Here is a 72,089-nt window from a genome sequence, read left to right as displayed (position 1 = left end):
TTCAAAGGCGTTAATTTACTTTTTTTACTGGAATCTCCTTGAGGAATTTGGCGTCAATTCGAGTATTTTTATGTGGTTTTACTCTCTGCCATTGGCCATTTTGGAACCATCATTCGGTGACGCTGCCGATTACAACGCCAGATTTTCGCGTAATGGGGCATATAATGCTTTCCTATTAAAAACGTCAGCGATTCCCCATTTTCACAAGGTGTCCCATAATCTCAAAAGGATAGGTGAAGGTTCCAAAGCTAACGTGATCTTCTCTTGGCTGTGCAAACTAAGCGAGTTGTGTCAGTAAATACGCTGTCTTGATGGAAAAAGCACGTGTAATAAAACGTGCGTTTGTAGATGCAACTACGTGTAGTTGTAGATGCAGCTTGTCAGCTGCATCTACAACTTAGTTTACAAAATACCACTTTCGTGTGTTAAGCTGTATATAGTACCAACGGGTCATTCTGTGAACAGGCAAACGGTGTGAAAAAATCCAAGTGATGATTGGCTGGCACTTCGTTGTGCAAGCTGGGGATGCAAGTCTTCGTTTGGTGCCTGTGCTGTTCACCGTAAGGATCGTGACCATCTGGCTCGCGAAATTATGGAATCCAACCTGACACTTAGAACTCCCACCAGATTGTGTAAGTATTACTTCAGTACTTTTGACGGATGGAAAGATCGACTTCCGGATAAGGTCAACCTTTTCAGTCACATGCTGTCGCTTCAGTGTATATAAGCTGCTGTTTACACGAATAAAGTTGAGTGGAAGTTAGCGCCGTCTTTCGTTGTTCCCTTCGTATCACGTCCTTGCTCTATAAAGGATCTTTTACCCTGAATTAACGAGAAAAGATGGTGAGGGATTCGAGACCCCGACAGCATATCCAAGCTTTGAGTATACGTATGTCTTATATGCTATCTTTCCTATTTCCGGTGCCGCGTGCCTCCGGTTTCGTCGCAAGTAGTCAAAGGCACGTGAGGCGTCACAGCATATTGTGTCAATATGGGTTACCTATGATCTGAATGATGCCAATCCACTCACAGAAATTTATAGCATGATGTGCGGGTGATAGGAACTCGGTAAATGTGAGATCTAGAATTATTAGTTGTGCGCTTGCGTCTCACCGTCATGTATTGACATTTAGTGAGGTTCAGCTTCATGTGCCACCTGTCGCACCATGCTATGACTGAATGAATAGCGTTTTGGTTCAGGACAATGCGTTGGTGGGCTAGTTGGTGCGAATCCATGAATCCATAAGCACCATTTCCTGTCGTCTCTCTTGTGTCCGTTCTTTTGTGCAAAAGAAAATAATGTCAATTTGTCAATTTGTCAAATTTTTGACATCTTAAAAGCAGGTAACGGCACTGCAGACAACACAGTCATCACCTAACAGTCCTGATGATGTTTTATGCAGTTTTGCAGGTGTTTAGCTAAATGAGAAACAATGGAGGTGATAGGCCAACTCATTGAGAAACGCCAGAGCTAACATTGGCGAGTGCGGAATCGATGTTAAATGCTTGCAATTCCTCGCGTCGTTCACCTGGATAATATTTAGCTTTCCTACTTCCCACAAAAGGAATGTTGGACGTTAAAGCGCTGTGTCGTGAATATGAGCATTCACATCTTTCAGCTGTCACGAGCCGTGATGAAATGCATGCCTAATAAGAAATACAGCTAGTCTATGAATGCTGAGAATTATATTTGGCGCTTTGCATAGAAATTGGAAAGTCTCACAGACGTTTACACTAGGTTCGTCACAAGAAGGCTACATATTTAGTAATCGTTACATAAGGCACGCGAGCGTAAAATCCAGCCTCGTGACCCCGAGGCGAGCTTACGGACTTATACTGTCAAAAAAAAAATTAAAAGCGAAAAAATCCCTGCTGGCATTGCTGGGCGAACGTGGCTTCTGCGCGTGTGAAGAGTGACATTCCCTCATAGTTTTGGAGCCCAAGATGGCGAACGTTGGCGTAAGGGTGGCTGCCCAAAAGGGATCCTACACAATCACTCTATATAAAACGAGACTGTGGCACCGCCGCGGGAGGCAGTGCGAAAGTATTTCTCATGAATATACTCATAGAGTCAACGAGAATCGAAAGAGTGCGTGCGCTTAAGTCGCACTTTTGAAATTGCTGGCATGCTGCTGGATGCTCCAACAATTATTGACGCGAAAGCATAAAATGGCTCATTGAGCGAAAAACCCGTCGTCTTTAGCGGCGAAACGACACTTAAGTCCCATTGGCTGCGACGCCATGTACGTGCGCGCCTTGACAGAACAAAGCTTGCGAAAGGGAACTCCTGCGGCCGCGTGGCCGCGCCAGGTGTTGCGTGCGGGCAGAGGGAATCGTCGCGAAGCCACGTCACCCTCGCTCTCGAAAGCGCGTGTTATCCTCGCGTTCCTTGTCTGAGCAAGGTCGCGCCTGCGTTCTGTTCTAACTTCGCTTCGATAATCGCAATAAGGAAATTCATGTATGAACATAGTCGCAGTTTCGCCCGAAAGGCGAAGCATCGATTGCGATAGCTAATTAGTAGACAGATACATGCAGTAAGGATAGCAGCTTGTTTGTGCACGCAAATTTGTAAACATTCGCTTGCTAAAATGTGAAACAAAATTAAATAAATTGTGGTGTTTTACGTGCCACGACCACTTTTTGATTATGAGGCAGGTCGTAGTGGAGGACTCCGGAAATTTCGACCACCTGTGGTTATTTAACGTGCACTTAAATTTAAGTACACTGGGGTTTTCGCATTTTGCATTCGCTCGCTAAGTTAAAAGGCATGGTGTCATGCGCGCGTAAGCAAACATGAACACATCTCACTCGATGGCCGCGGAAGCTCGCTGTCACAGCGCTGGAGTAAGAAAGCGTGGCAGCAACAGCGAGCGAATTTACCTTCGCGCTGCCCCTTACATCAATGCAAACTAAGCGGCGAAAACACAGCGGACACGAAGCTATCAGCACTTAGCGCACTATGTTCCTATTGCAGATCGCTTTCAGGATAGGGCCCGCGCGGCTGCGCCATACCAAGCAGTCGCCGGAGTAGAACGCCGCCACCCCCCCTCCCCGCTCATGAGGCCAGATTGACCTCTCGGATCGAAGTGCACCGACCTTGTGCTGTCTAGGAGGTGTTGACCAAGCTCTCAGCGCACTCGTTTGCCCGTGCGGAGTTGATAACTTGAACCACCGCTCAGCGGCATTGAATTCGGCAATAATTATTTCGCATTCACAACTCTCTAAAAATGCTTAGGCGTCATCAGATTTTTCAAAGACTTCCAACCGGGAACAATTCATTTTTTTTTTCATTTCTCGACGCGACCGCGAACAGCGACAATCTTGGATAAGCCATGTGCGCCACGCACGCCCATTAAAATGTGTTTATTCATCATTATTATCATCATCAGCAGCAGCATGGTTACGCCCACTGCAGAGCAAAGGCCTCTCCAATACTTCTCCAACTACCCTGGTCATGTACTAATTGTGGCTATGTTGTCCCTGCAAACTTCTTCATCTCATCTGCCCACCTAACTTTCTGTCGCCCCCTGCTACGCTGCCCTTCTCTTGGAACCCAGTCCGTAACCCTCAATGACCATCGGTTATATTCCCTCCTCATTACATGTCCTGCCCATGCCCATTTCTTTTTCTTGATTTCAATTAGGATGTTATTCACACGCGTTTGCACCCTCCGTCACTCTGCTCTTTTCGTATCCCTGAACGTTACACCCATCATTCTTCGTTCCATAGCTCGTTGCGTCGTTCTCATTTTGAGTAGAACCCTTTTCGTAAGCCTCCAGGTTTCTGCTCCATACGTGAGTACTGGTAACACACAGCTGTTATACACTTTTCTCTTGAGGGAGAATGGCAATCTGCTGTTCATGATCTGAGAATGCCTGCCAAACGCACCCCAGCCCCATTGTTATTCTCAATATTTTAGTCTCATGATCCGGATCCGCGGTCACTACCTGTCCCAAGTAGATGAATTCCCTTGCCACTTCGAGTGCCTCGCTACCTATCGTAAACTGCTGTTCTCTTCCGAGACTGTTAAACATTACTTTAGTTTTCTGCAGATTAATTTTTAGATCCACCCTTCGGCTTTCCCTCTCCAGCAGGGGCGTAGCCAGGGGGGGGAGGCTTATGGGGCTTCAGCCCCCCCCCCCCCCGAAATTGTTTCCCGCTGTCCATGTACCGCCGACCAAAGCAACCCCCGGCGCAGAAAATCATTCTGGATTTTGTCTAGAACGTATTTTTCATGCTCGAAAAGCCATCTCACCGCAAAAATTGCGAACTCGCGCTGGATTTCGCGGCAACGCCCATGCACCGAGAGTCACATAACGCAAGCAGCCCCATCCGAGCACAAAGTTTCAAGGACGTTTTGATGGCGAACGGGCTCGCCGCGGCATGTGGCGTAGACTGCGGAATCTACACTCTATCATGGAATCTACGGAGCGCGTGGGTGTCAATTCCGAAACTTTATGGGTATAAAGTTCTCATTCCCGCGACGGCACTTGGCCTAACCATGGTGAACGAAGCGACTACGATCGTTGATCCCCTCCATACAACTTCCGGAGGACACGAAAAAGAACGCATGGACCAGACTACCGAACCGGTGAGCCAAGAAACTCTGTACCATAGCACCGTGAGAGAAGATCTCAATTGGCAATCCGTACGAACACAAAAGCAACGCAAGCAAGAAGCCTTGGAGAGGCGACGCGGTAGTGTGAAGCCCCAAGACCCCGAAACTACCACTAAGACATCAACAACGCGGAGAGTCGCTAGACCTCCGCCGCTTCCGAAAAATGACTACAAAATAATCATTCGTCCAAACCAAGGTCTGCCTTTAAGAAACGTGCTCACTCATACACTTGCACGAGCGATCATCGACGCGTGCCACAACGAGTTCACGGATGACAAATTCATACTGAGAATCAACCCGGGATCCAACATAGCCATCCTATCGACCGAGTACGAAGAGGTCGCCGAAAAAGCAAGACACATCCACACCTTAACGCTTAGTGGCAGAAATCACGCAGTGCGCGCATACACCGCTCAAGGAGAAGGCGCCCTCAGAGGAGTGGTACATGGAATACCGTTACACACAACCACTGACACCCTCATGGCCCACCTCAGAGTGAGAACACAAGGCGTGGAAATCCTTACAGCCAGGATGATCGGTGCCACTCAAAGTGCAGCGCTTACCTTTATTGGTCCCCATCTACCACGATTTGTGTACTACTATGGAGGTGAACTCCGTTGCTACCCATTTAGACCGACGCTCCAAGTCTGCAAGATCTGCAGGGAAAAGGGCCACCGTACCGACGTGTGCCCAAACCCAGACAGACCCATCTGTAGGTTGTGCGGACTGCTTAACCCAACCGACGGACACAAATGCGAGATAAACTGCGCCTCGTGCGTGGAGGCCCACCCAACCGGTGACCATTCGTGCAAGCAGCGACTCAAACCGGTTCGACCCCAACCCACACCATCATCAGCCCCGATGAAGTCGAAAGCCCCACGATGGTTCGCCTCGGAAGACGAAGAAGAGACCTGCAGGGCGGACACTCGCGGCCGGCCGGTCAATACTGAGGAACGCTCCAGCTCCCAATCCCGCTCCCGTTCCCGGTCAGCGAGCCGCGAGCATCGGGCACCACCGACACCCAAAAGGAACCCGTCGCCTCTGACAAGGAAGCAGAAGCCTTCACACGAGGTAAGCTGGGCGGAAGTCATCTCTCCCAAGCCACGAAACACATCCACACCCATCGCACAAAATCCAGAATACCAGAGAGTCATTGAGGAAAATAGACAGCAAAAACAGCGTCTAATCGACTACGAGCACAAAATCGAAACTTTAATGAAAAGAGTAGCCATGCTTGAATCGGCACACGCTGCGACCTGTGAGCGATCGCCACAATCTCAATTACCACAGCTAAGCACTCTCACCGGACATCCGCCACTACAAACACAACTGCTCCCCTCCCCCCAAACAACACAGCCAAAGCAGCCTCAGGCGCACTCACCGTCTGAGAGCAACCTGGTAACCCAGGACCAAATGCAACAAGCACTGCAACAATCACAACAACAAATACAGCAACAATTTCAACAGTTCTTTAAGGAATTCCAAGAATTGAAGAAATACGTTAACGAATCCCTAACCAAGGAACCCAAGCGTAAACGAAAAAGTAGGAAAATACCCTCTCAGACAGATGACGGTAGCATGTTAACTTCCGACACAGACAGCACATTAGCCTCTAAGTCCCATCATGGCCCGTAAACCTCAAATGGAAACCGAAAGCATCACGATCTGGTCTTGGAACTGTAGGTACATTAAAAGCAAGCACGCATCCCTCTCGCTATACGTACAGGCTGCGCTAGTACCCCGGATATTATCTGCTTGCAAGAGGCGGGAGAGCAACCGAAGCCAGTTATGGGGTATAAAATACAGTACGACCCCAGCTACCGTAGGGTGGCCACGCTCGTCCGCAAAGATTTGGCAACAACCCTCACAGTGCTCCCCGGTGAGGAAATCCCACATCTCATCACCACGATATGGCCTGTCAAGAAGGGAAGACCTAAACAAGTCGTATGCAACGTATACAGTCCCCCCCCCGCGACAGAAAGGCTGACTTCGCGTCATTGTTCCGGTACCTACAGGGAATGCTGGAGCACCGCGATCGCCTAATTATAACCGGAGATTTCAATGCAAAGCACAACACGTGGGGCTACTCGAAAGTAGACACCAAGGGCGCATAGCTCTTAGAAGCCATAGAGCGCCACAAATACACACTAATTACAGTACCAGGAACGCCTACTCGAATAGGAAACAGTGCCAGCAAGGACACGACTCCTGATCTCACCATCACCAACGATACCGTGGGAACAAGCTGGAGGGTCCTAGACGACTCACTGGGTAGTGATCACTACATTATCGAAATCACCAGCGCCTCGGCCAAACTACGCCGACCCCTAGGGAAGGCCAAAATTACAAATTGGCCTAAGTTTAGGGAGAGGCAACAGCTCGATTTAGATACAAATCTGCCCTTCCCGGAACATCAAGGCCGCTTAACCACGATCAAGGAGTGGGCCAAACGCATCAAAGAACTATATGACGCCAACACTAAAGTGTACCAAACCGATACCGACACGCCGGCAATCGACAACCATCTAATACACTTATGGGAAGCATGCAGAGGCCTCACAAGAAGATGGCGCAAACAGAAGCTAAATCGCAAACTTAGACTTAGGATTTCAAACATCACTAAACAGGCCAACGATTATGCCCTGAAGGTTCACAGGGACAATTGGCGCACGTTCTGCGATTCGCTTAAAGGCACGCTAAGCACCAAAAAGACATGGAACATACTCCGCAGCATCATCGACCCTTTAAATACCAAAACAGAAACAAACACAACCCTACAAAAACTCGTTGGCGAATATCCGGGAACCGAGGATGAACTCATACAGGAACTCCAGCAAACGTACACGGGAATCCGGACCGAGCATCCGAAACCATACCCTCAATATCCGGGAGCTCCAAACGAGATACTTGATGCACCCATCACGTATGCGGAGGTATACGCGGCAGCACAGAGCTTCAAGAAAAACACGGCACCGGGTCCCGACGGGATCACCAACGCCATCTTGAGAAACCTAAGCGATGAAACCCTGCGAGACTTTACAAAGCAGCTGAACGAAGAAATATGGGCACCGGGCGGAACATTACCCGAGGAATGGACTACAGCTCACATAGTCCTTATACCCAAACCAGGAAAACCGCGCAGGCTCGATCAATTACGACCGATCTCGCTTACGTCTCAAGCTTCTTGAACGCATTGTACTCACTCGAATGGAACAACACATGGAAGAACGTGGACTATACCCCAATTGCATGTACGGATTTCGGAAAGGCATGTCATCACATGATGTCTTCCTCCTCCTCAAGGAAGAGGTCCTCAACCCACAACCGGGCAGCAACAACAACATACTCCTAGCCCTCGACGTAGAAAAAGCATTTGATAATATAGCACACGAAACCATCCTAGATGGCCTCGCCGCCATAGGATGCGGAGAGCGAGTATACCATTATGTCGTGGCTTTTCTCAGCTACCGTAAAGCTCGCATCGGCATAGCAGGCATACAATCGGACATATATGATCTACCGCAGAAGGGTACTCCACAAGGGTCAATATTATCTCCTTTCCTCTTCAACATCGGACTTAGAAAACTTGCTTTACAACTGGAAAACATACCAAAACTCGGATGTGCCTTCTATGCCGACGATATCACTCTATGGGCAACCAAGGGTTCATACGGCGATAGAGAAAACACGTTACTCACAGCTATCGGATACATCGAGTCATACCTAACCACAGCAGGAATGAGGTGTGGCCCACACAAGTCGCAGTACCTTCAAGTCCGGCCTAAGCAAACTAAGGAACATCGAGCCCCGCCAATACATCTCCAGATTGCCGGGCAACCTATAAAGCGCGTCCCGACCGCACGCATACTAGGTATGCACATCCAGGAGAACAACGGCATAAAGCTAGCCTCAGAGAAATTAAATCACGTAATAAGAAGCACCGCATCACTCATCGCCAGAGTAGCGCGCAGCAAAGATGGTTTCACAGAGGACGAAACCTTGAGACTGGTACAAGCCCTCGTCATCAGCCGTGTCACGTACGCGCTACCGTATCAAGTCAAGCGCAAAAGCGAGACAGAACGCATAGACACTCTTATAAGAACGGCGTACAAAACGGCCTTACAGCTACCGTCAAGCACAAGCACAAAGAAATTACTAGCGCTAGGCGTATACAACACCTTTGAGGAGCTAGCAAGTGCCACGCTCATAGCGCAGAGGGAGCGCCTCAACAAGACTCAACAGGGAAGACACCTTCTTCAACGGCTAGGGTACCCGCTGACACCTCAGTACTGCAAAGAAGAAACACAACTCTTGCCTAACCACATTACAGAGAACATTGTAGTAGACCCTATCCCCAAGAACATGCACCCCACCCACAATCAGGAGAGAAGAGCAGCGCGTGCCCGCATGTTGCACAAACGTTGTTTCAGAGACCCGGATACGTACTACACGGACGCTAGCCCGTATCCCTCGTCGCCACGTTGCGGGCTCAAATACACAATCGCCGTTGTCAATCAGGGGAACCTGGTAGCCTCAGCCTCCATTCGCGCCACATGCAGCGCAGCAGCAGAAGCAGCAGCAATCGCTCTCGCACTTCGCGACGCTGAGAGCAAGGGAAGGTCCGCCCGTGTCCTTACTGACTCACAAGCGGCTTGTCGTTTATACCTGAATGGAACACTCCCTATACAAGCCATTCGAATCCTGGGTCGCACACTACAATGGACCCATGGTATCGTCTGGTGCACTGGGCACGAAGGCCTGCGGGGCAACGAAGAGGCGGACTGCGCAGCTCGAGGTCTCACTAGCCGAGCGGCAGACCACACCGTTCTTCAGCCCCCGACAGACCGACGAGCGACCCACGAGTTATTAAAGACAGGTCAACAAATACTGCAGGACCAACGGCTCGGAAGAACGCAATACGCTCCCCCACACAAAGCTCTCAATAAACTCCAGGCAAGGGACTGGCGCCGCCTGCAAACTAGCACATACCCACACTTGTCTCGTCTACACGCAATCTACCCAGACAGTTATACGTCCCGAACATGTCCCTGGTGTAGCAACCACACAGCGACACTCGCGCACATAACACACGAATGCACCGACCGTCCGGGCGACGCAATTTCGCCACGAGTCACAACACACACACTCACTACGTGGTCTTGGGAGGCGAGACTCTCCGAACTGGACCTAGGAAGCCAACTGGCGACCCTCGACCAGGCCCGGCGAGCCGCGATCGCCAGTGGAGCCCTGTCAGAGGGAACCACCCAGGAATAAACCGCGCAACGGTTTCTGCAATAATAAAGTTTCTCCTCCTCCTCCTCCTCCTCCAAACGTGTGCTTTAGATTTTCAATTGCGTAACTTTGTAAGTTTAATGCTCCCATAAATGTTTGACGCCAAAGGTGCATTAACTTTTCCAAAGTCGCACATCGGGCTATGCAACGAGACTAGCCAAATCAACGCACTATCAGACAAGTTGACAAAGCCCGCAGCGAGGCCCGATGAGACGAAGCGTTGTGGTGGCTCATTCGTGCCGCCACGTCACATAAAAAATATCATTTTTTAACGCGATAGTGTTAAGGAGCTCGTGTCGCAGAAAAGCCGGTGTCGTCGGCGTCGGCGTTTGCGGCGTTGACCGTGAGCGATAAATCACGGCAGGCACTCCATAAATAAAAAGCAACTTCCAAGATGGGCTGGGTGGGAATCGAACCAGGGTCTCCGGAGTGTGAGACGGAGACGCTACCACTCAGCCACGATTTTTTTTTTCTTTATTGCCCACTCAGCCACGATTTCGATGCTTCCAAAAGGTACAAACGCGCGTCTAGTGAATGCGGTGTTGCCTTCGAAACGAGCCGTGGAAAGTTATACTGTGGTGTACATCGGTAATTATGAACATGTAACTTACAGAAGTCGCAATTACACGAGTAGCGAAGTGCGTTTCGCTGCATTTCTTCTGCGCTTTCCGCACACGGAGAGCCATCTTGCGGCAAACACAGAAGACCCCCTCCTCTCCATGTACGGCGCTGCCCCGACAGATGGCGCGCCACGCGCGCATTGGAGCTGTCGCGGCTCGGACTCTCTCCCCTGACAACGCTTCGCCTTGCTCCCTCTGTAGAATCAAGCGTCCTTCCTTTCTTTAGATCACTATCTCTCTATCTCTCTGCCAGTGCCGATCACGACGTTTGGCTGGCGTGCATCATTTCCCCCTCCGGGATACCGAGTTCTTTGGTTCGCTCCGCTTGCTCAGGCGCACGTTTCGTTGCTGCGCCGAACGCCGCGTTGCTCGACCATATGGCTCGACGCTCACCGCGTCCGATGCGGGGCGCCTCGTAAGTGATGGCTGCCCTGTATCCCATTGTCTTACACCCCTTGGCGGGTCGACGGGAGCGCTGTCGCGTTCCACTCTTGAAGGCGAAGCTTAAGCGTCCTCCAATTTTTTTTTTTCACCTGCGCCAAAGCATCCAGTGAAGACACTAAGGCCAGCCAAGGTAACTACGTTCTTATTTATTTTTTTCTACAATGACTTTTAATCACGAAGACCACGTTGAGCCTCTTCAATTTTGTTGTTCTCGCTCCCCTACCCGGGGGCTGCCAGAGCCAGCCAGAGCGCACGCGTTTTACTCGTGTTGCCCCGACCACCACGCGGCGCACTTCTGTGCGCCTTCGGTTTTCTCTGGCCGAGTGCATTTTCGCCTGGCAGAGTTTTTGGACGCTTTCTAGCTAGCAGACGAGAAAAAGAAACAATGGTCGCTCACCGCCATCAATGTGGGGACTCGACGGATTGCACCGCGTTCACTTGAGCGCAACCTCTCCAGAAAGTCTTGTCTCGCCAGTGTAGGATACCGAGCAGTATTCACATTATTCTTGGTGAACCAAGCGTCTCGTGTTTTCTCCGATATTCTTTTAATAGCCACATTAGCTGCCCAAAGTAGGCATTCGATTGTCACCAACATACTTTCCTTTGCGTATTTTTTTTTCGTTACGGTTCCCCCGCCCCACAAAAGGAAAAAAAAAATGTTGCGGCGCAGCGAATTGTCGCATGGTGAAAGTTCTATTTTGTTACTTCTTTTGCGGAAAGTAATGGACCATGGGACGCTTCAGCTGCCGCATGCTCATTATATTATTGCGATAGCAATTATTTGGAGACTCTAGGCGCATTCCTGCCGTCGCCGTCGCCCTCATATTCCGCATAAAGTCTAAGGGCGATAACATCGTGACCGCGCGCCGCATGCTGTATGTGCGAGTGAAAGCGTGCGTGTGTGTGTGGGGGGGGGGGGAATGGGTGAGTCGATGATGGTGGCTCAGTCTTGTGTGCGCAAAAAAGAAAAGCGGGGAGCAAGCGCGCCGCGCCTTCCGTCGCGCGTGATACATCGGGGGGAGTGGATGGAATTGGGGCGGGATCTAGGATTCTGCGAATCTGTGATTGCGCAAGATGTTTATTTGCCTTGTTTGACCCATTATATACCATGACGTTTTCTTAGATACGTAGATTTATTGGAAACTTATACGTATGTTTAGAAATCTTGTTGCGAGGTTTTGTGAATACGTGCAGTGAACTTTGTTTCCAGTGGCAATTTTTTGCCCTTTATCAAGCTGTATCTTAGCATTTGTATATTCCATTGCATCTACGCATTTCTAATGTACGAGGGCGAGTCAAATGAAAGTGAGTCTACCCACCCCGCGCAATAATGGTTCTGTTCATTATCTGCAAGGCCTGCGCGTAGCACGCAGGCATCTCTCATTTACAAAAGTGACACGCAGGTGTGAGCGTAAATGTTCTTTAATGCGCTCATAAACTTGATTGAACATGGTTACGTGACGTAATGGACGCTCCAGAAGTTTAGCAGCGTGGTGCCGTGAGCTTTTTGACAGCTGAAGGTGTTTCCCGAAAAGAAATTACTCATCGTATGGCTGCCGTGTAGATTGAACATTGCATTTCATTGGCCACTGTGAAGCGTTAGAACAAACGGTTCAAAGAAGGACGTGAAAGTTGCAAAGACGATCCCAGACTGGGACAAAGCCATCGTGCAATCACCCCTAACAAAATTTCAAAGGTTGATGAGCTGATGACACAAGAACGGAGAATAAGCATCGATGAACTGGCAGAGCGTGTGAACATCAGTCACGGTTTGGTTCACCGTCACCGTTGACGCCATAATTCATGAACATCTCGGTTATCGGCTCTTGTGTGCGCAATGGATGCCCAAGATTTTGAATCTCCGCCAGAATACGGAGAAGTTCGGCGCTGCCTTTACTCATCTGATCCGGTATTACAATAAGGGTGACGATTTCTTGTCTGCAAGTGTGATCGAGGACGAACCATGGTGCCACTACTACGAGCCTGAAACACGACGGCAAAGCTTACAATGGAAACAATTGAATTCACCACCCCCTAAAGAAAGCAAAGGCCACCATTTCCGCCGGAAAGGTGTTGTTGAATTTTATTGTTCGATCGTCAGGGGCCATTACTGATAGAATTTACTGAATCTTGAGAGACTATCACTTGTTTACGATATTGTGAAACGCCGGATCGCCTGCGTGTCGCAGTCAAGAACAAACTACGTGAAAAATTGACGAATGGGTTCTTCTTGTTCCACGACAATGCCCATCTCCAAGTCGCTGATTTGGTTAATATAAAACTGGCGACGTTCAAGTGGGAAATGCTGCAATATCCGCCATACAACTCAGATCTGTCGCCTTGCGACTTCCACATTTTGGGGCAACCGAAAAAACAGCTCGTGGGAACCAGATTCGTCTCGGACGATGACGTGAAAGTCAGTTGCAGATGTTTTGAAGCAGTAACCCAAGGAGCTTTATGAGACGGGATTTACGCGACTCGTTAGTCAATGAGAGAAATATCTAAATGTCTAAATGCTCATGGAGGCTACTTTAAATAAAGTACCGCGTTTGTCATATATTCGCATTGGCTCACTTTCATCTGACTGGCCGTCGTAAGTTCTGCAAAACTCCTGCTTTCTATACGTGCTTTCTATTGCGACTATAATTCCGGTGCAATTACTCACGATACACGACCGGTGACAGCTGCTCCTGTGTAATACGTTGGAACAAATGACAGCGTCATTGAAATTTTTCACTGGCCGTTACATATAAACAAGAATGTAAACAAGGATCTTGAATGACAAAGTTTCATTAACATATTTGTCCTCAACTTGTTCATTTCATGGCCTTTACATATTTCATATGTAAAGCATGCACCGCATGCACTGCTTTGCTGGTTTCGAACTGATGTAGTTCTAAAGCTCGTATGATATTTTCTTTACTTAGTAAATAGACAAAAATATGGAAGCATTGACATCAGTTATGTAGGGCACAGTTTTTGGCACATGCGAGTATAATATTCTATGAAAAAATACATATTTTGCATGTATTGGCAATGCGTAGCGTTCAAGCATTCGTTTGCAGCATCTTTGGCAATGACAATACAGTTATTATTCATGTATTTGATCCCTAGGCAAATTGTTTAAGAGGAAGCTTTAGCTCAGGCCCAACTCCAACGCGGCCTATTCAGATACATGTAAAAAGCAGAAACGCTTTTCTGAGATAACCCTTGAATCGTTTTAATGAAATTTGTTGCATTTGGAGAGGGTAAGTTTAATTCTAGTGTCTGTTGGAAGCGGAATTTCGACTTAGGGCTAGAACTTTGTTTAAAATTTTTTGAAAAATTCGATACTTCAAAAAAAAAATAGGACGAAGCTTACAAATTAAGAGCTCTTCATCAAGAATAGATATCGCGGTTCTGTACACGGCACCCACTACACCATTCATTCATAGCGGACAAATAGGATATGTCTAATTGTATCTTACAGGAATTGGTTATGTTATGTACAATGGTTCTGCAAGAGCCGTATTTCCGTAATAGTTAATTTTTTTAGACTCATGTGTAACATATCAATTTTGTCCGCTGTAGACGCACTGTTATGTGCAATTCACGGAATTGTGATGTAAATTTTCATTGCTGATTTACACATTTATAAACTTAATTGTCTCGTTTTCTGAAACTTTTCGATTTGTGCCACTTTTCAATAAAATAATGACGACATAAATCGAAAACTCGAAACAAACAGGCACCAGAATTTAAGATTTTTTTAAATGCAACAAATATAATCAAATTTGGTGCAGTGGTTGCCGAGAAAAACGAATTGTCGTTCTACTTGTGTTTAGATAGGAGCATCCGACCTAATTTTTCCGCTTAGGAGGAGGCCGAGCTGCAATGTGAGCCCCCCCCCCCCCCCCCCCGAACGAAATTTCTGGCTACGCCACTGCTCTCCAGGTCAGTGAGCAGGCATTGCAATTCGTGCCCTGAGTTACTAAGCAAGCCAATATCATCAGCGAATCGCCAGTTCCTAAGGTATTCTCCCTTAACTCCCACTTCAGGTCTCTGAATACCTCCTGGAAACATGCTGTGAATAGCATTGGAGAGATCGTATCTCCGTGCCTGACGCCTTTCTTTATTGGAATTTTGTTGCTTTCTTTATGGAGGACTACGGTGGCTGTGGAGCCGCTATAGATATCTTTCAGTATTTTTACATACGGCTCGTCTACACCCTGATTCCGTAATGCCTCCATGACTGATTAGGTTTCGACTGAATTAAACGCTTTCTCGTAATCAATGAAAGCTATATATAAGGGTTGGTTATATTCCGCACATTTCTCTATCACCTGATTGATAGTGTGAATATGATCTATTGTTGAGTAGTCTTTACGGAATCCTGCCTGGTCCTTTGCTTGACAAAAATCTGAGGTGTTCCTGATTCTATTTGCGATTACCTTAGTAAATAGTTTGTAGGCAACTGACAGTAAGCTGATCGGTCTATAATTTTTCAAGTCTTTGGCGTCCTCTTTCTTATGGATTAGGATTATGTTAGCGTTCTTCCAAGTTTCCGGTACGCTCGAAGTCATGAGGCATTGCGTATACAGGGTGGCCAGTTTTTCTAGAACAACCTGCCCACCATCCTTCAACAAATCAGCTCTTACCTGATCCTCCCCAGCTGCCTTCCCCCTTTGCATATCTCCCAAGGCTTTCTTTACTTCTTCCGGCGTTACTAGTGAGATTTCAAATTCGTCTAGAGTATTCTCTCTTGCATTATCGTCATGGGTGCCACTAGTACTGAATAAATCTCTATTGAACTCCTCTGCCACTTCAACTATCTAATCCATATTAGTAATAATATTGCTATCTTTGTCTCTTAACGCATACATCTGATACTTGTTTATTCCTAGTTTCTTGTTCACTGCTTTTAGGCTTGCTCCGTTCCTGAGAGCATGTTCAATTTTATCCATATTATCCTTCTCCTTATGTCAGCTGTCTTACGCTTGTTGAGTGACTTGGAGAGTTCTGCGGGTTCTATTCTAGCGTAGGGTTAGAGGCTTTCATACATAGGCGTTTTTTGATCAGATCTTTCGTCTCCTGCGATAGCTTACTGGCATCCTGTCTAACGAGGTTACCGCCGACTTCTATTGCACACTCCTTAATAATGCCCATAAGATTATCGTTCATATCTTCAACACTAAGGTCCTCCTTCTTGAGTTAAAGCCGAATACCTGTTCTGTAGCTGGATCCGGATTTCCTCTATTTTCCCTCTTAGCGCTAACTCATTGATCAGCCATGTGTTTAGCACTTGTTTAAGTGCATGAAGCCCTAATGGAACGGAAGCCACCAGCATGCCCGAAAATTTGTAGCGTGTACTTCGTTCGTGAAGAGACACCGACGAATACACAGTTTTCGTATGTGCATACAATGTTCCCACAGGCTTACCGCAAAGTGAATGCTACAGCGGAGGAAAGTCGTACAATCAATGCGCGCGCCTTGTAAGTCTATGGTGCACCGGAAAAGAAATTTTTATGCAGCTTTTAACACCTTTGGGTATAACCTTGACATGGCTCGGTTCACTTTTCGCGCAAACAAAGAAAACACTCTCAAACGGGTAAACGTTCGGACCATGTGCATCGCAAACGATTTATTGGGTGTGTATAATTTTTTTCATCCACGTAGTGTCATGCACATGTCATTGATGTTCATACCTTGACACATAATACCATGGAGGCATGTCAGTGTCAGGACATACCATACGCACGTATCATTCATGGTATGATAAAAAGACATGTAATGTATGCTATGTCGTTCATGTATGTAATAAACGTAATCTCTGCGTTTCATGTTATATGTAGGCACGCTATTCCTGATCTCATGACATCCATCTCATTAATGTCATTACATCTCATTCATGACACGTATCTCATTGCTGACATCGCACGTAATGTCACGCGTAATGCAAAAGCGGTGGGAGGCGATGTTGAGGATTTGAAGGTATCGAAAAGACGCCGTCGCGTCCATTAAAGGCACGTTCACACCGAAGGCGGAGCGGACAAGCGGCGAAGCGGCTCCGGCCAAGCGGTCGCGGATTTTCCGCTTTGCGGGAAATACGTGGCCGCTTTGCCTGATCGCGCTCGGACCAATTTTTTCCGCGCGGTCATGTTGGCCGCTTTGGCCGCAGCCAAGCAGAACCCGACCCGGCGGAAGCGCTGGTGAACGAATGCAAACATCCCGCCGATCAGAATGCAAATGGCGTCCACCATGTCGGAGCCAACTGTGTTCTCCGTGGAACTGCTGCTGGACATCATCAAACAGTACCTGGTCCTGTACGACAAAAGTCATCCAACGTACAAGGAAGCGGAATATAAGAAAGAGATATGGAAGAAGATTTCGCAGGATTTGGGTGTGACTGGTAAGTACACATCACCTTGCCAATAGCGTAATGGGTAAATTCCTCGTTGGCGTCGCCTATTCTCCTCGCACGGGTGCTTCGGACAGTCTTTCTCACGCCTGCAGCGCTCGTGTTGTATCAATCATACCGGATTGTACCTTTCTCGCGCCTTACGGCGCTCTACCTTCAAAAATAACATCACTGATTATACCGGGGCTGCAGTAGGGGCCATACTCGAGACCGAGTCTGCTCTCATGGAGCAGTATCTTCGCTCGTGCCGGGTTTTTGCGTTTGGTGCTCTTCGTGACTTTTCAGAACATTGTAACTCAAAGGGGACCATTAAAGAACGCTTTTGTGAGAGGAGAATAGGTGACGCCAACTAGGAATCTACCGCGTTGTGTTGTCACGACGGTTTAAAACGACGGTGTCACGACGATGTTTAAAAAGCGTATGTAGGCATAATATGCGACTTGTACGCTGAACACGTAACATATATATACTTAGAGCGTTGCTCCACGCAATCCGACGATTACGTCGAGTTGCGCGTTTCTGTCGGCAACGCCCGCGCTTCAGCTTGTGATATGCATTTACAAACCGTGCGTTTTTACAGCCGCGGATGTGTGTTTGTTTAATATGTGGACAAACTGCGCGTTATCTCTTGAATACATACATTATCGGTGTCTAGACGTATGCTAAAGTGCACTGGAGCTTGAACATACGCCTGAAAATTAATCGAGCACCATGCGTGTGAAGACGGATAGGTGGAAGCTCCGTCGTTTTCTTTCATTTCATACAACTTAAGGGGCTATACGGCGTGCCTGCACTTACTTTCGCTATTTTTGTTGAGTTTGCTTACCCAATTACAAATGAAATGTATAAAAATCACTGTGCTGGACTAGTCGGCATGCTGCTGCAAAAAATGTAAGATGTATCGCTTTTACCATGTAGATGCACATGTGTACAGCGTTTGAATGCTTTCGTTCTTGCTTTGCAGATGGAATTTTCCAAGCCAAATTCAAAAATTTGAAGGATAACTTCACAAAAACAAACTAAAATAAGGGACAAGATGAAGAGTGGGGCCAGAGCCAAAGATGTGCCCACAGTTAAATGGAGGCACTTTGAGCCACTGATCCCAATCATGGAAAAAGTGTACGAGGAGACAATGTAAGTGATGTTACCAGTTAGGCCGATACCAATTTCCACAGCATTATGGTGCTACTTTATTGTCGGTTTCACTTGCAATGTACAACATAATTACACCACAAGTGCTTGTGACTCTTGCTTCTTGTAGCACGTCATTATTTCAAATCATATTGACCGCAAAAAAGACGGGGACAGAGGAAGAAAACACATAAACAGTACGGGCGGTAACTTTCAGTTGAAAGTTACCGCCCGTACTGTTTATGTGTTTTCTTCCTCTGTCCCCGTCTTTTTTGCGGTCAATATGATTACTGCGTACTGCAATATGATTTGCAGTAAGTACGAACTAGGCCAAACTGAAGTTCTTCTGAAGCATATACGTCATTATTTGTTTTGATCAGTATGCTCATTTCTTGTCAATACGAACTACTTTTACAGCATTTGCAGCAACATTGCCTTTGAGCAGACAGGAGGGAAGTTGAGGAGACTATCTCTCAATTTGAAGTTGACTTTGTCCTGCAACTTCACTGTTGCATGTGATTATATAAATTTTATGCGTGGTAATATTATTCCATAGAACTCATGCAAACATAAAACAATAGTAATATGTGATGTCGTTTTCTACTACACTGCAGTGACTTTGATGGATCGAATGTGCCTCGAATGTTCATTAAAAATCAACAAACATCTGGCCAGCATCAACAGAGCATTAGATGCGTAACTGGAGCAAATGTTTTTATTTATGCTTGATGCAGATCAGACAAGTCTGCCGAAAGTGGCAGCGGAAGCCAGGATGACTCCCAACTTAAACTTTCATTGAATGAGATCCATGAGGTCGGGTGGATGGATTTCGAGGCAGGCAGCAGCTCTCATCGAACTTCCAGCAGTGGCACCTCTGATACGTAATGATATCATGTTTTATTGCATGCTGACTTATGGAAACCAAGCTTTGTAATGTGCTACCCAGTGCATAACTTTGTGCTATCTTTCCTGCAGGCCACAACAGACAGATTTGCAGGAACTGGAAGTGGAGGCTCCAAATAGAAGGGGAGGAACTTGCTGTGGAATGTGGTGTGTTGAAATTGTTGGAGGTATATACAATAGGTTTAATCTTTCCGCAGTGCATCAAGGTCACGAAAATATCGAAGGACTTCAAGAAGCCAGAACACGTAAGTTGTGAAATATATGACGTAAGCTGTGTGGAGCATTATGAAAATGTATATATTGTCCACTTGCAGTCCTTGCGACGATGACTCTGGGACCCTGGCTGTGGCAGCTGAGTGTCTTAGCCACATTAGGCATCAAGAGAACAAAGGGAGCAGCAGAAAGACGTACTGCACCATTTTGCGCATACCATGGTTGGTATGCTACGCACTTTACCTGCAGACGACCAATTCGACATCATGCATTCTGTGCACAACCTAGTGTACGATAAAATCAAAGAGGTCAGACGACGGGAAAATACAAATGAATAAATTGTAGTTTATTAGTACCGTACTGTTTCTTGTATTTTATTTATTGCTTTAATACTTCCAGTGCTCCAAGCCAACTTTGTTTAGACTAAAACTTTAGACATCAATGAACACAAGATTGAATTGGCTAGATGGTGAGATCATGCAAAAAAAATTGCATAGAGTCATCAAGGTACGTCTTTAGCGGAGCATGATGATGTGCTAAGTAATTTCATTGTCGAAAATTCATGTTTGCTAAAATGCATTTGGATGGTTAGTTTTCTGTGTAGCCAGCGTGTTCTTCTGGGGATTTTTTTAGGAATTGATAGGATAAACTAATTAGCTGGATATAATACAGACCTGCATTCCCATGTGTGTGCACTTATGAAACAACAAGGGCAATAAAAATGCAAATGATTAGTAAGTGGGTAATTCATGACATACTGGTTACATTTATTTTTGTTGTATTGTTTAACTGATGTTATTATGCTTCAAAACTGTGTAAAGTCGAACTTACTTGGCTGGTTACGATCTGCAGTCTTTTACGGGGCTCTCCTGTCACGGCACCCTTCCCTCTGTGATGAAATATCACACAGTTTGTCGCGCATGGCATAAGCAACCCTGAATATGAAGGATTTCCATTAGAGCACCTTATTTACGAAGCATAATTTCCCTAAATATTGTTTGTTTCCTTAAGTTAACTGAAATACTGTGTGATACAGCAAGAACATCTGCAGACCCAACGCACACATTGTAATAATGAAGCGAAGCATTTGTGGCGCACATCATTCTACGTAAACTGGCTAATTTTTGTCCAATGCAATGTACAACCTCCTGCAATGTTCATTCACAACACAGGTTCCTTGGGCATTGTTATCACATCACGTTTATCACTGGCATCGTTATGTGCAGGGTTTGTGCACTGCGCAATCTAGATATAAATGCAAAGAGGAGTTGAGGCAGATGGACAATGTAAGGCGCTTCATAATGGACGATGAGGCAAGGATGGAGAGGAGAGCCACAATAACAGACAGGTGTAAACACCTGAAAAATTCTCAAAATTTTATAACGCTTGTGTGACAGTGCCGCAAGAACTGGTGTTGCAAATGTAAGAAATGTTAGCAAACTGCTGATTTCATTGAAATTAAGTACTACACCATCAAAGGTTCAGTGCATTGCGATACCTGACATCTTGCACTTGATTATCTGTAGGAATTACCTTGTTTGAAAATGCAGAACATAGATGCGCTCTATTCATTTGCTCAACATAGCAGTGACAGTTTTAAATTGAAGTCTGTTGGGGATATCTATACATGCACTATTCCAATGAAGGCCCTGTGTTCATTGCAGATGCGTACGAGGCAATACTGCATGCACTGGTTTTACGTTGTGATATCTTGTTTGAGTGGAACATAGGTGTTCCCTCGTAGTATACTGGTGGAAAACATGCAATCGTAAGAAATACCAGGGGCAGTACATACATATGTGTGTGTGTTAGTGCACACAGATGCACCAATGTAGTGGCACACCAACTGACATGAAATCGTCGCACGCTAGGCAAAAAATGTTAGCTATAACTATGTGACTGCAACTTGTGTGCGCATGGAAGCAGTACTTCCGTAGTTCTTCCAACATTACGTGGCAGAGTGGCAACCTGCACCATTCAAGGTGACTAGTGCTCCATTGTGTGTGTTTTCGGCTCTCCAATTTCCATCAGCCACGTCTCCTTGCCAGTCCTCGGTGTCGGCAGTGCCCGGAGGACAGTACGTGGCCTTTGATTCAGGCGATTCTTTCAAAAGAAAGTCGTGTAGCACTACACATGCGGATACTATCCTTCTAATGTTCCCTTCCTTGGCTTTGAAAGGCCACCGAAGGATCCGCCATCTCTGCGCCATAATTCCAAAAGAATGTTGGACAACTCTGCGAGCCCTGCTCAATCGGTAATCCAATATTCTCCTTTGCTGTAGCTCTTCAAATTGTGTGGTGGTGCTGCTCTCTGCACTGCAAGCTTGTTTTGTTGCTATCGATGAGCTCTCTGAGAGAACAGGGTGAAGACCTGTAAAAACGGCGGGTGTTTTACAGTATAGCAGACTCACTGAGGTGACAAGGTTGGACTGATATACTGGCTTGCACTTCTATTGCAATGCTTTAATTAGATTGTATTTAATGCTATGTGTTGTCTAAGACCTTCCAGGATGTCATTTTTATGATCCGTGCACCTACACAGCGAAAGCCTCACTATAAGTCTATATATTCCACCAAACTTGTATACGTTTGCTAAATGCAGACATGCCAGCAAAAAACCGCAAGGACAACATTTTATAAGCTGTACTGCGATTGATGAACATAGCAAGGCCCAAAAACCATTACTTACGTGCGAAAATGCTAGTAATTACTACAGAATGTGTAACAATTGTGGTGATGTCACTGCTCACCTTTTCTGGAATATGGCCTCATCATATGTAAGTCTTTAGAGGGAAAGCCTCATCACCGACAAAAAAATATGGAATGCTGCCTATCCTCCAAGGCTGTCCTCAATAATTTTTTGCTTGCAGGTTGCTTCTGCTAAAGATCCCACCATCTGACTCGCTTCCATGGTGACCAATTTGAACATACAGGAAGCTGGAATACAAACAAGTAAACAAACAAACAAGTACAACCAAATTGAGATAGCACTGTGACTCATCAGTATACAACACACTGAACTGTACCGTAGATCAATGTCGGCCCTGGAGATGATGAAGTAACCAGTTTGCTATGAATTCGACCAAGGAGTGACTTAGGCGCAGAATCTTGGTGTGAGCTGCTTGGTGGCTATTGAATTTGAGCAAAATTTAGGCCACAAAATAAACAAAGACGAAAAACACAAATACGATGAGCACGAGTTGAGAGGCCTGCGCCGTACCATGATGACAACTGTCATTTTAGTGCCAGTCAGCTAGTACGGACTCTTTACTAATCCTGTAAATCACGTTTGTTTAAACGCACTCTCTTTTCCACTCGTATTATAATTTTCTTTATTATTTTTCTCTTATTATTTGTTATAAACAACAGGTGCATACCTTCACAAGTTATTATTGTGTCACTGTAGCCTTTCTCACAGTATTTCTTTCCGAACATCTACATTAATCTCAAGATTTTAAATCTGCAATAGAAAAAGAAATACACCCTGTTGAGTCACTTCCGACAAAATAATTGGCCCTCAAAAAGTAAGGAAGCATTACATAAGCTGTACATATGTTTTTGTGCAATGCATCTATTGATATATTTCTTCCAGTCTCAACAAACACTCCTCCTATACTGCCGTGCGAAAAATAGCTGGAAGGAACTTTGCATACCTGCTTACTGGTACATACGAGATGTCAGGTAGACTACTTGTAACCAAAATACCACCAGGTAGTACTGCAAGGCGGTTATGCAGTTCATTTAAAACTTCGAAGAAAGACAAGCATGACAAGAAGAATAAGGAATCAAAATATGTCTGAAAATTAGACTTTGCTGAACTGCCTCTATGCGAGATGGTATGATTGAATGTGTGTACCTGTAGTTTGCGTCGTTCACAGCGAGCAGTGATTTGCTGAACGTATTTTTGTAATTTCGGTCTCGGCTTCCTGAGTTTGCCGGGCACTCAACATTCACGTGCTTGCCATCTATTGCACCAAGGCAATGTGGCATGTCCCACTTTTTCTCGAACTCTCTCACAACCTGTGGTCAGCGACACAAAATGCAATAAATTCAGACAAAGCAACATCTGTGGACGTGCAGTGCAGAAATAAGTTTCTTTTACAAATAAATTTCCTATGTAGCCTGTTGATAAGGCATTGTAACAATTACTTGTGCAATGTAGTAAGCGTAATACAATAATATATAATATTTGGGGTTTTACGTGCCAAAACCACTTTCTGATTACGAGGCACGCCGTAGTGGAGGACTCCGGAAATTTTGACCACCTGAGGTTCTTTAACGTGCGCGTAAATCTAAGCACACGGGTGTTTTCGCATTTCGCCCCCATCGAAATGCGGCCGCCGTGGCCGGGATTCGATCCCGCGACCTAGTGCTCAGCATCCCAACACCATAGCCACTGAGTAACCACGGCGGGTCTAGTAAGCGTACAGCCTATAGACATTAACCATGCATAGATCCCAATGAAGTGGTTACCTTTAGCCATTCAGCTGGAGTTGACGGCCATGATACGTAAACCAGCCCAAGCACTTCCCAAATCGCCCTGCACACTTCGGGGACAATCATGCAAGCTGCAAGAGGAGGGGGTCTTCTGCGTTTGCCACAAGATGGCTCTGCGTGTGCGGAAAGCGCAGAAGAAATTTAGCGGAAACGCACTTCGCTACTCGTGTAACTGCGACTTCTGTTAGTTACATGTTCATAATTACCGATATACACCGCAGTATAACTTTCTACGGCTCGTTTCTAAGGCAACACCGCATTCACTAGAGGTGCTTTTGAACCGCTTTGAAGCATCGAACTCGTGGCTGAGTGGTAGCGTCTCCGTCTCACACTCCGGAGACCCTGGTTCGATTCCCACCCAGCGCATCTTGCAAGTTGAAGTGCCTGCCGGGATTTATCGCTCACGACCAATGCCGCCGACACCGACAACACCGGCTTTTCTGCGACATGAGCTCCTTAACGCTGTCCCGTTAAAAAAGAAAATATGAAATAGTGCTCGCATGGTGCCATTCAGTTGCCGTATAATGAGACATTTGCTAAGAAAACAGAAGTAACAAAAAGCCCTGAATTATTACTGCTGAAGCCTTACCTCACAACCAGCGCTAGCCGATGCTCTGGTGGAATCGCCTTTCGGTAGTTCGTGTCACTTTTCTGAATCCTTGGCTTCAGGAGTTCTAATAAAGTGTCGAAACACTGTGGAGGCATCCTAAAATAGCAGCAGAAGAAAGAACATGTGTTGCACAACGTATATTTCACTTCCAAAGCCCGTGCCAGAAACATAACGGATACTCACTCTCTGTAGTACTCCAAGTCGCGCGAAAGAAGGTGGGGCAGCAACACATTGGCATGGCCCATTCTATCTCGCTCTGCAAGACTGGCCGAACCCACCAGCGACGTTGGCGGGCTGTCTTTCTCTGAGCTTTTCGCTTCTGTGCTTGAAAAGCGACTAGACAAGTGGCGAGTAAAATGTCAGCGATCTCTTCATCTGAGCTCATCATTTTGCAGAAGCAGATAGCGGACGGGAGCGCGCCTACCAACGACGAAAAAAATATCGAAAGCGCACGTACAAACCCAAAGTGCCGCGAGATGCCGGCACGTTCGTCAAATTGCTAAAGAAATTTCGAGATGCCCCGGCTGCGCGGCCAGCCAAGCAATGCGGCCGGTCCGAACAGGCGCGGGCGCTCGCCGCCTTGCCACTTTGAAAATGCGCTTGTCCGCTTAGACGCTCCGCTTTCGGTGTGAATGTGCCTTAAGTTGGCTTCTCTACAGCGCAGCGGAGCATTTGACATCATTTTAGACCACGTGATGGCGCTCGACAAGTATTGGCGTGACCGGCGAAGGATAAAGGTCGGTGCAACTTTGCTCCCTTTGGAAGCATAAAGAAAGACAGTATTGATTATTTTTTTTTTCATCAGCTCTGAAACGGAGCGTCGCCAAATAGTTACCCAGACTATTTGAGTGTATCTGGCATTTTCTATATTTTGATTCTATCATTTTTGTAAACATCTCCTTCATCTGTTTGTCTTCATTAAACCTTCTCTTTTTGCCTTCTACCGCTACTTATGACTGTATCAATCTCTTCCGCGTTTTTTTCCACGAATACTCTAAAGGTATATATCTTCCTTACCTAGACTGCTGAACTGTTCATGCTTCCTGCCACTTTAAGTCGAAGTGCTTCTTGAAGGTTTCCATTACCTACGGTTCTCACTGGGGTAAGACTTTCTCATTCCATTAGGATGCGATGAGTGGTTTCCGGATTTTCGCTGCAGAAGACACACGCGTCGTCTTGCTGCCAATATTTGCTCCTTTGTGTTTTTCTTTTTACGCAACCAGCTCAAGCCTCAAGTAGCAAGGCACTGCCCTTTGTGTTATCGTAACAATTATCTTCAAATTTTTTTCTTCCCATCGTAAATCTCCATGTCTGTTTTGTTCCCAAACCTCGCGTCGAATTTGCTGTCTCTATTTCCCTCTATAATATTTTTCCGATGACTGCTGATTGTCTATGTTTTCAATTACGCTATACTTGTTTGCCAACTTTCTGGACCTCTTCCTCAATTCTGCGTCGAAGCTTTTCAGGCACAGACACCTGTACAATTTAGCCGCCCATTTATTGACATCCATGTTCATAAGTCTAACTTGAAACCTAATGCTCTGCGCTTCAACTTCAAAAGAGGTCCAACCAACGTCACCGTGCACGGCCTCATTTGCGATCTTACCGCGCGCTCCCGAAGCCAATCGGCCTAGCGATCTTTCGTTAACTTCCAAATCCCCTACAAGATATTCGATTTTAAGCACATAATAGAATTTGGGAACGTCAGCGCTGGAAACATTATTTCTTTTCCAGATGACACGCACCACCTCCTATTTATTGTACCACCAATATGCTCGATGTTTTATTGTTGCTTCATTCCGCTTCCCCTTTATTTTCAGATTATTTTAGTGGTGTCTGGGTATTTCCTTCATTTATGCATAGGTCTAGCTAATTACATAGCTTGACTATTGGCATGACGCTGTTGAAGTGGCACCACGTCATGATTTATCTCGTCCTTAAAGATCATAATTGCCAATTTCTCTGTGCCCAACTTAAGGCCTAGATATGTTGCTGCGTTGCCACACTTATTTGCAAGTGTCTCTATCTCCACTATTGTCTGCTAATATCACCATGTCATCCGCATACATCCGTCCAATGACCTTCTGTTGCATCCATTGTCAAAGGCGAATGTAAAATAAACGAAACCCTAATTCGTTGTTTTCCAGTCGTCTTTCTGTTAGGTTATTATAAATAGGGAAAAATAACAGACAGAGGAGACCCTGCTTTACGCCCTTGGACAATTTCCACCACTTCATTGCATTTCTGGCCTTTCCATAAAAATTGCAATCTGTTGTCCCTACATAACTCTCAGCGGCTCCACAATATCACCATGCATACATCAGTGCTTGAGAATATCCATAAAAATTTCGTAGGCTACCTTAATATCTAGAAATTCTCTCAATAATGGTCTATTCTGATCTATTGTAAACTCTATGCACTGAGTTCGTACAAAAAATATGCACTAAGCGTCTACCTGGTATGAACCCATTATGTAGTTCCCGGAGACTATCATTCTTCTCCATCAGTTTGACAGTTCTATGGTTTACGTTACCATTCGATATATCGCCGACCTTACAGTAAATTGGGAACTCCACGCTATCCGGTGAAAGGGGCAGCAGTTAATTAAATGGCACTTGGCGGCGGCATGGCATAGGGCGACCGCGACACAGAGACGCCTGTCCCACCCCTTCTACGTGTACTTACGCTATCAATTGTTCTAGCAATTAAGCGGACACTCCAGGCGCATTACTGCCGTTGGCATCGCCGTGAAGTTCCGTATAAAGTCCTAGGTCGATAAAGTCGTCGCCGCGCGCCGTGAGCTGTACGTGCCAGAGAAAGCGTGCGAGGGTCAGCCGGCAAGCCCTCTCTCTTCTGTTGCGCGCGAGGCACGAGGGTGAAGCAGGGGAGAGGGGGCGTTCTTCTCCGACGGCTGCGGCTTACGGTGCGGCCATGCTGGCGCCCTTTCTTGCAAGCGATCGGCGACGTGCCAAAGTGCGCGCCCGCGCGGGCCTCATCGTCAAAGCGGTCTTCTTTCTTTGCAGAGTTCGCGTAGTGCGAGTAGCATCGTGTGCGCTGTGGTTTCGTCGTTTCCTTCGCGTTAAAGCGAGAGGTGCGCAAAGGCCAGTTCGATCGCTGCTGCTGCTGCGATTCCTCACTTCGGCGTTTCGACAGCGAGTTTCCGCGGCCATGGAGAGAGATGTGTTCATGTTTACCTGTGCACGCGTGACACCGTGCTTGTTGATATAGTTAGTAAGCGAATGTTTACAAGTTTATATGACCGATAAGACTACTATCCTTAACTTCTATAGCTATGTACTAACTTGCTATCGCAATCGATGTTTCGTTTTCAGGCGGAACTGCGACTTTTTTTATTATCGACACTCCAAGCGAAATTCTGTCCTCACTGCCACCGTGTCGTTTGCATAAAGTCAAAGTGCGACGAGATCGTGGCTGCTTGCCGCATGCTGTAGGTGCGAGGGAAAGCATGGGAGGGTGGCTTGGTGCGGTGGAATCTTCACGCAAGGAAGGAAGGCTGGAATGCTGCATGCACAGAGTTACTCTATGCATTTGCCAATCAGGGGCTATATGTTGCTACGGATGCTGCTGCGCAGCACCGCTCACGGGAGCAAATCAACCAGTCGTCAGGTAGCGCGGTTGCGAAGACGTGTTGTGCTCAGTGGTACAGGCTGGGAAACTGCCTCTCCCGCACATCTGTCCACACTAGCCCGCGTTGAGTGCGAGAAGAGCCTTGAAAACAAGAAGGCCCGACACCCGTCCGTGAAATTTTACTTATTTGGGGGTAGGTAGTGCGCTTTAGTAGCAAGGGTGGACGGCGAATACCTCAGCAACCTCTTCGGTTTGCCGATGACATTATTCGATTTAGCAACACTGTAGACGAGTTACAACAAATGATTGAGAACTCTAACAGATAGAGTGTAAGATGGGGGCTGAAGATTCAAATGCAGACGACAAAGATAATGATGAATAACCGGGCAAGGGAACAAGAATGCAGCATCGCCGGTGAGCCTCTTGAGCCTGTGAAGGAGTACGTTTGCCTAGGTCAACTAATTACAGGGAACCATGACCATGAGAAAGAAATTCACCGAAGAATAAAAATGGGTTGGGTCGCAAACGGCAGACTTCGTCAGCTCCTTACGGGAAGCTTACCATTATCATTGAACAGGAAGGTATAGAATTAGTGCATATTATCGGTGCTGACGTAAGGGGCAGAGACTTGGAGACTGACAAAGAAACTTGAGAGAAAGTTAAGGACTGTGCAAAGAGCTGTGGAAAGAAGAATACCAGGCATAACTTTAATGGGCAGAAAGAGAGCGGTTTGGATCAGAGCAAACGGGTATAGACTACATTCCAATTGACATAAAGAGAACATATGGCGCTGGGCAGATCATGTAATGCGTAGAGTAGATAACCTATGTACCATTCAGGTGGCAGAATGGGTACCGAGAGAAAAGAACCGCAGTAGAGGACGACAGAAGACTAAGTGGTGCGACGAAATAAGGAAATTTGCGGGTACTGGTTAGAGTCTGTTGGTGCGGGACAGGGATAATTGGAGATCGCGGGGAGAGGCCTTCGTCCTGCAATGGACATAAAATAGGCTGCTGCTGCTGCTTCTGCTGCTGCTGATGATGATGGAGTGCGAAAAAAAGAGACAAGCGTCACGACTACTGTTAGCACAGTGGCGCTTGTTTGCTTTCGCATCCCAGTTTAACGTTCTCACATACGAAATCCCCATCCATGACACGCAGTTAATCAAGGGGGTTCTCGCATGGAAGTGGGTTCAAATGTGAAACGGGACATCGGGGCTCCTAGCCTCCGCTGGGGGCTCACCCTGAGTGTCATTAGGAGTGGCAGCTTGGCGCTGGTGCAGCGAGTGGATTTATTTGATACGATATCACTGCACGTTAAAAACGAAAGCGAAGAAAGAAGCAAGGGAATCGTTAAAGACTAAAAAGAACAGGCGTGAAGAAACTCGCGCGCAAAGCCGCCTCCCAATTATAAAAAGAGGCGGCTTTTCCATAGCTTCGCGTGACTCAACAACCGACTGTGACGACCCTGAGTAGTTTAAACCCACGGTTAATTTGTACCCCTGTAACTCGGGCAGCTTGTAGAGATGTTGAGACCAATATCGATCGGGTGCTTCTACATGGGCACTTATCTACTGTCTACTGGAACCGGGCATCCAGTATACAGCGATCGTAGGCTGCTGCCGGCACCGTAATGCTGAGTGAGCTCGAACAACCCGATACGAATTGTTGGACCGTGCAGCAGCTACCAGTATTGATCGCGACCTCAAAAAACTGATCCGCATCAGGCTTGATTGCGATTTGAAGGGTCCGTGTTTCACCGCTATTAAAGAGCGCCCGACGGACAAAGCGATTCAAACCACCTCTGCCCTACTCTCACAACACAATACGCGGAGTCCAGATGCAACACAGTACGGCCCGCATTCGTTTTAAAAATGGGCTACCTAAGGACACGCCTGTGCTAAATACTCCACTGCTTGCAACTTGCTACTGAAGAAATGGCACTGGTCAAACACGAGAGAGAGAGAAACAAGGCGAGACTCGGACTACGCCAAGTTAAAATCAAAGGTGTAATTTTTTCGATTTTATCAGGCTGGTGAGGACGTACAATTATTTAAAGCCAAGCCTCGAAAAATCACTTTCGAAACAGATAACACAATAATGTGGACGAGAAAATGTATTACAGGTTACTCAGACCAAATTTAGTGGCACACAAAACTTATACACTGTCACACTGGCATTTTCAAAGCCCTTTGAGTCAAAGACGCTCTACATCGAGGGTTGATGCCCGCTGTCACGCGAGTGCGTCAAAGGAGGCATAGTCGGAAGGAGCTTTGGGTCAGGGCTGTTCGCGTTCGTACATTGAATTCTTAAGGACATGTCGTACGCCCTCTTGACCCAAAGGGCGTATAAGTGAAAAAATATTTACAGTATAATTATACAAGTTCAACTCTTACCTGTTGAAAACAAGATTCCCACTACGATAGAACCTTCTAGACACTAAACGCTGTCGTGACAGCCGGAATCTCAATCTTGCACACGCCGGTGCATGCAGCAGCACAGGCATCGGTCTCTCGCCCGCATCATCATCGACGTCAAATGGGTGTCGTGTGCGATTTGGCGACCGGCTGCTAAGCATGAAAGTGTCGTATGTTTCTGAGTGTTAGCTTTTTAATGCGAAGCGTTCTTTGCGAACTTCGGGCGTTTTGTATATGTCTATTGATGTCTATTTGTCATCCTAAGTATCAGTGGTATGTTAAACATGATGCTGTCGTGGTAATTAAACTCCATATATGTCAGGATATGAATGAAATGCATGCATGACCTGACATGGATGACATCACATATGTCACGATATGAACGATATATTTCATGACATGTACTGTGCGTCATTAGATGAATGACAAGACATCTGGTGCATGTCATGAAAGTCATGACATGACATGGCTTGTGATGGCATGTATGTCACTACAAATGGTATGATAACATAATGCTGTCGTTACTCGATATATATGGAATATTTTGGTGTAAAGCTCGATATGAATGACACGACAGGCGTGCATGACCTAACAGGAATGGCATGACATGAATGGCATCAATTGCATGACATGACATTACTGACCATGCATGCATCAGCACGTCATTCCGGGTCATTCTTATGTATTGTACGCATGTCTCACCACACATGTCCTAACACATACATTAAAGAAATAACCTCGACTTCATCCCCCCCTGTCATTTTGTCAATTTCATGACAATGATGTCACGACATGAATGCATATCATGTTACTTCATTTATATTATAGATATCGTGATATATAACTTGCAAGAAATTGAAACCGACATGAATGACAATCATGTCATGACATGAATGTTATAATTGAGATGAGTATAATGGATAAAATCATATGTGTTACATTAGTGACCCATCTTACCCATCTCGCCCTCCATGCTCCTCTTTCACAATTGGATCGTTCGTAGAAACCATGCAATCATTGTTACCGTCGTCCTCGACTTGCTGCCGTCATGAAACGCGCGCACTCGGGGGAATTCTATTTCACTGTACGCGCGTCACACACACGCATAACACACCGGATTGACAAAAAACACGCTAGTCAACCTGGTAACGCTTTGCTGAGCTCCAAACAATGCTGCATAGCCAGCTGCCTGTATCTACCGTGCGCTTCGCACAAGGTTGTTTCCTACAGTGAGGGGGATCTGCAGAATTTCTTTCCTTCGTCACTGTTGCGTCTTACTTCGTTTTTGACACATTTACACTTGGCCACTGCTACCTACAGACACTGTGCAAGCACTCAGTTTGGTCATAACTAAAAAAACAATAGCAACACATTTTGCAGAATAAAATAAGGCGTAAATTCATCATAAGGCGCATTTAGGTTCATTTTTACATCGAAGCTGTATATCGCTAGGCGATTCGTCCATCCGTCTGCTGCCTGTACGCCGAAAACTCCTCCGGCGCAACCCCATGCATATGTATGAAAAGAGGCGCGAGATTGGCTGCGCCAGTACTGATGTCGTTGCTCTCCGTCGCAGCGGATTACGCTCGCAGATGTCTCTCTCCGCATCCGAAACGCGTTGGGCACACGTCATACGTACTCCTGAGGAGCAGGCAGATTTCGATCAGTAACGCCGCATGCAGAAGTGCGAAAGAGCTCTTTTTTCGATAAAATCTTTCATCACCCAGAATTAGACAAAGAACTGCTGTCACTGCACATACCGATGATTACACCATGCTAATGGTCGGCATACCTTCTTTCAGGAAGAATTCCTTTTCGCTTTCCTTGCTCCTACGCACACCTTACGAGTGGAATCGCCTTCCCGAAAATCTCGCTACAATTCTGAATCATGAAATTTAAAAACCCCATAGCTAATATTTTATAGAGGCCGTTTTTGTACCTGCTATGGTTATGTTAATGTTCAATCTTGTTATATTTAGTTTGTTTATTTGTTAATAGCGAACTTGTATGTTACATCCAATTTTCGTACCTACATTTATATTAGCCATGTTAATCATGCATTGATTTATGTTTCACATGTGGCTTTCATTCTATCTTATTCTTTGTATTTATTGTTTCACACTCCCCTCTCTACTGCTTCGGCCCTGAGGGTATACCAAGCAAACATGGCTAGCCGATTCATGCGTCCGTGTCACCTGTACGCCGAAAACTCCTCCAGCGCATAAGCGAAAAGAGGCTCGCGACTGGCTGCGCCATATTGTCGTCGTTGCTCTCCGTCGCAGCCGATTACGCTCGCAGCAGTCTCTCTCCGGATCCGAAACGCGTAGGCCACGCGTCATACGCATTCCGGAGGAGCAGGCAGCTTTCGATCAGGAACGCCGCGAGCAGAACCGGGAACGAGCTCGTCGACGCCGTGACGATGCAGCAGCCCGGGCACAAGAACAGGCTCGTGCAGCCGAGTGGAATCGGCAACTGCGCACCGAGAATCCGGTAGCCTACCAAGCCATGTGTGCGGAGTGCTCGGACGGCAATTTTTAAAACTTTCTCTTGATGCGACGTAAGCACCAAGGATACCAACCATGTGTGCGGAGTGCTCGGACGGCAATTTTTAAAACTTTCTCTTGATGCGACGTAAGCACCAAGGATATGTGGCGCTTCCTGCTAAGAGCTGAAGCGGAGACCATGTGGCATTCACCCATCTCCCTTGAAATAATTCCTCTGTGAAAGTTCAATGCTCTATGTGCGGAAGTTTGGTACGCCCGTGTTATATCGGTATTAAGCTACGCTGCGCCAGCTTATGTCCTTGGCTCTTCTTGAAACTAACCTAAAGATATTACACATTGCGATGATAACGAAAACCAGTGCCGAGGTTTCACGCGTCGGAAGCACCGTCTAATTATCTGGTACACCGTAGTGTGGAACTCTGGTAGAATTTTGACGACGTGGGGGTTTTCGTGCATCTAAACCGAAGTACACGAGCGGTCTTGCATTTCGCCTGCATCGAAAGGCCACTGCCGCGTCAAAGAGAAAACCAGCGACCTCCGCAAAGCAGCACCCAAGCCATTAGGCTACCGCGGAGAGTGATAATGAACAACTTATTTGCTTAGCACATCGGTAGCAACGTTTTCGATACTTTTTTGCAAAGGTAATTAATGAATAAATGAACTTCCAGCTGATCAAGTGGAAGTTAAGCTACACCACTTGGTGAAGCTGAAATCCGTTTTTAATTACCCATTGTCTTTGGGAAGCGACTTTTCACAAGGAAAAGAAAAAGAACAAACAGACACGTTCGCAATAACTTGCGTTTATGTCAAAGCAATTGCATAGGCGGTTACATATATATGACACATGGTAAGCACAAATCTCAAAGGATCCAAGTCGATCACAAATGCCACGCTTACTTTGCGAGTTACACATTGGTAATGTCAGTCAAACATGCGATGTCAAACTTCAGTTGTACTGTTAGAAGCACGTTCATATTGTCACACAAGAGTAGAGCACATGGGCGGTAAGGCAATTAACAAGTAGAAAATGCTGACCACTGTAGTATTCAACATATATTTTTGAGATCACTGGTACGGTTTCTGTTTGCGTTTTCACAGAGTAGCGTATGAGCCACACTGAGAGCCCAGGAGTGGAAAAATTAGCACGGCTGACTTCTGGAAGGAAACCGATCGCAGCCTACCTAGAGCAATTCTTGAAATATGCCATAAGAATGTTGTACGTAGCATTCTTCAGCTCTACTTAAAACGCAAGCACAACAGCGTTTGTCAGAGGCTTAGACATCCGCAAAGAGTTCGCGTCACACCACAAAGGCCCGAAAGGAAGGCACATCAAGTCATTGTATACTATGGAAGATTTCTTGCTATATTAGCTCTAAACAACGCCAGGAGACGATGACATGCATCTTTGCCGCGCTGCACCCACGAGTAGAGCAACATGCACATCAAGAGATTATCTACCGGCTGTAATATGGTCAAAAGTTGCCGTCCGCCACACACCCACAGCTTGAATCATTGCGTGCTGCACGCTACGCAAACAGGAGTGCTGCAGGCTAGGTAGCATTTACCGCCACCTCAGGACTCGTATTAAAATAAAACCCGAAGAAATAAATAGGCGTAGTCAACATCATGTGTAAAATCATGTATAGGCGTGAGGCAAGTAAAAACGTAGGTAAAATCAGGTAGGTGTCGGGTATAAAATCACATTTCTCTTAAAATAACTATTAAAAACGCGTAAGAATACGGATGTCAATTAAAAGGGTTCAGCCATGGGGTGGCTGCTACAACCTGCGAGCCTTTTTTCCAGGCCAACACTGAAAATGAGCGTCGGGGTCAGAACAGACAGGGGAGAAGCAGACTTTCTTGAACAGGAAAGAGAAGTCCGGGAGCTTGAGGGGGGCCAACCCGCCGGGCGTACGCGATGTGGTCGCTATTGGAGAAACAGAAGAGCATGTATTGTAACAGTGCTTGTACATGCAACTTAATGTAGGACGGAGTTAAAAGATCAGGGTGATTGCACATTCATTCCGTCCGCAAAACTGCTAGGTTAGCGTTCCAACAAAGAGTTGGTGACCCAACACACAGTACACGACTGCGAACTGCAGTCGATTTATTAAAACGAGACTAAAGACAAATACTAAGTCAAGCTAAAGTGATAGATCAGTTATCCAGACTATCTAAGGTGCCAATATCATCACGACGAGAGCCTTAATAATCAAGACGTTGAGGTAAATGACATAAGAGACTCCCACAGGACATTGTGAGTACTTGCCCGAAGACGAAAGCACTGGCTTAAATTTTGTGTCTAGCACTCAATTACTCACTGCAGAAATATTCCTTGTATGGTATATGACTAAATTGCGAGCTGCCTAGTTCTATTTCATTTTTAGAACAAGAACTCATCGAAATGCCCCTTGAAAACGACGCGGGTGGTCGAAAGGTTTCGTTTTTGCTCGATTCTGCAGCGTCGACACTTTCGTGTTTCAGTAGTTTCGTTACCTCGTATTGCTGCAGTGGTCTTCTGGCTCGCGAAACTCGCACAAACTGCAAGTGGCAGAGAATTCAATTTCCATGTGATGTAGCGGGATGCCCGAACGGTCTACGCCACTTGACCGACATGCAGCTGGCGCGGGGAATCCACCGCACTGTCTTGGCTCGGTACCGCCGCCTGTCGGGCGCCGTTTTACTCACCGAAGGCAGCAAAGTGTGGTGATGGTGCATGCAACGTCACGACTCCCCTGTTGGGTGTCCGGAGATTTGAATTTCCAAAAAGGTATTCGCAACCTTCAGATACAATTTCTTCGTAAACTTTTCTTGGCACGAAAAAAAGCGTTGCGATGTTTCTGGGACTGTATTCGAACAATTCACGCCGACTTAGTATTTGCCTTTAGTGTCCCTTTAAGCTTTGGCTTGGAGATAAAAGCGCACAAATTCTCTGGTTACACGATCGCTGAATTGATTTGAATGAAGTTTGCGGTATTTGAGAGACAGTTAATTTCTAGCAACTGCCTATCACAGCCTTGTGTTCGGCAGGTTGTTTCTTAGATGTCATGCTACAGCCATTACGAAGAAACTGCAAGCAATTTCTCCCTATATCAAGTTTATTTGGAGCGTAGAATTGATAAGTATACACGTAAACGTATCGCCATAGAAAGGCAACAAGGACGCGACGTGGACAGGTCCCCAATCACTAGAGGGATTCGGCCGTTATTTCGATGAGGATTTTACCAAGGAGTTTAATTTTTCATATGTGCATAATGTTATATTGTGTTTTAATGTGCATATGTGCATAATGTGTGTGGGCCGGAAATTCTGTTCACTCAAGCTCATTCTGGTCACTCAAGTCAGGTCCAGGAAATCAACGCCCGAGACAACGCCGCGGGTGGTGTCCATAGTACGGTGCGGGGTAACTTACTTGGGTCTCCCCCCAAATGATAGTTTCGGCAGTTTCTCATATTGCTTCTGATCACGGAACTTTAAGAGGAGATCACCGCTTGCCATCATTCACGCCTTATAACCTAGACCAAAAACTTCACACAACGACTGAAACAAGAAACGGTGAACTGGATCTTACTGGTTTGTACGACATTTCAGAGTGAATAATGTTGAATCGAGGAAAGTTCAGGATTTGGCGTCCGAAAAAAGGGAAGACATCTTCGGTGCGCCCTCATTGAGGGCAATCAGGGAGTTTAAGGAAAGCATTCGCCATAAGTACGCATGGTGTTTTCAGCAGCGATGCCAACCGCCCACCATGGAGTCCAAAAGCGGGACTTGACAGAAGTTCCTGCGAGGGAAGCCGTGCCAACGCCAGCCGCAAATGGCTGCTATAACCAAATACCGCATAACCAAGAATGGATAGGCCCACAAGGTTAACCCTTGCCACTGGGACACTCGGAAGTGAGAAGTGGAGAGGACAGGAAAGATAAGAGAAGAGAAAAACGAAGATTTAAAGAGGACAGGGAACGGCCACTGGCGATTTCTTTCAGGCGGATCAATCTGGAGGTACCGTCTATGTGGAACGGAGGCCGAAGAGGAGGTGAAGAACGGATTACAGCAACTTTCAAAAAGTGTGTCGTGAATCGGTCACAATTGGAGTACTTGAATATACCGGATCTGATGACGTATCTGCTCTGTGATATCGGGGCGAAATTGAAAAGGAAAGTATTTCTCTCATTTCCGGTGGTATTATTCTATCAAATAAATTAAAAGTGGTTATTTATTTAGTACTTTAGGAAAATTACTTCAGAATTGCTTATCCGTTTCGCCTTAGTAGTAGCACACACAAGGCGATTTTTAGATGCACAAAATTATAGAAATTCCCTGTGGCCTCTAACACTACCCTAATCATTGATCAATATTACTCGATGAGGTGGTATTACGTCGAGAAATTGAAATGCTCAAAAAATTACCATAATTACGCATAATAACGTCTTAATTATTCACGTTGCCGCAAATTTCAATCGACGTATTGCAGCTAGCGGTGTGCAAGACTTAAAACGAATTCTGAGGATGGCACCGATTTCCAGATAGGCGCTGTAAAACTTGCGGTAAAAACTCTCTGTTCCACTTACTTTCGAAAGAATACTGTTTTGTGCGTTGAAGTTCAAAAATAGGTCTAACGTCAATGCATTTCATCAGACAATCTGAAAATTAGTGTTTCCAAACTTGCTTATCCTCAGAATTTGTCCCGAGCCGATAAGCTGTGCAGACTCACTAGCCGCAACTCGCAAATTTAGATATGTGAAGTAAAAGAATAAATCAAAACGATAATTAGCGTAATGTTGTTATAATTCTGTGAGACATTATTCATTCGTAAAGTAATAGCCGCTATACAGCGTTTTTGTATCAATGGTTCGAATTGTGCAATCTCCCACAAGCGACTTATAAAGATTCTGCGCAGATAAAGAATAGCCTTAATGTTTTCTAATTCAACAAGTTGACCGCATGTTTTCCGAATGAGTCGTTGCAAAAAAAATTTGTGGCTTTAAAACATGCATCTTTGTATGTGTTTCTCATTGTTGCAACGTGGGAGGGATAATCTTAACTGAAACGTAGTGATAGCCACCTTCTCCCTTTGGGTCCATCTTCACCAGAGCATCCGCACCCCGTCCTGTCCTGAAAAAGAAGCACACGCCATATGTAAATATAACTACACGATGATAAAGGTTATTCAAAGTATCAGCACATGAAGCCTACACGCAGAGAGTTCGTCGCGATAACAAATCCCTCAAGTACAGCCAGTGCTTGCGTTAACCGATAACGGAGGAGTGCTCGCCTATCGTGCTCTGCTAACCTATGGCGCATTCATTCAACGAGAGTAGCGCCATCAAAGGCGGATCTTTTCTGCTGGTCCTCATTTATGGCTGCCTGACGCGAACGACAACACTCGGTGCACTGCACGTAATTGGTGACATTAAGTAATAAGTGGCTTCACTGTTCAAGACATTTCTACATTAAGACTCCTGTGGCACAACGGCACGCAGGTTTACGAGCTGCACCTTGAAGACGCTTGATGTATAAAAGTATTAGAACATTGAACTAGGCTTTCTCTATGCCGAAGTTAGCATTACGCATGTCTGGTGTACCGCAGCGCATCGTCTTCCTCCAAGATTTTACCCTCTTCATCCCTTATAGCTGTCTGCGTATTGTTAGTTCGAGCTCCGCGTGGCCATACGTGGCTACAGAATCTTTGCGGTGGGCCTTTGTGCCTGTTTGCAAAGGTCATGCGCCCAACGTCCACTTGTGTATGCTATGCGCCCAAAGTTCATGGGATATACTTTAGCGAAAATGTAGCAGCCCCGGTTAGATGTGTACACACGTACGCGGGTGTTTTCGCATTTCGCCCCCCATCGAAATGCGGCCACGGGACCCGGGATTCGAGCCCGTGACCTCGTCCGTAGCAGCCGAACACCATAACTATTAAGCAACAACGGCTGGTAAGGGATTGATTGCATTAGAAGCGATGGGAGATATGAACGGACACATAGTTGATTTTGACGGACATACTGATTGCAATGGTTCTCTAATGTTAAATCTGTGGGATGAAGGAGAAAGGAGTCATGTATAGGTAACGTGGCAATGCGGAAACAGGCAGTCATGTATACACTATGCCTTAGTGTCAGAAATGGCCTAAAAACTAGACCAAATGATAATAGAGTAACATGGAAAAATTCGCCTGGTAGCGATCACAGACGTTTAACTTCAAATCTTGCGAGAGGTACTAACGCAAAGCACGAACCAATAGCATCACAATTCCTAAAAGATAAATGAACAGCAAATAACAAGCACAGAAATTTCGGGCTGATCCATTCATATGGTGGCGCTTTAGCCATCGAAGCTGTCGATCGCAGACCGAGCAACTCTGGGAAAACTCCGCGGCCAGAAACATCTTGAATCTGGAGTTTGCACCGGTGAAACTCTAAGGAGGTTGCAACTCGCGCCTCTCGTACATTGCTTGTTCTTCGGCTAGTTTCCATTTATCTTGGCGTTGCAACTGTTGCCGTGACCTACCTCTGCAATGCATAATCCGGTTATCACACAGCACGGCGGCAACCGCGGCGCACACCTCAGTGTTTTCTTCGCAGAACTGTTGCAGCGTTGCATTGAGGGCAGATGACCGCACACACAGGCGGCAGCAACGGGTGCCAGCGCGGGTGCACTCCCCCTACTGCGCAGGTGCGGCGTGCCATGAAATCACGTGTCCGTTCTTCTGCGCCGTACTAAAGTTCTTTGTCTTTTTTTGGCCCCTTTAATGGCGTTACCCAGCCCAGATAGTCACCCCCTCCCTGCGAAACCACACATACGGCTCATCCTTACAGGCTCGTCAGGTAAGCAGCTTCGTTGTATGAACAGAACAAATAAGAGGCTTTTCCTACAGCAGTCAGAATATAAGTTGTAGACGTTACGCAGAAGGAGATAAAACAGACATGCCGAAAAACTGCTCAATCACAAAGGGGAAACCACGTAAGTGATGGAACAAAGAAATAAAGCTAGCTTGAAAGGAGCGTAAGCAGGCGTCTAGGGATCAAGGAGAAGCGAAAAGTTGGGATTACATGCAGAAGAGCTGCTGCTTGGCTGGTTCAAATACCGATAAAAAGTGCGGCGAGTGACCTTGTGCAACAGAAAGTTAAATACACAAGCGAACGTTCGGTGAATTACATATACATCAGGGACAAAGGCGCCCAAAAAAAGATTCTTGAACAACATAACAGCACTCGTACCTCAAACTAAAACTTGCCAACGGCTATAAGAGTTGAAGACGGTAACACCGACGAAGTTGACGATGCGCTGGGGTACATTACAGACGTTGTCAGGGATGACTTTGGCACGAAAGAAAGGGTAGTTCAGACACACAGATCCAGCAGCAACAGAGAAGCCTGGCGTAGTCCCAAATAATACGGCAGCAGGACCCAGTTCAATTCCAATAAGGCTAATAAAAAAAACTCGGTCCTAAGAGCAAGGTACTGATGACTAATGCCATAGAGCAAGTGATTTGAACCAAGAAAATTCCGGCAGATGGCGTGAAAACGAAATTAACATCCCTAAAGGTAAAGTTTATAAGGATAAGACGACCTTGTGCAGGCCAGTTACAGTAACGTCCGTGATAATGTCATGGGGTTAAGAGTAGTCAGAAGTATATTTACAGGATATTTACAATTGTAGCAGCTGACAAGATGGTAGACAGCGCGCAAAGTCCAGAGCGTCGTCTTTCGACCAAGCTGAAAAGTGTTCGTCAGGTGTCACATGACCCCTGGCGGCTGAAGCTTCGGCTCACTGCTGGTTAGGAGGCGGGCGAGTGGTACGACTTTCTAGGACAATGTTCCCACAGTCCTTCAACAAATCTGTTACCTGATCCTTCCCCATTGTCTTCCCCCTTTGTATAGCTCCCAAGGCGTTCTTTACTCCTTCTGGCGTTACTTGTGGGATTTCAAATTCCTCTAGACTGTTCTCTCTCACATTATCATCGTGGGTGCTACTGGTACTGTACAAATCTCTGTAGAACTCCGCAGCCACGTGAACTATCTCATCCATATTAGTAACGATATTGCTACCGAATAGTATTACCAATGACGACGAGGCGAGCAGTAAGAAGGCGACAACGACGTTTGGAGGCTAGCGCGGGCTGTTGTCTCTTGGCCAAGTGTGGCGTAATACGCTGTAAATATACTTGTATATAGCTTTTCATCTGCGTCTTGCGTAACATATCCGGTGGAGGTGGACTTTCCCTGTACCTCGTCACGGAGCTCTGCAGTGGACGGTACGTCGAGCCTAGCTTCATGGCCACCGGCGGTGACAGCTCGACTCAGCCGTCTCCGACACCTGCTGCCACTTCGACGACCTACATCACTCTCCCTGCTCCTCGTGATCCTGGCGTATTCTCGGGCAAAGATGGGGAAGACGTCGAGGACTGGATCAGCATGTACGAACAGATCAGCCGCAATAACCAGTGGGACCCTACTATTATGCTCGCCAACGTAGTCGTACCTCGGTGGCACACCTCGAGTTTGGTTACGGACGCACGAAGATGAGCTCACCAGTTGGGATTCGCTCAAGCAAAAGCTCCGAGACTTGTTCGGCAACCCCTACGGTCACAAACTTGCCACGCAGAAGGCGCTTTCCGGCCGTGTGCAGACGTCAACTGAGCCCTATATCACATGCATTCAGGACGTCTTGGCTCTGTGCCGCAAAGTTGATGCACACATGACTGAGTCAGACAAGGTATCCCACGTCCTCAAAGGCATTGCCGATGACGCCTTCAACTTGCTCGTATTCAACAACGTTGCGACGGTGGATGCTGTTATAAAAGAGTGCCGCCGCCTGGAACTCGCTAAAAGCCGACGTATCGACCAGCAGTTTTCCCAACACCCCAGCGACATCTTCCTGTGCCGACTCTCCTCGTCCCAACAACACTGGCGATGTTACGAAGATCGTTCGGGGTGAGATTGAGGCCGCCTATTCGGCTGCCTTCGAATCCAGCCCCGCCAACGCACCTGCAGTCACGGTTTCCCTAATCCAGGCAGTTGTCCGCCAGGAGTTCGAAAACATGGGCCTTCACACCATCTGCTTGGCCCATCGCCCTGATACCCATCCGGCTTCTCCCATTCCGTCCCGTCCCGCCTCTCACCCACCACGCTTCCGCAACCCATCTGAATGGCGCACTGCTGATGACAAGCCCATTTGTTTTCACTACTGTCGTCGCATCGGGCACATTTCTCGGCACTGTCGAAGTCGATGCACTTCCCCGACCCGGTCTGCTTATACTGCCTACTCTCGCCCCTCAGGTGGCCCTTCTCGTCCCTATGCCGCATGCTCCGATAATGCCGCCACTGACTCTCCTGCGCCGAACCGCCCCTATTCTCGTTCACCTTCACCCCAACGACGACAATCTCGCTCTCCCCAACCCCGTGGCTCCTTTTCGCGACTCCCTTCGGACGCCGCTCCCATCCGGAAAACTAGACGATGCAGCGCCTCGAGGTGACGCTGCATTGCTCCCTACGCCGCCAAATCCTCTACTGACGTTGCCCACTCATCTGAACCTTCTTGACGTGCAAGTCGACGGTGTTCCTGTGTCTGCTCTTATAGACACTGGGGCGCATTTGTCGGTAATGAGCGCTGACCTTCGTATCCCTCTGAAAAAAATCACGCCCGCCACGACGCATGTTGTCCGTGTCGCCGATGGCGGAACAGCCCCCGTAATTGGTATGTGTGCCGCCCGTGTGTCCTTCGCCGATCGCTCCACAATTGTGCTATTCACAGTCATCGCCCACTGTCCCCACGTCATCATCCTCGGCTTAGACTTCCTCTCCTCACATTCTACTCTCATCGATTGTTCCGCCAGTACTCTCCGCCTTGACCTGCCTGTTCTGGATCCCGCTGAACCACACCCCAGTCGCCTCAGTTCCGCCGACTTCGTTCGCTTGCCACTTTCGGCACTGACTTACGTTGACCTAGTGTCATCCCCCCCAGTGCCCGACGGTCACTATATCGCGGCTGCTATGCAAGACGGCCTCCTTACACAGGATCACGGTGCCTCATACCGTTTTATCTATTACAGCGAATTGCGTGTGCCTGCCAGTGGTAAATTTTGGGTTGACGACACAAGTGCTGCCACGCGGGATGTCTCTGGCCCAGCTTTGCTCATTCGAGGATCACTCAAATGGCATCTATTGAGGTAGACGACAATTCAGCCGATCCTCCACTACCATCGCAGTCGACAACTTGTACCATCGCCGACATACAGAAAATCATTGCGCCCGACATACTGCCCGGGCATGCTCGTGAGCTCTACCGCGTTCTGTTTTCCTACAACGATATTTTTTACTTTAACGATCGTCCTTTGGCCCAAACTACAGCTGTTAAACATCCCATTAATACCGGCGATGCCCCTCCTATTCATCGCCGCCCGTATCGAGTGTCACCGGCTGAGCGTCAAGTTATTCACGCAGAAGTTCGCAAAATGCTTGCCAAGAACATCATAGAACCATCATTAGTCCACGGGCGTCACCTGTTGTACTGGTAAAAAAGAAGGATGGGTTATTGCGCTTCTGCGTGGATTATCGGCACCTTAACAGGGTTACGAAAAAGGACCTGTATCCCCTACCCTCGGATCGATGACGCCCTTGACTGCTTCCATGGTGCTCGCTACTTCTCTATTGACCTCCGCTCCGGCTACTGGCAGATTGCCGACGATCTCGACCGTGAGAAGACTGCCTTTGTAACTCAGGACGGTCTTTATCAATTCAAAGTGATGCCGTTCGGTCTATGCAACGCTCCTGCCTCTTTTGAACGCATGATGGACTCCCTTCTTCACGGTTTCAAATGGTCCACATGCCTATGCTACTTGGACGACGTAGTAGTATTTTCCCCAACGTTAGCTACGCACCTCAAACGCCTGTCGGCAGTCCTGGATGTTTTTCGTCGCGCCGGTCTGCAACTGAACGCATCGAAGTGCCAATTCGGCCGTCACCGGATTACCGTCCTTGGGCATCTCGTTGACGCGAACGGAGTGCAACCGGACCCAGGCAAGATCCATGCTGTTACGCACTTCCCTGTTCCGAAGTGTGTCAAGGATGTGATGATGTGTGGTTTTTTGTGGCGCAAGGGCCAGGTTTGGCCAAAGAGCGCCATGACAAGTGGTAATGTTGACGATGTATTATGGAAGATGTGACTTGGCTGTAAAGTGGCCTAAAAATATTCGCTGTAAAGTGCGTAAAATTAACTTGTTATAAAATTATGGCGATGACAGATGACGAATACTATGAACACTAAAATCCATCGTGAAATAATGATGCAGAATAGAAAATATATGAGATGGTAAAAATGCCTGGAGCACTGTTGCCTCGCCAGAGCCCTTCAAACACAAGGGCCTAGAGGCACGTGCTACACGAAAGAACTATCGCAGCGCCTGTGTCAAGGATGTGCGCAGCTTCATCGGCCTTTGTTCCTAATTCCGCCATTTCGTGAAAAATTTCGCGGCCATAGCACGACCACTAACCGAGCTTTTGAAAAAAGACGCCCCTTTCCAGTGGGGTGATAACGAGGCCTCTGCATTCTCGCATCTAATCGACGTTCTCACAACGCCTCCCATTCTGGCCCACTTCGATCCTTCTGCACCTTCCGAAATCCGTACTGATGCTAGCGGTCACGGAATTGTCGCAGTACTGGCACAACGCCAACGCGGCAACGACCGTGTTATCGCTTACGCCAGCAGGCTCCTCTCACCCTCCGAGCGCAACTATTCCATCGCTGAGCGTGAGTGTCTGGCCCTAGTTTGGGTGGTTGCGAAGTTCCGCCCATACTTATATGGCCGACCCTTTTCCGTTGTCACAGACCATGTCTTGGACCAAGACTTGGTCGCTGGGCCTTATGCCTCCAAGAATATTCATATACTGTCATCTACAAATCTGGCCGACTACACAAGGACGCTGACAGCCTGTCTCGTTACCCGGTAGACGAGCCTGACGACGCCGACAGTAGTACCGCCAACGGCATTTTCTATGTGTCTACCTTCGCTAACATCGCCGATGAGCAGTACCGAGACCTATCGCTGCGAGCACTTATCGAGCGTCTGCGCTCTACACCTACCGACGCATCCGTTCGCCGATATGTCCTCCAGGGCGGCATTCTGTACCGAAGAAACTTCCTCCCTGACGGCTCTGATCATGTCGTGCCAAAACAGCTACGACAGACTGCTCTTTGAGATGCATGCGGCATTCACTGCAGGACATCTTGGGGTAACCCGCACGTACGAGCGCGTCCGCCGCCGCTTCTATTGGCCTGGTCTCGCTCGCTTCGTCCGACGCTATGTTGCTGCCTGTGATACCTGTCAGCGTCGGAAAACACCTCAGATGCTGCCTGCCGGTCATCTCTAGCCGATCACCGTCCCTGTGGAACCGTTCTTTCGTGTTCGATTAGGCCTCCCCGGTCCCTTTCCCACGTCAACCTCTGGGAACAAATGGGTAGCTATCGCAACTGATTACGCCACCCGATACGCTATCACGCGGGCTCTCCCTACTAGTTGTGCTACTGACATCGTGGACTTTCTCTTGCGTGACATTATCTTACTTCATGGCGCCCCGCGACAGCTGCTCACTGACCGTGGTCGTAACTTTCTCTCGAAAGTTATCGCCGACATTGTACGTTCCTGCTCCACTCAGCACAAGCTGACTACCTCGTACCATCCTCAAACCAATGGCCTGACAGAGCGGTTAAACCGTACTCTTAGCGATATGCCGTCCAAGTACGTTTCCAAGGACCACCACGACTGGGACATTGCCCTTCCTTACGTAACATTTGCGTACAATTCTTCCTGGCACGACACCGCCGGATTTTCTCCCTTTTATCTAATCTACGGTCGCGAACGGACCTTGCCCCTTGACACGGCATTTCCTCCTGCTTCGATCTCAACAAGTGAGTGTGCGCGCGACGCCATCGCCATCGCCCTCGCCGACCATGCACGCCAGCTTGCCCATGCTCGACTGACGGACTCGCAAACGACTCGGCAGCGTCAGTACAACGCCCGCCACCGTGACGTACAGTTTTCGCCTGGTGCGCTCGTGCTCCTGTGGTCGCCCTCTCGTCACGTTGGACTTTCAGAGAAGCTCCTTTCGCGATACACAGGGCCCTACCGCGGTCGGCGCCAGGTGACGCCTGTGACTTACGAAATTGTTCCTGTGGGTTCAACCTCGTCCTCTCCTCTGGCATCTAGTAATTTCGTGCATGTCGGTAGGCTCAAGGCCTACTACACTGCTTCCGAGTCCGATCTTTAGTCGCTCCGGGACGGCGCTTTTGCCGCCGTGGGTAGTGCTACGGAATAGTATTACCAGTGACGAAGAGGCGAGCAGTAAGAAGACGACGACGTTAGGAGGCTAGCGCGGGCTGTTGCCTCTTGGCCATGTGTGGCGTAATATTTGTATATAGCTTTTCATCTGCGTATTCTTACGTAACAATATTGCCGGGTTTGTCTCTTAACGCATACATCTGATTCTTTCCTATTCCACAATCCACGTAAAATCGCCTACTGTTATCCTTTTTTACTAGTACAACAGGGGTGCCCATGGGCTTCAAGAAGGTTCAATGATGTTACGAGAAAGTATCTTGTAAACTTCATGTCGCATGATGTGTCGCTCGGTATGCGAGACGTAGTAGGGTCGCCGATGGATCTGACTCGCATCACCCGTGTTCGATGTTTCACGACAGATGTTTCTCCTAGAGGGCGCTCTGCAAGGTCCAATATGTCCCTTTACAAGGCAAGGAGGCAAAGTTGTTCTTGAGCACACTGTTGCGGAAGGTTGGGAGCAATCATTTTCTTTTGGGAATTCAAGCCTGAAGGGACAGGAGGCGAAGCAAGAGTTGCACACCAGGAGCGGTCACAAGTTAACCCAAAATGGGGTAGCATCGGGCCAGCGTGAATTGCGCCAGGGAAATTCCGCGCGGGGGTGCTTGTTTACAAAGTCCAAAGTTCACAAGCGGCAGGCACGACGTGTTGTCCGAAATGGTAATTACGGTGTGAGGAAAAGCGGCGTTATACGAGAGCAGGATATCTGCATTAGAGGATACGATGTAGCCACCGTTTGTTACAGGTGCAACGGGTGAAATACTTATGTAGGTAATGGCATGGTGAGGGAGGCGATACGCTCTGAAACAGCCGTGTAGGAGCACTAACGGGAGGGTCAACACCAGCAGGTAGAGCGAGTTGCACAACACCAGCAGAAGAGCCTCTGAAAGCGGAATGTGTCGACAAAGTCAATGCCCAGGATTAGGTCGTGAGGGAAGTGCTCTAGAACAATAAAATAAAACAGAAGTATTATGTCCGGCGACACTCACGAGAGCCAGACATGCCAATAACGGCTGGTGTTCCACTGTCGTGGACTCGGATTACAGGCGACGGTGCAGCAGAGGACTTTCTTGAGACGATTTCGAAGCTGAGCATTCATCAGGGATACGTGCACGCCTCTGTCAATAAGAGCTGTAATAGGTATATCATCTACGTTCGCTGATAAGGTTCCGATGTGTGGGCAAGGTCAAGAGGACTTTTTGCGTCTGGTCGGTTTCGCCGCATCACCTCTAGGTGCTGCACCTGTTAGTTTTCCGGAAGGAGCAAGGGGACGGTGGTTGACGAGATGGGGGCGATTGGGAGAAGCGGCGACGATGCGAAGGAGAGCAGCTAGAGGGGGTGGGCACAGAAGTGTCGCCAGAATTTACTGGCTGCGTTTTTGGAGGGAAGCGAGGAGCAGCATGAAGGAAGTGGGATGGGAGGTAGAGCCAGGGGGTCGAATTCCACAAAGAATGGCAGTGACATGAAATATGGCCGATACGGCCACGAGTGAAGCATATAGGTGTGTCGTCTGGAGTGCGCCATTCGGCCGGGTTGCCATACCGCGCAGGAGCACTCAGGCTGCGGTTGCGTATGACAGTGTTGGGCTGAGTGTAGTCAGGCCGATTAATTTAGCAGACGTTTGTCAAGCCAACGTTGGCAAATTCCTGGCGCACGACGTACTGGATCAATGAGACGGTGGCCTGGCAATTCTCGGGGCATGGGTTCGGGTAGTGACAGGAGATGCGGCCTCTATTTCACGTCGGATGAAAGGTACGATGGCAGAGCAATCGGGCGTGGGCGCACTGCGGATGTCGTCGCAGGTAGACGTAGCATCCGTGTTGGAAGGGGGGGAAATGGGTGGGCAACGCGGCGACTATTGTCTTCCTCAAACAGCCGGCGTTCACTAAGAATGGCTTGCACAGTGGAATAATTCTTGAACACAAGGAAGTGGAAAGCATCATCTGCTATGCCCTTAATGACATGTGCGACTGTATTAGGTTCGGACATCTTCGAATCCACCTTGCGGCACAGAGCGAGCACGTCTTGGATGTACGTGAGGTAGGATTCAGTGCACGTCTCGTCAGGCGAAGAAGGTCTTTTTTGGTGGCACCCTGCCATCCAACAGGCTTGTCAAACAAATCCTTGAGCTTCTGTTTACAAATGTCCCAGCTAGTACGTTCCTCCTCGTGGGTCTGAAACAAGACGCCCGCCGTGGCCGCGAGGCAATATATCAGATTAGCGAGCCTGATGGTCTGGTCCCAGTGGTTGCTGGCGGTCAACCGCTCATATAATTGAAGCCAGTCTTCAACATCAGTGTCAACGGTGCCAGAAGAGGTTCCTGGGTCGCGGGGTTGTGCTAGAATGACGGTGGGCGTGGTTGCCGACGTGCCCGAAGCATCCGCACCTTGATCTGGCATTGTAGGTGCAACCAAGGAGCGCCCGCTACGTAAATCCAATCCTTGACCTCCACCAAAAATGTTAGGAGGTGAAAAGAGGTCAAAAGTATATTTACCGGATAAAAAAACAATAATTGTACCAGCTGACAAGATTGTAGACAACGCGCGAAGTCCAGAGCGTCATCGTCTTCGTCAGCGTCACAATATATAGAATGTTAATGCAAGCCGTAAAATTGGAGCTGTCGAATTTAGTGGACGAAATTAGGTACTGGATGAACTATATAATTGGTTCAGGCCAGGCAGACGCTTAGAGCATGATATGTTCGTACTAACTCAGTGCGTAGAGATTAAAGATGTTCAGAATAGACTTTTCCCGACGGCATTTCGAAATATTGAAGCAGCTGATAACATAGACCGAGAATTGTTATCGGATATTAAGCACGAAGGTATAGAGGATGATTTCGTGGAGCTGCTAGGAGAGATATATAAACAACAGAGTGCAAGTTGTAGCGGTAGGTCGAAAAGGTAATGAAGTAGAGACAATTCACGAAAAACTGAAGCAAGGATGTGCTCTGTGTCCATTGTTGTTCACGCTATATGTTAAGTGCATAGGAAGACTGGAAAATAGCGAATTAGACTAATTGATCACACACGCGTGATGGACAAATTGTGCAACAGAAGTTCCCCGCACTGACGACATAATGCTTCTAGCGGACAATGCAAGAAATTCACAGACTGCGGCCAATGCGTGTCGCAAGCAAGGACAAATCTAAGCTTTAAATTTAGTACAGAGAAATCGGTAAGTCTGATATTTAAGAGGAGAGTAATTACGTGCCGTCAATTCAACAGCAATCCACACTGATTCTCAATAATTATTAACACCTACGCGTATACATAAACGACTGACTCAAGCAGCCACCAAGATAATCTGAAAATAAAGGGGAAGCTGAATGCAGCAATACTGAAACACAAGACACTTTGGGGCCACCATAAATACGAGTTAGTACATGGGATTTGCAAAGAAGTAATGGGCGAAGCGCTGACGTTCTGAAATATCATTTTGTGCCTAAAATCGGATACATTGTCTGGGTTGGAATTCACCCACGGTCGGTGGGCCGGTTGTCTTTGGGAGCCCACGGAAAAACCACAAATTAGGCAGTGCAAACGGACATTGGTTGGGCCTCGTATCGTAGTCAGAAGCACAGAGCAAAATTAGTCTTTAAAGGGCCCCTCCCAAGTCTGGCCATTTCGAGCTGACATGCGCAGCGCATACATGCGCGATAACGATCGTCTCGGCAAAGTATTAAATCGCTACGCGCCCCGGAAAGATATGAAGTTTCAAACCGAATGCCGTTTTCTCGGCTACTCGCCGCCGCTGCGTTCCAAGCCGGAGGATGACGTGGTAGTGTGCCTGCGTACGCGTGTTTGTACTAGGACGTTGTTCGTGGTGACACGACTTCGAGAAATACTCAAGGCAAGATCTACTATTTGTGCAATATGTTGCTTGAATAGACGATATAAAGCTTACAGTAACAAAACTCGCAAATAGAATGCGTGTTTTTGCTTTACATCCCAACGAAGCAAAACAGGGGTGCGATCTTGTACGCGTTCCAAACTCGAACGGAGGCGGTCCGTTCTTTCCGTCGCGAAATGGGCGGTCCGTTCCGTTGCGTTCGTCCGATAGCAGGCAACACGGAATGATTGACAGCAGATATCACTTCACAATTGACGTCATGGCGTTCTTCACCGTTCAAACTGACCGACCGTGTGCGGCTCGGTGGAACGGACCGCCTCCGTTCTATTTTGGAACGCGTACAAGATCGCACCCCAGGTGTACTTCCGTTTCGTCTCCTTGCCCGCACGTCGCGCAATCGGTGCGCGCAGACACCGAAACTCATTTTGCACCGTGTTCTAGCGGGGGATTGTGCTTTGTGATCCGCTTGTGTCATCCTCAGTATTCGCGTAGCCCTGACTTATTCCGCTAGTGAAGTGTCCTCGTGGGCAGCGCGCATTAACGTGCGCTGCACGAAGTGAGACAATAGACAGCTTTAGGTTAGGGGATGCATGCAGCTTGCGTAGACATAGATCCAGACGTAGGGATCTGAGCATGCGCAGCACCGTGGCCCCTAGTTCTTGCGTACGCAAGCCGCGTGCGTCGCCTAATCTAAAACTTCTGAAGAGCTCGCGCGCGAACGCCGTCAGCGGAAGCGCGCCACGCAGCGACGAAGCCAGAAGAACAGAAAGGAAGAAAGGACAGGAAGGAAGAGAAGAAAGAAAAGAAAGAAAGAAAGGACAGAAAGGAAGAGAAGAAAGAAAAGAAAGCAAAGAAAGATAAGAAAGAAAAGGAAGGAAGGACAGGAAGGAAGAGAAGAAAGAAAAGAAAGGAAGAAAGGACAGGAAGAGAAGAAAGGAAAGGAAAGGAAGAAAAGAAAGAAAATAAACGAAGAAACAAAGAAACAAAGGAGGAAGGCGGGGCCCGTTAAGTATGCGTCACGCGATCCTCTAGGTCCGGTGCGGTAGAACACGAGGAATAACTCACTTGTGGAGGCTAGATGGGGCAAGTGGAGAGGGTATCTGGCTTGCCAGTCTAGCTAGCACAACGTACACAACAGAAGGCCTGAGCGCTCGGCGAGTGACGTCACGGAGAAGAAGCCGGCGGCGTGCTAGGGGATACGGTTTGAATGAAGAGAACGAGCCCTTATGGGCAATGTTAGCCAGAGGCCGCTTGTTCTCTTTTAGGCGTAGTTGGGCAGATGGCCCGCAGAAATCGGAGGGTGTTCCAGGATTTATGCAAAAGTACTTACGCACCCAATTATTAAAAAACCCGTGAATAAAAATGAAATGGTTCAATCTTAGGTTTGAGAACGAATTTCGGGTAAATGACAGGGAGCATGGCTTATGTCGAAAAGTCAGTGTTGCCCTCTTCTTCAATGTAGCTTTTTTTTCCTTCATTTATCGTCGGCGTCTGAGTTTGCTTTCATGCGACCACGAAAGTTCCACAAAACTATCACTGCACCATAACACATCTCAGGACAACTTCACTGGTGTGTCCTTTTTCACATTCGGGACACGTATTTATTCCAGTCTATATTAGGCTCTAAATGAATATTTCGCTTTCGAGGCCTTATTACGTAAAGTACAGCAGTGCACATATTTACAACACCTCACATGAGTATCAATGCAGATACAAAACATTCGTGCAACTACTTACAAAGAAACAGGTGGCTTATTCTGCGAACTCCAGCTTTTCTCTTCTTTGACTTAGCATTGGCACCCAATATTCTGTCAATGATCTTGCGGAAACGAACGCATGATTTTTCGGCCCCGATTTCTAATTGCTCCAGCACTTGGGCACGCAGCAGTCATTAGGCATATCCGGGCATGAACGTAATCCACATTCCATGGCAATGAAGGCGTGCCGGACGCATAACCGAATCCAGGAAATGTGCGCTCGGAAGCATGTCGCAGCATGGCAGGACTTTTGTAACCCCGAAGCTATCCAAGGGACAGCAGGAGCATCTAATCGAAATGTTATCGCCGTCGTCGCTCACTCGCTCTTCCGCCCCTCAGTTTCAACACAGGTGCGCCGCTCGTAGCTTCGTGGTGCGTTGCACGGAACTTCTATGTGCGCCTCTTTTGCGTGACGTAGCTCAAGAGGAAAGGTTATAGCCACAAGGCCTTAAGATCTCGAGGGGGTGTTGGTGTAGCTGGATCCTGAAATTATGGGTTCGCGACACTGAAATATTTCTATCTTGCTACTATTGAGCCGATTTGGAAAATTTTTGCAGCAGAACGCTCTCTTGAGGATAGGTAAAAACTTCCAGCGTAGAACCAAAGTTTGCTGTGTGGCCTGGTGAGAGGCCCTTTAAGAAAGGCTCAGCAACATGGGTCGAAATGAGCGGCGAAAGCGCAGAAGTATCTGTACCTAAAAGTGTGGACACAAATCTAAGGAAAATGTGTGTAATGTTATCAACCAAGTACAGGCAATTGAAGGCCTAAATAAACAAGCAGCAGTAATCACAAAGAAAGTGGGAGAAACAGAGGCAGCGAATTGGATGCAAAGAACGGAAATGAAAACTACCGTGGAACTTTCGAAGAAAAAAAAAATACAATGGAGAACTTGTGAGGTAGAGTGATGGGAAGTGCATTGCCATTGGAAGCTCGAGCTGAATGCCTAAGGAAGCCGACATACCGAAGGGTATATTAGCAATTAGATTAGGCACGTGCACAGCGCAGCAAACATGCCGCGACCGCTCAGCACATCTGAATGTTATGTGAAGGTATTCGCCCAGCGAGACCAGTACGCAACGTACACAGTAATGGTGGCCATGGGCGGTGCATTGCCGGGCTGGAGCGGAGAGGCGCGCACTCACCGCTATAGCCACGACTCGGCGGTTGGTCCGCGTAAACCGGTAGCTTAAAGTTTCGCACGGAATCGTTTGCCGAAGCATATTCGCCATGGCCGACGCGTGTCTTTATTCAGCGCGCATTTATCGCGAGTCGCCTGCTCCAGACCGACAGTGTGTTAGTCTACATTCGACGTGTGCGATGTAGAGATGCACGAAATGTCTGGAAAATGATGCAGCACCGGAAATGATCGCTCTTTAATATCACCTATGACTGGACAGTCGTGCGAAGTGTCCCAAAGCGCTGGCTTGTACGAGGGAAAGTTCTAATGGTGTTTTACTCCGACCCTGTTGAGGCACGCGTTCATGGCTTAACGGTTTGGGCATCAGGCTTCCATGCTCTCAGATCCAGTAAACATACATACACAGGTTCGTTGGCGGATTGATTCCCATCAGCACAGCACAATTGGTAGCGCAATGCAAGTGTAATGCGGAGGCTGTGGGTTCGGCTGCAACGAGCGACAAGTTATCGTTTCGTCCACTTTCATTTCCCCTTTTGTTTGCTGCATTTCAATATCAACCACAGCCAATTTTATCGATGCTTTCATATCATTATCTGTTGGCTTTATATGGTTATGATTATCCGGGGTGATTTACGCAACTTGAACCAAGAATTTTAAAAAGTGACTAACCGCAACTAAACGCCAAGATGAATTCTGCAAATGTTTCAAACTTCACTTTAGGGCCAAGTGCGCTTCGTTACGTCGTAGAGGGCATTCGAAAACGACCAGTCTAATTTTTTTGCAGCAACGTGCATGCCGCGTGGCTATTTTTTTTTCCGGCATTTAAGGAAAGCCCGCGAAATATTAAAACCGCGTGAGAGCTCACGCGCTACCGTATTGCAGGGCTCTCAACCGCACATCGTGCGAAAGAACCGTGAGCGCGGACCGGGGCGAACTGAGCGGCCGTGGCTCCAGGCACCGGCTTCCCAGTGCGTCAGCATCTTTGACGGTGGCACTCGGAAAGGAACCACCGTCGTCCTGATAAGGGAGATACGCTGGACGCACGGTTGAACGCGCAGCATTACCAGAGCATACGAGCGCAGTCACGTGGTTTTATTTCACATTTCGCGGGCTTTCTTTAAACGCCGGAACAGCACGAAGCATTTACGTTGCCACAAAAGCTGGCTCGGTCATTTTGAAATGCCCTCTACAACATAACGAAACGGACTTCGCCCTAAAGCAAACATTAAAACATTCACATACTTGGTGTGAGTTATTTACCTAATTAAGGAAAACATAAAGTTAAGAACAACCACATGACGGCAAACTGTCGTTGCTTTCATTCAGTTGCGGCTAACCACTTTTCTTTAAAATCCTTGGTTCAAGTTACGTGAACCACCCTTTATATACAGAGTAGGCAAAAACGCAGGCTGGCTCCATTGATGTAAGGTAACAAATGACAAACTACGTACGTGGAAACACTTCGTCACTATCCAAGCGTCTTGGCTGGTACTTCAGCCTTTAGTCAAAATAGGCGAAGGCTGGTCCACCAAGGGAAACGTCTGGACTCGAGGTAACGTATTTGCAGGCACGTCGCTTTCCTTTTATAGCGCACCTCTGCAGGCGCAAACACGGGCATGCGTCGGCACGCGCCAATGCGTGCAATGCGTCATAAGCGTGGGTGGCGAAAAGGGTGATGCGTGGCGACGCACAAAGATTTTTCCTACTACTGATGCTAGGAGATTGGCGACGCGTGGCGAAACATCGACGGCATCCGCAAATCAGAGGCTTCGAAGTCTCCGGCTGCTATACCTATCATGGCCGCCAATGCGAAGACGCCGATACCAATGATCGTGCGAGTTCTTTTGATGCATGCCGCGCGCGACAGTGTTCGTTGAAAGGCGGTGTTCTGATAGGAGACAGACAACGATACAGCCGACAAGCGTGGGTCGACACTGACTTCAACACGGAAATCAAGCATGCTGCTTATTCGTCCGTTCGGGGATAAACAAGAGTTTTGCAGAAACATGAATACCGACTATGCAAGTACAATAGAAACTTCAAAAACGAACAAAGATTTTCCTCCCACACGGGAATAACTTTCGTATTTGTGACAACTGAAATTTAGAGGTAATATAAGCAAAAAAATGGAAATGTGGTGCAAGCAATGCGAGTATTGCCAGTCGGAAGGCTGCGGTCACTGCGAGTCAGCGTATTCCCAGTTGTTGGAATGTAGTATTACTAGATGAAGACGGGTCTTCCAACGGCGTTCCACGCAGATGCGTGCCCAGCCGATATCGATGCCAGTGCGTTCAGCGTGTTCAGCGACAGTGATACAAACGACATCAGCTTTCACAGCGAAGCTGCATACCTCTACCGTCGAAGGAAAGTTTCGTGTCGTACGCAATAAAACAACACCCCATACGTGGGCCGATACAGAAGACAGTGCAACGCCGGGCCGACCCGCGGCGGAGATGAAGCAGACGTTAAGCAATCCCCATACGTGGGCCACTTCCGAAGATACTGCAATGCCCACCTACCCGCGGCGCAGGTGCAGTTCACCATTAAGGGGCGCACATACAAAGCTTCGCTGGTCATCCTTCACAGAGTGGAAGGGCACTAAGGTATTTTCGTTTAACAGTGTTTTTTTTCTTTTCGTCCTTATATCTGGTGCAACAAAATTCCGTCACATTGTTTTTACATTGGTGAACACCTTAATTCTGCGGCAATCAGCAATTTAGTGGAAATGCGTTTTCATTGTATTCTACTCGTTAACGATTAGGTATAGCGTTCACGCATACAAAGCTCGATGCATGCCGAACGGTATCGAAGTTGCCTTTACTGTCTTCTTGATGCGAGCTTTCGAGAAACCGGGCAGAGATTCGATCCAAAACAGATGTCACCGATAAAAATGTCAGTAGCGTTGTAACGGCAATGCTAAAGAAATTGACGCGAGCATTACGTCGCACCCGTTGGAGGTGCCTGATCCATGCTTTAGAACACGTTCATCAATTTGCAAGGTTGGTCAGGAGCGCACTGGACACATCCTGCACCCACGAGGAGCGAAGTGCAACTCGCAGTGGGGTCCAGAGCAGACCACCATCAGTTGCACCACACACACGCGTGCGCTGTTCTAAGCCCGCACATCCCCCATTTACCTATACCACACCCCCGGCTCCGCACACTTCACTTGCACAGTTTATTCCACTCCTAATGCTAACGATTAAAAAAACCCCTTGAAGTGCACCTTGAATATCAGGATATGGCATGAAAATATGCGATCCAGCGTCAACATGCTAACCAAGCACTTTTACACTTTCATTGCTGGCTCAGATAAACGAAACAAATTTACCATAATTATTAGGACAAAGCTACTTTGTCCACTTACAGGCAGATATTGCTTTCACCGCCTAACCTGGGTATTTAATCGGGATATAATTGTTCACATCCTTCACAGCATACCTGCAGGTAATAAGAAAAAACTTCCAAAGTGATTGTGTCCCTGAGCAGTCCTCGGTTAAAATGAGAGTAATAATTTGTGAAGTAGCAAAAATCCGCAATGACGACGTGGTGATCCCTTCCACATTCCCACTCACTTCCTAGTTGCCTTGGCAAAAGCACGTTCCCTTTTGTGCGTCTCTTTCATGCAGAACTTGTCAAAGGTAGCCGGGACTTTCGTGCTGTCACTCCATTCGGGGCGTTGGCAAGACGAAGCAGCAGGCCTGCAGCCAGCGTGCTCATCTGGACGCGCTCCGCCTGAAGAGAAGTGGCCTTGGAACTGCACATAAAGAACAGATTACAGATTTCTAAAACTTCAGGGACATATGCTACGCAAGCCTATTTGCCGAAGCTTTCTTGCAACTGATCTGTTCTTAAAACATTTGAAGCTCTGTTAGCTCGCCAAAATTCAGCTCTTTTAATAGCGGAAAATAAACTCACTTTCGAGCGTAACGCAAACTTTTCTTTCACAATTACACGGCAGGTTGTGCACACAGATAACTGCGTTTTGTTTGCAAAATTCTGAACCTTCTCAAGACTTTAACAACCCGTTCACTTTTACTTTAGGTGAAAGTTTTTTTTTACCCTCCACGGCTGTATCTGCAGTTGCGAAAATAGAGGTACCCTTCAAGTACTTGTGAAACAAAATTTTAATGATATTGTAACAGCTAATCAGAAGCAATACAATTCAGACATTCGAAACATCGCTCATGCTTCCAGAAGAGTGTAGGGGCTTACATTTACAGGCTTGCAGCTTGAAGGCCTTAGCGGACGCTGCTGAGGCGAAGTTTCCAGACGGCGCTTACGTTTCAAGCCGCAAGCAGGTGACATGGCTGCGTCGAACATACAGGCGTTAGTTCATTGCTCGGGTTTTCAACGTCACAACGCAAAACATCAGAGACGCCACCGTGCAGGACATAAGGGAGGGGTGCGGGGGGGGGGAGGGTATTCTGTATGTGTCCACGTAGTGGACTGACCGTTTAGGCTAGATGGAAATTGGCTGAGGGCGCCTGATTTTTATGCGAAGCATATTACGAGAGCACAACCCAGCTCCCCAGGCGCGGCGGTGTCGCCTTGAATACCACGTGACACCGTGACGTCACGACAGAGGAGAAATGGGGCTCCAACTAGCGCCGTCGCTCGCGGCGTCGCGGCGGTAGATAAGCAGCTGCGCTTGCCTCTGCTAGACACTCACGAGGTGAGATGCCTCCTGGAGACAGAGCTGCTCGTTGGAATGAGAAGCGAAGGTTGCGGCGTGCTACAGAGACTGATTTTCTAGGTGGCTTTGGCTCAACTCTTGCAAGATGGGCTGGGTGGGAATCGAACCAGGGTCTCCGGAGTGTGAGACGGAGACGCTACCACTGAGCCACGAGTACGATGCTTCAAAGCGGTACAAAAGCGCCTCTAGTGAATGCGGTGTTGCCTTAGAAACGAGCTGTTTCTAAGGCTCACGCGTGCGTCGCTTGCTCAGGCGCACATTTCGTTGCCGCGCCGAACGCTGCGTTGCTCGACGCTCACCGTGTCCAATGCGGGGCGCGTAGTCGCTGCGCCGTAGCCCACTGTCTTACACCCCTTGGCGGGTCGACGGGAACGCTGTCGCGTTCCACTCTTGAAGGCGAAGCAGAGTAACGCATGAGTTGTTTCTTCGTCTAGCCGAACCAAATATAGCCAAGTAACAGCAGTTCACCAGGCTAAACAGTGGTTCAACAACTAAAATAAAGGCTAGTATGCTTCGCATCCTGGGCTTAACCTTAGCTAAGCCACAGCCATTTTTTTTTCGTAGCTGGTTACGCAAACCATCCAATCAGCACTTCAGCAGCAGCTGAAAGGGACATGTTCTCCAGGTGGATAATTAGAGGATAACCTTTCTACTAGGATTACTAGGTTTAACGTTGACCACGTGGATTTCCTCAACGCGCACCAGTCATTTTTTGACAATGCGCTTTTTGATACCACTCCTGTTAGCGTGAGATAGGTCACAAGAAATTGAATTTGCGAGCTACGTTTACCCAATCAGCAGTAGTGACCGTGCCAGCGTGCTTACATATTTGATCTTTAAGGTGAAAGAATTTTGAAGGTGGTAGGGACGGCAAGCTTGGTTGACAGTTGACGAAATTCCACTAGGCATTACATTCGACAACAGCCTAAAACTTATGTGGCATAGAAACAAGAGCACAGGAACATACATTTGGGGGAGTTGGTACAGATACATGACAGAAATAAACAGCACAACTTTTTTGCAAACTATAGGACACTACAGGGCAGCGCTTGTACATGTCTTCCTGTCCTACGGTCAGCGTAAACGTTGCACTGTTTATTTCTATTAAGACAGAGCATGGTTCACAAGAATATGGGGACTTCGATGAGCAGCAGTGGGTTGGTATTTATCTAGTTACATTAGGTACCTGCAGTGCCCGCTTGGGACATTGCTGTATGGTAGAACAATCACCAAAAACACAGTGATGCGATCATATAAGATGCGGTAGGCAATTGCTGGAAATCTTATGCAGCATAACGAAAATACCAAAACATACAGGAAGCACAGTTGCTTTTGATATGACAGAGGGGGAAACAATCCCGTCATTTAACCGGAAACTGAGGTGGTGTGGTAAAAGTACACTCCAAGAGGCTCTCCCACCCGTCTATTGCTTTTCAATAGATGCATTTATATAAGTATTCATTCAGCGAATGTATTCACGCCGTGTTGAATAGGGACAGCAGTGCCATTTGATAGAGTGAAGATTCCTTATATCGTACGTGATGCTATCAGCTTCGGGAGCAGAGCCTCGACAACTGTTTAAGGAAGCCCTGAAATCGGCAACACTCAATGAACGGTTGTAGGATTCATTTTCATTACACTGCCTCTTCAGCGGACTGTTGTACTAATTGTTTGTTTTTTGTTTGGCTACGAATAATATTCGCAGACAGACACATGCTTGAAATGTTGCCTAAGGGGGTTAGCCTGGTTAGCTACGTGCCAAAACCACTTTGATTATGAGGCACGCCGTAGTGGAGGACTCCGGAAATTTCAACCACCTGGGTTCACCTAAATCTAAGTACACGGGGATTTTCGCATTTCGCCCCCATCGAAATGCGGCCACCATGGCCGCATTTCAACGGGGGCGCCTGAGCCACTGAGCAACCACGGCGGGTAAGGGTGGGTCTAAAAACTAATCTGCAAAGAACTAAAGTAATGTTTAGCAGTCTCAAAAGAACAGCGGTTTACGACAGGTAGCGAGGCACTGGAAGTGGCAAGGGAATACATCTATTTAGGGCAGGTAGTGACCGCGGACTGGATCATGAGACAAATAATCAGAAGAATAAGAATGGGCTGGGGTGCCTTTGCCAGGCACTCCTAGATCACGAACAACAGGTTACCATCATCCCTCAAGAGAAAAGTGTATAACTGCCGTGTCTTACCAGTACTCACGTACGGGGCAGAAACCTGTGGGCTTACGAAAAGGGTTCTACTTAAATTGAGGACGACGCAACCAGCAATGGAAAGAAGCTTGATTGGTGTAACGTTAAGGGATAAGAAAAGAGCAGAGTGGGTCTAGGAACAAACGCGAGGTAATGAAATCTCAGTTGAAATCAAGAAATAGAAAGGGGCATGGGCAGGACATGTAATGAGGAGGGAAGATAACCGATGGTCATTAAGGCTTACGGAATGGAGTACAAGGGAAGGGAAGCGTAGCAGGGGGCGGCAGAAACTTAGGTTGGCCGATGAGATTAAGAAGTTTGCAGGGACAATATGTCCGCAATTAGCACATGACCGTGGTAGTTGCAAAAGTTTGGGAGAGGCTTTTGTCCTGCAGTGGGTGTAACCAGACGGATGATGATGACCTACAATCCTGTGTCTCTACAACAGTACGAGTAAACACGTTTTGTTTCCTTCAAATGCATAATACCTTTGAATGAATTGCATATGAGGAAGAGTGGCCTTTGTTTCTCATAAAGTTGCTATCTACCGCTTTAACTGCAAGCCGTTCAAGTTTAACAATGAACTTGAAAACAATGTTTAACGCCAAAACGGAACACACGGCCCCCGGTAGACAGGAATATATCTTGCGACCATGCACTCAGTAACCGCCCAGTCACACAAGGCCGACACTACACCATTTCTTTTCTACCAATTTACTGCGACAGCTGCCCAAAATTTCAATGGCCCTGTGATACTGTGCGACGCCAATAGCCTGCAGATCGTTCGCAAGCGGCGCTTCGGCGCGGGCTCAATTCTCCGCAATGTCAGACCATTTTCTTCAAGAGACGGCCACCCTATCTCCGTGCCTGCCCCAGAATTTTTGGTGCCGAGTTCTGAACTGGTGCTCGCTTTATTTTTTCATCCTTAGCCATCCTCAAAAACATTTGAAAAAATGGTAAATAGTCTGCAAGTAACCTCCGACAGAGCGCGACTTTCTGCGTTTGTTTCCATTTGCAGGTGTATAGGGCCAGGTCTGGTCGTTCGCTTGAAGTACGGTATAACCAGTGTAGGGTTCGCATGAAATCGCAGCAAAATGCTGCGAGACAGATTTGCGCATATGAGTAGCGTCGCATTACACGTAGAAGAGTAAATATGAGGGGCCGGTCTTCGGAAATGGCTGTTCAGCAGACTGATAGGGAGTTCTTGCTTTTCGTGCCATAACCCCGCTTGAGTGCGCACCATAGGAAGTGAAAAGTGGTTGATATTACATCGCTATGGCCATAACTGAACTACACGGAATTGGGAAGCTCGAAATTGGAGTGGTGTCGGCCTAGAATCACTGGGCGTTTAGGTCAGGCCGTTCGCAATTGCGTCCACGTGCAGCCGTGGCCAGGATTCAATCCCGTGACACCACAGCCACTAAGCAACCACGGTGGCTATGACATAAGCAGCGCGCTACCTCGAGACGTAAAAGACCTCTAGTAGGGCAGCAACACACGTACTACAACAGAAACTGCAACATTTCTTAAAGGGAGCATTCTAACACGGCGTCAGGAATAAGAATATAAAATGCCTTCACTGACCGTATCTGTCGCAAGCACTGTCGTTCACGAGAGCAGGCTGCGCTGTTGGTTCAGCGATGCGCGCAGTTCGCCTGAACAAGCGATTGTGTGACTAGCCTGACCGCCGTAAGGGTGGTAAGGGGCTTTAAACCGCCGGCACAGTCATTGCTGCGTAGCGGCAATCACTAGAAGCATTGCACATGCGCAGTACACGTTTGGTGAAGCTGTCTTTCCGGTGCGAGAATCACGTCACTGGAGAGGCTCATTCGTCGTCGGCTAGCCGCGCTCTTGGCTTGTGAACTGATACTTTCGGCATTTTAATTTCCCTCCTTCTTTAAATATCTGTCCTTTGGGAAAACAGGGGCGCTATTCTGGACATTCCGCCATTTTCTTCGGTGCATGACGTAGGCGCGACGCAAACAAAATGGCGCCGGTGGCCCAGTTTTGCTTACGTAACGTGACGCCAACTTGACGTTTCGCCTAAGAAACTGAAATGAAGGCACTGAATGTAGCGTTATCGGTAAAGCAAAACAGTTTTCCTCCGCAGTAAAAATAAAGCAGCTATCTCAAAGAGTATGATTGTTCCGTCGAAAACGCTTCGCGCTTCCGTCGTCTGCTGCGTACAAGCCGTCGTCTGCTTCAATAGCTAGGATGCGTGTCCCCGGAAAATGCAATGAGTCATCGCATGTTGGCGCCAATGCCCTTGTTTTCTTGCTTGAGACAACATACGCGACCTACCAGTGGTGATGCGCGCACGTTCTAGGCCACGTTATCGCTATCTTGTGAAACGCAAGGGACTCAGCCCGACTCGACTGGCTGAGAAACGGCCGAATATCACCGATAGCGTTGCGCGCGCCAGAGATATCCACTAGAGCGACGCAAGCGCCGGCGCTGCCATCTCTTGTTCATTTCGCTGGTTACTCGCACCGAGAGAGGAAACTTCAAGGCGCCGCCTTGCGTACATTTCTTTTTATAAATTAGAAAGAGGCCGTTGTCATAACGTTTCATTGTGCGAAAAGGCATTAATCTTGATTACAATACGAATGGAGCAGTGAAAAGGGGACAACATTGCAGAACGTTTGCTATGTTCAACCAATATTATTTTGTATAAACGCGTTCTTTTAAGGAATGATGGCCCCAAACACAAATGCCAACACTACCCGAGAGCCATGCAAATACTATGAGCACGCGTTATGAACAAAAGATTTTCGTGGCGCCGAACGACGGGGAAAATGTGGCGATGCGCATTCCTCTCGGCTGCCATTGCATATGGCTGCTCATTAGCATAATTCGCGCGGCTCGTCGCAGCAAAAATTATGGCGGAAAATCTCAGCAATGGCGGCCCAGTGCAACGTCACGCATCGTCAAAATGACGATTACGAAACAGCCCTTCCTGTGACGCTCCTCACAAGATATTCCTTCAGCCAATCAGCAAGCTGGCATGGCGCATATCTTGAATCGCCACCACATATTCGCGCAATTGCAGATGCATTGCACTGGCTTCTGCACGCTACCGCTCACATTCTTTTTGAAGCGCTAACATCACAATATATCTGCCAAGGACCAAACAAATGTATTAGTCCATAAAATTTGCAGCTCCACGTCACGTTTCGTCATCTTGATGAAAACGCAAAATGACATTTCGCAAAACTGCCGTTTCCCGGCAAAAATTTCAAGGCACGTGAGCTCGCCACAGCCAATAAGAGATTAAACATGGCGGATAATGGCGGCTGTGCAGCCGCCATGCGTGTCCAGAATAGAGCCCCAGGGTAAAAATAAAAGAAAACTGGCATAGCTATGGGGGGCGTGCCTTCAAGGTTCCAAATGCACTGTCGGATATAAAAAAAATATGCGGGCTCTTCTGTATCCGACAGCAGATGTAAGCATGGAATTGCTACCGGCAAAGCAGATTGGTTGGAGTAATTACGACGATTACTCACAACAATTCCCGAACCACCACAACTATTGGCGGCGCGCCGGACGCTGCCCGCATGGTCACACAGCGTGGCGCCATCTCTCGAAGGAGGCGGCGCAAAACGCGCGCCGCGGAACTCAAGAACCACTGGGCGTGTAAAAGAGCACAGTCAACCAGGTCTCAGCGCGAAATGACAATCACTTTATAGTGCACTGTATCTGCTTTTTGAACGTCGCTATTGGAATTAGCAAATTAAACTTCAGTACGCAAGATGCACAGCTTGAGTGATATTGTGAACAAATATTAGGAAGAAACCTGAAGCAATATTATTTTTTATGACTTCTTTGCACAGTGACTAGTATATGTAATATACAAGTCACAGTTTTTATCCACTGTTTAATATACTAGCACGCTAGTTTCAACTGTTTGCGCCAAGAGGGTAGTCCTTTGTAACAACATATGCATTCATGGCACTTTGTTGGAACATTGGTATTGGGTTAAAGCAGTGTTTAGCTCGGGGATAGGCGGTTATCTCACAAGGCTGGAGCAAATGGTGTTGCACCCTCTGAGCAGAGCGCGCACGGACTTGAAGAAAAGCCAAAGTTCAACCGTAAAGCGGTTTATTACCGGTGTAGTTTTGAACAGCAAATGCAGAGCGAGTGTCATTCAGTCCTTTGCACGCGCATGTTTTGTGAGGCAACAGGGAAACAGAGGGAGTGTATATGGGTGTGCGCACCTTGAGCGTGCACGGATGTTTGTGTCTCAGTATTTTAATCAGCGTGCGCACGATTGCGGGTATGCGTTTGCGAACATGCGCGTGTTTGTGCGTGCGTGGGTGCGCGGGTAGATGTGAATGCGGGAGAGGTTGTGTCGTCTCTCTCTCTCTCTCTCTATCTCTCTCTCTGTGTGTGTGTGCGTGTGTGTGTGTGTTACCAACACACGGTGTGTTACACCGTCCTGCTCTTTGAGATGAATGGCATGTAGAGTTCATATAAACCCATATTTAAATCTACAAGACATGAAGAAATGGCTTTGCATTTATAGGACTGTTTCTTTCTAAAAGTGAAATCAATGCAAGAAAGGAAGAAAACGCAGTTCCCTTCCACTCTGTGTAGAAGTATGAACAGCGCAGCTGTGTATGTGGGCCCCTTAATGGCGAACTGCATCTCCGCCGCGGGTCGGCCCAGTATTACACTATCTTCGGCATCGGCCTACGTATGGGGTGTGCTAAAGCCTGCTTCATCTCCGCCCTGGATCGGCCCAGCATTGCGCTGTCTTCGGGATTTCGTTTTACACGGGGACATGATAGTGGGGAAAGTAGCCCTCAAGAGGAAGCTTTAGGTCGGGCACAACTCCAACGCGGCCTAGTGGAATGCATGTAAAACGCGAAAACGCTTTTCTAAGATGACCCCTGGAGCGATCCCAATGAAATTTGTTACATTTGAGACAGAAAGTGAAATTCTAGTCACCGCTGAAAGCGCAATTTCAATTTACGACTTGGATTTTATTGAAACAGTTTTCCAAATGTCGAAAGGTCGAAAAATATACAAGCACGAAGTTTACAAATTAATAGCGCTTCGTCCAGAACAGATATTGTGGTTCTGTAAACGGCATCCTTTAGATCATTAAAAGCGGATAAATGCGATATGTGAACTTATAAATTATGTGAAATTGTTATCTTGTGTACAAGGGTTTCGGAAAAGCTGTATTTACAAATTTCTAAATTGTTTTAGATTCATGTATAACCGATCATTTTTGTCAGCTTTAACTGTATACTATGAGTTGCAACTCACAGAATTGTGATATCATTCGTTATTGCTGATTTACGCAGTTGTAAACTTGATAGTTTCGTTTTCAAAACATTTCAAAGTTTTTCTTTTAAATGCAACAAATCTCGTCAAGTTCCGTGCTATGGTTGCCGAGAAAAACTAATTCTCCTTTTGCATGTATACAGAAAGGAGCACACCAGCTAAACTTCCTCTTAACAGTTTCGCTGTGAAAAAAATAAAGAACACAAGAACGGCCCAGCCGTTAATATTGCCGCCCCAAATTTTGTCACGATGGCACCATCGCCATTGGCACGGCTCCGTGAGCAGCTACCAAGCTGTTCACTTCAGTTATCTTCCCATATCCAGCTTTTCCGGACACGTACCAACTAGCGCCCCAAGCGGACCCGGCACGAAGCTAGCACGTTTTCTTTGGAACGAGCGGTTTTTTTGCGAATAACAAAAGCTGCAGGCCAATTATTGAAAAAGGCAGGTGACAAACGTGTTCTGGAAGACAATCTACACGAGCCAAATGCAGTGATCACTCTATGGCACGTAAGAATTTTGTTCCCACAGCGGTTAAAGTTTTAGCAATTGAAGCGTATGGAAACGTCGAAAATTTGTGCTCGATTTTTGAGCCAAGAACGATGACTGTAAAAAAAACTATCCCGTCTATTGTAATGCCCAGTGCAGCGTATGTAGTCCGAATACTCAGCTTTCGATTGATGCCTATCTCGACTCTCCACATATGGCGTAAGACTGTTCCCGAAAGCGATTTTTGTAACATTGTCGTGAAAATTCACGTGGTATCTATAAAAACGTGAGCGTACCCCTCGGCGAAGCCTCGGTAGCCGTGGCCGAGTGGTAGAATAGCGTGCACCTTTTAGCGGCGAGAATTTGGAGTGACGCCCTCTCGCGAGTGACGTCACGGCCAGGACGGTCGCTCTCTCCGGCTCGCTCGGCTGCCGCGTGCGCGCGTTCCCTTCGTGCATACTTGGGGTATTGGCGGCTCGAGCCCGACTTACAGAGGAATATTTCGGATTATTTCTGCTGCCATGCCTCAACCGCTGTTTTTGCTTCAAAATGGCGTGAATCGAGAAAATTTGCGACTTAGATATCGCAAGCTATGCAGCGCTCAAGGGGTCTACTCTTCCTGCGATGCATATATGCGCCGTGTCTGTCCATAAATGCTGCTTAAAAAGAATGTCTGCAAGCTCAACACGCGAAGTTATGTGTGATGCTACTCTAAACACCTAACGTTCTCTAAGTACTTAGCTGTGAGAGCCATCGCGTTTTACATGGAAGGAAACCTTGATATTTGGTGTCAACATTATAAAATAATGTTAGAAGGAAGCTTTCATCATGATTCTTATTACTCTGGTGAGTTTTAGTCAAATGTGGCAACTGTATTAAGGCCTAAAAGGAAGAGTTAGGCGCGCATATTTTCTTAAAAGGTTTGGTACTGCTTTCACCTTTCTCTGAAACAGGCACCTAGAAACTGATTAGCTGTTAACACGACGGCGCGTCATGTATTGTATTTATATATATACATATATATACATAGTCATATCATAAGAAGCCAACAAACACTGACACCAAGGACAACATAGGGAAAATTACTTGTGCTTAATAAATGAAATAAAGAAACGATAAATTAGTGGAAATTAAAGTGGATGAAAAAACAACTTGCCGCAGGTGGGAGCCGAACCCACAACCTTCGCATTTCGCGAAGGTTGTGGGTTCTAGGTTGTGGTTTCGTGGTACTATACCAGCAACCACGAAATTTTCTTTCATGTGATTGCTGGTATAGTATTCATCAAGCATATATATATATATATATGCTTGATGAATACTATACCAGCAATCACATGAAAGAAAATTTCGTGGTTAAAATCGAGAACCAATAAACTGCAAGCTATGAATTGGGGCATAGTGGCCCTCGCTAGCTTTTATTGACATGGCACACACCCCTCCTGCAACGGAAGCAACCGACTGTCGTTATGGCGAGGCCAGCATTGTTCGCGAAACCGAGCCGTTCACTGCAACTTTCAATTGAAATCATGAAGTGGCTCCTTACAGGGCCAATCACAATGCCTATAGCACACTCGAGGCACTACAGCACAGCTTAGGCTCCCTTGAAATGGAAAATTCAAACACATTCTGCCTCCCCGTGTCTCGATCCTGCGTTGTTTAATTATACAAAGTGAAAACTATTCCCTTCGTCAGTACGTACAAGAAAACCTCGCATACCCGCCTCATAGTCACACGAATTCACTTGACTTTTCACCTCCACTGGGGAACAATGATATATGTGCCACACTACTAATGAATGAGGCTTCGGCTTCTTGCTGGCTGCAGCGAAACGGTACAAAACAAATATTTCACTTAAATATTTGGCCCGAGCAAGCAGTTTCAGTTCAGCAACCACGGCGTGTGAATAGCACTATAGCGTTGCCTTTGAGAAATATATTAACGCGATAGCGTTAAGGAGCTCGTGTCGCAGAAAAGCCGGTGTCGTCGGCGTCGGTGTCGGCGTCAGCGTTTTGCGGCGTTGACCGTGAGCGATAAATCACGGCAGGCACTCCATAAATAAAAAGCAACTTCCAAGATGGTCTGGGTGGGAATCGAGCCAGGGTCTCCGGAGTGTGAGACGGAGACGCTACCACTCAGCCACGATTTCGATGCTTCCAAAAGGTACAAACGCGCCTCTAGTGAATGCGGTGTTGCCTTCGAAACGAGCCGTGGAAAGTTATACTGTGGTGTATATAGGTAATTATGAACATGTAACTTACAGAAGTCGCAATTACACGAGTAGCGAAGTGCGTTTCGCTGCATTTCTTCTGCGCTTTCCGCACACAGAGAGCCATCTTGCGGCAAACACAGAAGAGCCCCTCCTCTCCATGTACGGCGCTGCCGCGACAGATGGCGCGCCACGCGCGCATTGGAGCTGTCGCGGTTCGGACTCTCTCCCCTGACAACGCTTCGCCTCGCTCCCTCCGCAGAATCAAGCGTCCTTCCTTTCTTTAGATCACTATCTCTCTATCTCTCTGCCCGTGCCGATCACGACGTTTGGCTGGCGTGCATCATTTCCCCCTCCGGGATACCGAGTTCTTTGGTTCGCTCCGCTTGCTCAGGCGCACGTTTCGTTGCTGCGCCGAACGCCGCGTTGCTCGACCATATGGCTCGACGCTCACCGCGTCTGATGCGGCGCGCCTCGTAAGTGATGGCTGCCCTGTAGCCCATTGTCTTACACCCATTGGCGGGTCGACGGGAACGCTATCGCGTTCCACTCTTGAAGGCGAAGCTTAAGCGTCCTCCAATTTTTGTTGTCTAGGAAATAAGCTCCTTGATTACATTTTCGCGAATGAAGACTTCGTAAAGGATACATTTGAGAGGCCCGTCATAAGTATACAAGCATAGAGAACGAGAGCGAACAAACGGAAACACTGCAGAAGGCGCGCAGGCACCACCCGAACTGCAGCAGACGACAGGCGCGTTCCGTTCCGTTCCGTTTCAAAAACTTTTATTTCCATCAGAGAAGGAGACCCCCTACTCCCTGTCCCTGGCGCGCAGGCCTAGGGACAGGAGTGGGAGTCTCCGCGACTAGATGCAGGCAAAGAGTTGTTGACTCTTCGCGGCCTCTGCCGCCAGATGGATGGCTCTCCTCTGCATGGCGGGGTCCGCGCTTTGCAGAAGGGTGTCCCAGGCTTCTCTACTATTTATTCCTTCCTTGACACCTGGGGAGTCTACGCATTGCCAGATTATATGGTCGAGGGTACCCCTCCCCCCGCATCTCTTACATTTATCGTCTATATCGTCGTCTTTCAGTACGTGTGACGCCCATACTGGATTTATGTAGTTTCCTGCTTGCAGTCTGCGCCAGGCTCTCGCCTCTCTATTTCCGAGCTCCTTGTCCGGAGGGGGAACAGTTCTACGCTGAAGCTTATAGTTTTCAATTATTTCTGTGTAGGTCTGTAGTCTCTCGTCTAGTTCCTTGCAAGCGGGCGGCTCTGTTCCTGCCCGGAAGTAGAGATCTCGGGCTAGGAAGTGTGCCGCCTCGTTGCCTGGGACCGACGTGTGAGCTGGTGCCCATACGAGGCTGATTTTTCTGTCAATTTTCTTTCCTGTTAGTATTCGTATCGCTTCTGGTGCGATTCTGCCTTTTCCGTAATTGTGGATGGCTGTTTTGCTGTCGCTTATTATGTAGCTCGCCTTGGTCCCGACACAGGCAAGCGCGATTGCTACTTCTTCCGCTGCTTCCGGATTGCGGCTGCGTATTGTTGCTGCTGAGACTGCTTCGCCTTGGCCATCAACCACTGAGGCTACTGCCGCACCCAGTTTGCCGCTGGCCGCATCCGTGTACGCCACTATCTCCCTATCTATTTCGCTGAAGCGTCTGACCAGTGCTTCGGCTCTCTTTTCTCTCCTTTCTTTGTTGAAGGTGGGGTGCATGTTTTTGGGAAGTGGGTCTATCCTTAGCTGTTCTCTGATTTCTCTTGGGATGTCACGTTTCTTTTGCATGCCTCTGTCTGTCTGCAGCCCCACCATGTTCAGGATAGCTCTGCCTGTATATGTTTGGCTGAGTCTTTCCTGTTGGGCGGTTTTAACTGCTTCGGCTGTTTCTTGCCAAGCATTGTGAATTCCCATTGTTAGGAGTCTCTCAGTAGAGGTGCTTATGGGTAGTCCGAGTGCTCGTTTATAGCATCTTCTGATGATCGAGTCTAATTTGTCTCCTTCTGAAGCCCGGATGTTAAGGTATGGTGTGGCGTAGCTAAGTCTGCTGATGACGTACGCTTGTACTAGCTTAACTAGGCTCCTTTCTCTTAGCCCTCTCCCCTTGAGAGCTATTCTTCTGAATATCCCGGTGACTTGTGCTGCATAACCTTCCAGTTTCCTTATGGTTTCGTCGTTGTATCCACTGCTTTGGATGAAAAGTCCTAATATTCTTATCTTATCTACTTTGGGTACTGGTTTGCCCCCAACCGTGATGTTGAGATCGCTGTCTCTTTTCAGCCTTAATGATTTGGGATTGTACATTAAGAGTTCCGATTTTTCTGGTGAGCAAGTAAGTCCCCTAGTTGCTGCATACTCGATTACTGTGTCCGCGGCTGTTTGCAGCTTGTTTTCTATTTCCGCGTCGTTACCTTTGTGTATCCAAACATTTATATCGTCTGCGTACATGCTGAAGTTTAAATTTTCTATTTTCCTGAGTTTAGCCGGGAGGCCCCTCATAGCCAGATTGAAGAGGAGTGGGGAGAGTACAGATCCTTGCGGGGTACCTCTGTTTCCCAGTTCTATTTCTTCCGATTCCAAATCCTGGTATCTAATCTTTGCCGTCCTGTTTGTCAGGAAGTTCTTTATATAGTTGTAGGTTCTGCATCCTACACCTATTTCTTGCATTTCTGTCAGGATTGCCTCGTGTTTGACATTGTCAAAGGCTTTCTTGAGGTCTAGAGCTAGGATTGCTTTTATATCTCTCGATCTTGAGTTTATGATGTCGTGCTGAAGCCGCAGCATCACGTCCTGGGTACTTAAGCCCGGTCGGAATCCAACCATCTCATTCGGCCATAGTTCATTTCCCTCCATGAATCGGGTTAACCTTGTCTGGATTACATGCTCCATTAATTTCCCTACGCATGATGTGAGGGAGATCGGCCTGAGATTCTCTAGCTTAGGGGGCTTGCCCGGTTTGGGGATTAGTATGATGCTAGCCTCTTTCCCTTGTTTCGGGAGTTCGCCTTTCTCCCATACCTGTAGAATGTATTTGGTTATAGCTGTGATCGACTCATCGTCTAGGTTCCGCAGCATCTTGTTTGTTATTCCATCTGGGCCTGGGGCCGATTTCGTTTTAAGTCTGATTATTTCCCCTCTCACTTCTGCCTCTGTTATGGGTGCATCTAGCTCCTCATTTAGGGGTCCCCCATACTCTGGTAGGCTGGTGCGAGTCACGCTTCCTATGTATGTTTGTTTGATCTCTTCCATGAAGCTCTCGTCTGTTCCGTCGTATTTATGTCGTGTTTTGGCTAGCCTTATGTTTGTCTGCGACTTTGATTGGGTTGGGTCTAGCAGGTGTCTTAGGACGTTCCATGTTTTAGCTAAACTCATACCTTTTTCCATGTCATCACATGTGCTACACCAGTTTTGCTCGCATAGCTGCAGTGCGTATTTTTCAATCTCTCGATTTAGTCTGGCTATTCTTCTTTTTAGATTCCGGTTCCATCTCTGTTTTTTGAGCCGGCTTTCTAGACTACCCTTCGCTTCCCACATGTGCAATAGCTTGTTGTCTGCTATAAGTGGAGCGTCTTGGCCTTCTAAAGTAACCGTTGCTTCGGTGACGTGTTTTTTAAGTGTGTCTGTCCATTCTCTTAGATCTGTGATGATTGTGGTTGGAGATTCCTCTCTCCGCTTTCTAAATCTATCCCATTCTGTAACTTTTGGCTGTTTTAGTCGCTTTTCCTTTACTCCCTTCATTAATGTGGTGGCAATTATATAGTGATCGCTGCCTAAGTCTTGTCCTGTATTGTCCCACGTTACTGTTTTGGTGTTTTTGGAGAGTGTTAGGTCGGGTGTGGTATCTGCGGTGACGCTGTTTCCTTTTCTAGTTGGGTTTCCTGGGTCGGTGTGTAGTGAGAGGTT

General features: G+C 47.3%; 1 protein-coding gene across 1 annotated transcript; it reads right to left on the bottom strand.

The window, feature by feature from the left end:
- Positions 1 to 34,016: 34,016 nt before the first annotated feature.
- On the bottom strand, positions 34,017 to 61,946 carry LOC135905844 (uncharacterized). Its single transcript, XM_070534498.1, has 5 exons — positions 61,794 to 61,946; positions 57,528 to 57,622; positions 56,888 to 57,069; positions 38,295 to 38,344; positions 34,017 to 35,159 (listed from the first exon to the last, which is right to left on the bottom strand). The coding sequence occupies exons 2-5, from the start codon at positions 57,618 to 57,620 to the stop codon at positions 35,011 to 35,013; spliced, it is 474 nt and encodes a 157-aa protein (XP_070390599.1). The 5' UTR covers positions 57,621 to 57,622; positions 61,794 to 61,946; the 3' UTR covers positions 34,017 to 35,010.
- Positions 61,947 to 72,089: the final 10,143 nt, after the last annotated feature.

The sequence above is a fragment of the Dermacentor albipictus genome, chromosome 2 (assembly GCF_038994185.2).
Source record: "Dermacentor albipictus isolate Rhodes 1998 colony chromosome 2, USDA_Dalb.pri_finalv2, whole genome shotgun sequence".
In the NCBI taxonomy this organism is placed as follows: Eukaryota; Metazoa; Arthropoda; class Arachnida; order Ixodida; family Ixodidae; genus Dermacentor; species Dermacentor albipictus.
The sequence above is the reverse complement of the archived record's forward strand: the minus strand, read 5'-3'. Positions and strand labels throughout refer to the sequence as shown.

What these genes read in the sequence shown, in the direction of transcription:
- LOC135905844 (XM_070534498.1), bottom strand. Translation starts at nt 57,620, where the DNA reads ATGTCACCTGCTTGCGGCTTGAAACGTAAGCGCCGTCTGGAAACTTCG. An exon ending in TTTGCCAAGGCAACTAGGAA is followed by an intron (nt 38,345 to 56,887) that starts GTGAGTGGGAAT and finishes CTTCTTTTTCAG; the next exon opens with GACAGGACGGGGTGCGGATG. An exon ending in GATGGACCCAAAGGGAGAAG is followed by an intron (nt 35,160 to 38,294) that starts GTGGCTATCACT and finishes TTTCTCCAATAG; the next exon opens with CGACCACATCGCGTACGCCC.